The 71,471-nt window shown below is 34.9% G+C and overlaps 6 protein-coding genes, 1 long non-coding RNA gene and 1 pseudogene across 8 annotated transcripts; 2 read left to right on the top strand and 6 right to left on the bottom strand.

The window, feature by feature from the left end:
• The first annotated feature begins 5,729 nt into the window (after positions 1-5,729).
• LOC133868209 (uncharacterized) lies at positions 5,730-6,602 on the top strand. Its single transcript, XM_062305027.1, has 3 exons — positions 5,730-5,776; positions 6,071-6,326; positions 6,426-6,602. The coding sequence occupies exons 1-3, from the start codon at positions 5,730-5,732 to the stop codon at positions 6,600-6,602; spliced, it is 480 nt and encodes a 159-aa protein (XP_062161011.1).
• Positions 6,603-11,136: 4,534 nt separating this feature from the next.
• Positions 11,137-12,697, bottom strand: LOC133868208 (uncharacterized). The gene is made up of 2 exons (XM_062305026.1): positions 12,233-12,697; positions 11,137-11,784 (listed from the first exon to the last, which is right to left on the bottom strand). Exons 1-2 carry the CDS (start codon positions 12,695-12,697, stop codon positions 11,137-11,139), a joined length of 1,113 nt encoding a protein of 370 aa, XP_062161010.1.
• Positions 12,698-13,602: 905 nt separating this feature from the next.
• On the bottom strand, positions 13,603-15,592 carry LOC133868207 (uncharacterized). Its single transcript, XM_062305025.1, has 4 exons — positions 15,067-15,592; positions 14,820-14,969; positions 13,852-13,986; positions 13,603-13,658 (listed from the first exon to the last, which is right to left on the bottom strand). The coding sequence occupies exons 1-4, from the start codon at positions 15,590-15,592 to the stop codon at positions 13,603-13,605; spliced, it is 867 nt and encodes a 288-aa protein (XP_062161009.1).
• Positions 15,593-25,652: 10,060 nt separating this feature from the next.
• Positions 25,653-31,148, bottom strand: LOC133869885 (ankyrin repeat-containing protein NPR4-like). Its single transcript, XM_062306977.1, has 3 exons — positions 31,062-31,148; positions 27,639-28,246; positions 25,653-26,537 (listed from the first exon to the last, which is right to left on the bottom strand). Exons 1-3 carry the CDS (start codon positions 31,123-31,125, stop codon positions 25,881-25,883), a joined length of 1,329 nt encoding a protein of 442 aa, XP_062162961.1. The 5' UTR covers positions 31,126-31,148; the 3' UTR covers positions 25,653-25,880.
• Positions 31,149-31,283: 135 nt separating this feature from the next.
• Positions 31,284-32,151, bottom strand: LOC133868206 (uncharacterized). The gene is made up of 2 exons (XM_062305024.1): positions 31,611-32,151; positions 31,284-31,460 (listed from the first exon to the last, which is right to left on the bottom strand). The coding sequence occupies exons 1-2, from the start codon at positions 32,149-32,151 to the stop codon at positions 31,285-31,287; spliced, it is 717 nt and encodes a 238-aa protein (XP_062161008.1). The 3' UTR covers position 31,284.
• Positions 32,152-43,725: 11,574 nt separating this feature from the next.
• LOC133867907 (ankyrin repeat-containing protein At2g01680-like) lies at positions 43,726-54,596 on the bottom strand (annotated as a pseudogene).
• Positions 54,597-63,884: 9,288 nt separating this feature from the next.
• Positions 63,885-64,925, top strand: LOC133868205 (uncharacterized). Its single transcript, XM_062305023.1, has one exon. It carries the CDS (start codon positions 63,885-63,887, stop codon positions 64,923-64,925), a length of 1,041 nt encoding a protein of 346 aa, XP_062161007.1.
• A 1,477-nt stretch (positions 64,926-66,402) lies between these two features.
• LOC133867736 (uncharacterized) lies at positions 66,403-68,755 on the bottom strand. Of its 2 annotated transcripts, XR_009900155.1 has the most exons (4): positions 68,560-68,755; positions 68,348-68,432; positions 66,770-66,950; positions 66,403-66,657 (listed from the first exon to the last, which is right to left on the bottom strand). It is a non-coding gene; the product is annotated as an uncharacterized LOC133867736 (long non-coding RNA). The 2 variants fall into 2 exon arrangements; XR_009900156.1 differs by lacking the exons at positions 66,403-66,657; positions 66,770-66,950 and adding an exon at positions 67,949-68,144 and having other exon boundaries at positions 68,560-68,735.
• Between the last annotated feature and the right edge of the window lie 2,716 nt (positions 68,756-71,471).

The raw sequence follows: 71,471 nt of genomic DNA, 5'->3' as shown, positions 1-71,471 counted from the left end.
TCACAAACACATATTTACATGCATGACAGATTGACTGGCTATCGGAAATCTGTAAGGATTAGCTGATGATCACTGCATGTTGTGTATATATATATATTTTAATTCAAACCATTCACTTATCTTAAAAAAAGAAAAAAGAAAATCAATGAATCAAATTATGCTAACCGTACGTACCAGCTTTTTTCCCCTAAAAATTAAATTGTAATATATGATTGAGTAGTGAACAACAATATTGACTTAGTTATCAACCAAATCATTCCGGATCCCAAGCTTTCATAGGTTAAATCCGAGGCCCCTCTTATACGAGAAAGAGAAATGTCATGGCCTGATCATGGGTCACCTCTAAACTATAAGTTTGAGATCCACTTTTGTATGAAATTATAAATAAACAGCTGTTAAACTTGGAGTTGGGGTCATCACCCTAGCCTACTGGGAGTCCACCCACTCACTTGACTTCTCTTATTTGTCACCCTCAGAGAGCAATATCTACAAGTTTTTTATTTTTTATTTTTTTTTATTAAAGAGGATGAATTGTGCGTGGAAGATATTTTTAACATTAAAAACGCCCAATTCACTATATACATATATATAAGAAAATGAGGTCGCACCTTTAGCAACACTACAAAAAAAATTGTTTTTCGCCACTTGCAGGTCGCTACGTGTACGGTCACTGTACACGTGGCGAACTGTTGGCCGCGTGCAAGTCGCCACGTAAATACACGCGGCCAACCCGGTTGAGACTAACTGCGCAATTAGCCGAGTGTATTTTAATACGTGCGGCCAATTGGCCGCGTGTATTATTTTAATACGCGCGGCCAACAGTTGGCCGCGCGTATTAAAATACACGTGGCTAATTGGCCGCGTCTATTTTAATACACGCGGCCAACTGTTGGCCGCGTGTATTATTATACACGTGGCAATATGTTTTTTTTTAAAAAAAAAATTAAAAAATAATTTTTTATTTAATTTAAATCTGTATTTAATTATTTTTTAAATAATTGATTGTATTTTTAATTTAGTTCTTTATTTTTAGAGGAAAAAAAATATAATAACTGGAAGAAAAAAAAAAAAAAGAGGAAAAAACACGTACGATAAAGTTCAGTAGAGAGAGAGAGCGAGAGACAGAAAGATGCAGAGAGAGAGAGACAGAGAGAGAGATACAGAGAGAGAGAGAGAGAGAGAGAGAGTGAGAGACAGAGAGCGAGAGAGAGATACAGAGAGAGAGAGAGACAGAGAGAGAGAGCGAGAGACAGAGAGCGAGAGAGAGAGAGAGAGAGAGAGAGAGAGAGAGAGAGAGAGAGAGAGAGCGAGAGAGAGAGAGGGAGAGCGAGAGACAGAGAGAGAGAGAGAGAGAGAGAGAGAGAGCGATACAGAGAGAGAGAGAGAACACACCGTGAGAGAGAGAGAGAGCGAGAGATAGAGAGAGAGAGAGAGAGAGAGAGAGCGATACAGAGGAGAGAGAGATACAGAGAGAGAGAACACACCGTGAGAGAGAGAGAGAGAGAGAGAGAGAGAGAGCAACCAAAAATGGAGGAGAGAGAGAGAGCGATAGAGAGAGAGAGAACGTGTATATTTAACGTTTTTTTTTTTTTTTTTTTTTTTTTTTTTTTTTTTTCCGTTTGAAATTCTTGTTCAGTGGCGCGCGGGACAATTCCCGCGCGCCACTGCCTTCAGAAATTCTAGGCCACGCGGCCAATTATATTATACGTATATATACATATATTAATATATATATATATATATATATATATATATAATACATATATTCAGAAATTTTAGGCCACGCGGCCAATTATATTATACGAATATATACATATATTAATATATATATATATATATAATAAAAACAATATAATAAAAACAATTAGCCACGTGTATTTTAATACACGTGGCCATATACAAAATTTAATAAAATTTGTTTTTATTAATATATATTTGATAAAAACAATTGGCCACGTGTATTAAATACATGCGGCCAACTGGCCGCGTGTAAAAATTACACGCGGCCAACTGTGATGCGCTCCCTTCTAGCCACGTGTATTGTATACACGTGGCTAATTGGACGCGTGTCTACAGTAACAGGTACTGTAGACACGCGGCCAATTGTAGAGTTTTTTGTAGTGCAAGGCCCCTCCACATTGCATAGTATATTCTTGAAATTGCTGCAAAGATTATGTAAGATTAGATAGTTACAAAAGTATTCTGCCAGTAAACAAATGAAAGAGAGTTATGCTACACAGCACACAAATATGTTACAAAATTGACATCATAAGGTTTAGTTCTTGTTGCGTCAGCTTAATTTACAAAATATTTATGAAATGTTTGTTTGTGTTTTTAATATTACCTGATGAATGTTTGTTCGATTGACGGAGGCTACTGCAATCCTGGCCGCCTGTCTCCAAATCTTCCATTTGACTTGATATTTTTTGAACATCATCACCATCGTCAACATCATCATCTTCCATTTGACTTGATATTTTTTGAACAATATCACCATCATCAACATCATCATCATCCAGATTGGCAGGAAGGCCTGCACCAAGAATGTGTTTAAATTACTTATTATATATATTGGGGTGTTCAAAGCATAACAAGAATGCTTTGTTCAAAGTAAATGAAGCCAAACTCAAATGCATGTAATGCTGTTATGAAAGCAAGACATACAATAATAGAGGAGTCTCTTCACTTTTCCCATGTTGCATGAACTCCTGAAAGCAGATGGCATTTTCGCTAGCAGGTGAAGACATGTCATACCATTGATTTCCTTTCTTGTTCCAAGTGTCTCGTCCTTTCCGAGTAACCAAATGGCGGTTTCTGCAAAGAAGTATAAAGGCCGGAACTAAAGCATGGTATTTACGTAGCAATGATTGCATGAGAGAGAGAGAGAGAGAGAGAGAGAGAGAGAGAGAGAGAGCAAAGTGTTGGCCTAACACAGCAGTATGGAGAATGGACATGCTGTCATGTCTATGGAAGTGAGGACTTGTATCCCCAACTAATTTAGCCAAAAATTTGGCCATTTGTATCTGACCAAGGGCAGCGGCCCTAAACAGCGGGGTTTCACCAAGTTGGTTACGATCCTCGAGTATCTTTTTCAGATCGGGCTTATTGTTTTCAGAGAGTTTACTAATCAAGAGTTTTGCAGATGCAACATTGTTGGTGGAGGCGACCTCGTGAAAAACGTTGTTATTGTGATCGCTCTTCTTAGATATGGCAAGCGATATCTCGGAGGGTGGTAGGAGACCAAGCAAATGCTGAAGCAGTTCCGTTCCTTCACTATTATATCCTGCAATATGAAGCGCAGTGAGCCCGTCGATCGTCATAGGACGAACGACACACTCAGGGTGTTTGTCGTAGAAGCTCTTCATGGCGTCCCAGTCTGCATTCAGGGCGGCCTGATAAGGCTTCTTCAGCTCTGAAAATGGACTCAAATCACTTGCCATCTCTCTCTCTCTCTCTGTTACAATACCGTGTCTTATGGACTGTTATCGGTCAAGAGGGTGGAAAGTTCTCTCTCTCTCTTATCAGTCAAGATTGTGAAGAGTTGTCCTTTTCTTTCTTTAATCATTCTTTTCTTGTGTTGAAGGAAGTTTGATGGAGGCGCTATGTTCACCGTAAAGTATGACATGATGAATTCCATGCTTAATTACCAAACGTGACCTTCAAGCCTTGCAATTAAGGCCCCTGTTTTATTTTGGATGAATTCAAGGCCCAGTTGAGATAGATAAATGGGTTATGTTTTTTCTTCAAAAAAAAAAAAAGGGTTATGTTTTAAAGTATGGAATGACTCATAACATATGTTATATGTTATTTACGAGTAATGGCCGAGGTATTAAATTTTTTTGCTAAGAGATAGATATTAAGATGATGTAGAACTTATTTATTGGTATCTTAAAATTTCTTTTTATTAATTGTTTTGATCATCTCTAATAAATAAGCTCAACATCATCTTAGTATCCATCTTTTAGTAAAAGATTTAGTACATCTAGCACTACTCGTTATTCACTGTCAAATTTGTAAGATTTAAATGTGAGTCTCGTAAATTAATTTAGGGTTAAACACTTTTTTAGTCCCTGAGTTTCAAATTCCATCACAGGTGGTATATCAATTTTAGGAAAAGACCGAATTGGTACCTCGGTTTAATTTTCCTTCCAAAAACTAACGATTCGCTATGTGTTAACCTCTGAGGTTTATTGTTTTAGCTAGTGAAAATTTGATAGTGCGAAAGCTTGAAAGAGGCTGTTTTGAGTTCAATGGGGTTTCCTGAAGTTGTTCATTTCTCTTGGAAATGAGAACCCTGGTCCCGTTTTGGGCTTCTTGAGGTGTGGTTTTGAAAAATAGAGACAAATTGAGCTATGTAAACCCAACTGGGTGTTTACTTTTTTAAGCCAAGAAGTCTGAAAAATCAGACTTTTTAAGAGATTTTTGGACTTTCTTTGTAATATCTGTGATGGGTACATGGACTGGTTAGGAATTTGATCGAGCCCCATTTAGTGGTTCCCTTATACATGAACTGCTTTATTCCTTGGATATTATTCCTCGTATTTTTAATGGATGGATAAGGTTTTAGGGCAGTGGGTAAGGTTCTAAACATAATATATGCGAATCATGAATTTTAACATACAAAGTGAAGTTTGCGACTAAAATGATGAATAACCCTCACCAACTCCAGAGTAAACTTCATTTGTAATCTCTTGATTCCTCAACATTTATCTTGGGCCCCTCTTGCCATAATTTTTATTAGGAAAAATTACACTTTACCCCTCCAATGTTTCACCGTTTTTTCAAATCTTGCTTCCAAAGTGAAAAAATTCGCAATGCACCTCAACAAAGTTATAAAAATTTGCAGTGTAACCTATTCGTTACTTAAGTCCATCCTTTTTGATGGAAACAAACCTACATGCGACGCACGTGGGTTTTTAAGAGTAATTATTCTTGAAATATCCTTTAAAAAAAATTAATATATATTGATTTTTTAAGAGATATTTCAATAAGAATTGCTCTTAAAAACTCACGTGTGTCGTACATGGGTCTATTTCCGTCAAAAAAGACGGACTTAAGTAACGGATAGGCTACATTGCAAAATTAGGAAATTTTTTTGGAGTTCATTGAAAATTTTTTCACTTTGGAGGCAAGATTGAAAAAGCGGTGAAACATTGGGGGGTAAAGTGTAGTTTTCACTTTTTATTAACTTTCAGGTAATCACCTAACTAACCCGTATCCATCCAACAATTTTGATGTTGCAGTCCTTGGTGCATATAGTACATGAACAAGTTTAGATTCCAGTGGCAGCCAGATTCTGTTTCCGTGTAACAGGGGTCTGTGGGAAAGGTTCACCAGAGAACAAGGTGCACATGTTGGTATGATCTGCCCTTGTTGTGTCTTGAGTGTTACAATTTGGATTGCCCCTTCCTTTAGATAAAGGTGGGTATAAGTAGAAAAGGTTCACCAAAGCACAAGGTGCACATGATGGTATGATCTGCCCTTGTTGTGTCTTGAGTGCTACGATTTGGATTGCCCCAGCCTTGAGAAAAAGGTGGGTTGTGGCTAGGGTAAAGCAGCATTATTTAATTATCAATTAACCAAGTCCAATAATTCTATATCCTGAAATTTAACTTGTCCCATTAATTCTATCCTGAAATTTAATTTATGTTTGGGTTATTCATGAATGACAGAGCGTGCTGATCCACACTCAGGCAATGAGGGATGAGCAACAGTATCTGACATAAGATATGGTTTTAGATATGATTGATGGCCAACATGTTGCAGTTGGAACAAGGTTTCCTTGGGTTTGTCAAAAAACTGCACATTATAAGGAAGTGGTATTAGCCAAACATAAGAGACTTTGCTTGAGAGTTCTTTTCTGTCGTCATTTTATAGATTTAATTGGAATTGGTTCCTGATAGTTCTGCCGCATTGAACTGCATCTATTTCCTCAATCTGAGTTGTTTATGATATGTTGACCTAGTCTGCCCCATCTGTTGGGGGAGGACAGTAAAGCTTGAGCACTTGAGATTAAAGAGCTGTACATTGTGAAGTATAATTTTCTTTAACTTTGGTTTATCGCCTCCAGGGTCAATTTAGCTTTGCTGTATCTGTTGTTGCACGAACAAGCTAGGAAATCATTAGAAAGTGCACTGGGTGGAAAGAAAAATGAATTTGAGAAATGGAACAAGGAAATTAAGAGGAGAGAGAAGGTGGGTGGAGGTAGTGATGCTGGTGGAGGTGGTTGGTTTGGATGGGGTGGACGGTTTGGTTGGTCCAACAGTGACCATTTCTGGCAAGAAGCAGAACAAGCAATTCTTGCGGTGTTAGGAATCATCGTCATGGTAAGCACTTTTCTTCTTTTACCATTTAAAAGTTCTTGCATAATTCCAGTGTCAAAAATACCATTATGAGTATGTACTCTAATACATAATGTTTTGCAGTATCTCATTGTTGCAAAAGGTGAAGTGATGCTTGCTGTCATCTTCAACACATTGCTGTATGCTTTACGAGGAACAAGAAATGTACTCGCTTCCATAACATCAAGAATCTTGGGAAAGACGTCTCCAATTAGTCATGTTGATGTTTTTCATCAGTACACCAGGCTTTCTGCTTGTTGAACACAATTTCTTTGGCGAGCCCCTTGTTTATCAAAGTTAATTAATGAGCAATTCCATGTTATGCTTACATTCCAGGGAAATCCCATTGTTGTTATGATGGGTCTCAGTCAATATTGGTACGAAGTTCCTCTCTGTAATAGGATTTGAACTGTACGTCAAACTTAATTTGTTTTTAATCCCATAATACTTGAATTCATTGTTGAAATCTCGATGTAATCGAACTTAATCGTTTTAAGACCACGGAAGGCTCCATTGAATCATTTGATATCGTTTAGAAAACACAGTGGATTCAGTTTTCTTTATGATCCAGATACCCAGTTAAGGCAAGTTAAAAGCTCATTAGACTCACAGGATTTCAGCTGTACGTGTGGACATCTCAAGTTGTTTTCATTCTGTTATCCTGTTTCTGGTGATTTCTGCATAGTGCATGATACTCTTGTGTTTAAAGGATTTTATTACAATATATATGCCATAATAAAATTACAGCACCTAAGCCAAATCCGTGCTTAAATATGGGAGCTGAACCTATACCCAAAAAAATGAATAAATTTATCTCCATCTCGTAATCTGAATTGCAGTGCCAGTTTAGCATGGACAAAGTTTCCTTCAAATTGTGTTAGAAAAAAATTCTCACTCTATTAAACAGACATTTGTCTTTAGAGTTTGTGATTCTCACATTTATTCTTAATAGGACTAACAAATCATGTGATTCTTACGTATATTATTAAAATGCATTGGAGAATCATGTGTTCTAGGAACAGATGTTAGTTTTATAAACTGAATTAGAGGAATTTCCTTTGACCAAGTGGAAGGAAAACATTGTCCTTTTAGCATTAGCAATTCTTTTCTTTTTTTTTTTTTTTTTTTATTAAATATATTACCTAATTCATACCATCTATCTCCTTAGCAATAAGATTATGCCCTTAATTGGACGTAATAAGTTTTCCTCCTGAGGTATGCAACGACAACGTGACTACATATTTAATAGCACGTACATGCATTATTAGATTTCATAAAATAACACATCACCAATTTTACTTGAAATTGAGAGGATTCTATTTCCGTCTAACTATTACGTACTTGCAATCATACTTTAGCATTAGCAATTAGCAATTCTTTTTTTTTTTTTTTTTTATTAAATATATTACACCAATTTTACTTGAAATTGAGAGGATTCTATTTCATCTAACTATTACGTACTTGCAATCATACTTTTTTTAAAATTGTAATGGGAGGAACAAAAAAGAAAAAAAAAATCTAATGCATTACGGTTTATAGTTACATGTTTTATACTAGATACATATATAAGCATATAATTTTTTTTTTCCCAAATAAAATTCCATTTTATAGTATTATATAAATTTTGTTCCATATATTGTCAAGGATATAATGATATTTTCTGTTTTCATAATTATTTTGTACGATGTTTAAACTCATGTTATACTCCCATTTAAGAGGATTTCAAACTTAAAATTAAAATTTTTATTTATTTATTACTTTAAAAAACATTTGACAAGAGTGGTCAGCTACTCCTAAAACAATTGATATGGTGTACGGTGATCTTGAAAGAATCTGATGTGGTGGCTCCATTTGCTACAATAGATATGTCCAACTATCCCGAAACAATTTTTAAGATAGTTAACCCTCTCAAAATAATCAATGGAATAGTCCACTCTGTTCCAAAATAATTAAAAGTGACTAAAAACTCTTTAACCCTATTTAGAATGGTCGACCACAACTCCAAATAATAGGCCGCTTTATAATGGTCTCATTATCCTCAATTAATCCTTGAGGTGATCAGCCACCTAAAACAATAGTTGATGAGGTGGCTAATCACTCATTTCACCGTAGGTTACAAATGAAGGGTTTAGTTGGGGTGGTCCATGTATAGGCATTCCCAATGAGCCATGAGAAGGAGTCAAAGGGAATCTTTTGATCCAACCAATCCGTAATCCTAGGCTAGGCTGTCTCATCTTAAGGTCGGGATTAGAGTTTCGTGTGATCAGGGTATTACCGGGGTTGCACCGAAATTTAAGTCCTCACCCGTGGAGTTATTTTCAATCATGATTAAAAAACATGACCAGTAAAAGCTTTTAAATAAAGTAACTTTCTATATTTTAGGAGATTGAATCTAGAGTACCGTACCGTTGATTAAACTAAAGCATACATGTTGTTATCAAAACTACAGCATATAAGTCGGATTAGGGTTTCACCGTGGTTGCACTGAAATCCAAGTTCTCTTGGAGTTATTTTTAACCATGGTTAAAAAATATGACCGGTAAAAGCTTTTAAGTAAAGTAACTTTCTAGATTTTAGAAAATTGAATCTAGACCATTGATTAAACTACAACATACATGCTGTTATTAAAACTACAGCATGTAAGCTAGATCCGTATGTAAATTGAGTTTATATAACTAATTGAAAAGCTATGCTCGAATCTAGGTCTTCGTGGAAGCTTGTGCAAAAGTGACCCTCATGGTCTCGCCACCGAAAAATGATAGAATTACAATAAGTGCACAACTCCAAAGCACATTGGGGTGAGACTCACACATGTGAGCCTCATCCCGATGTGCCTTGGAGTTGTGCACTTGTAGTGCATGTATCATTTCCCTTCACCACCCTTCTCTCTCTCTCTCTCTCATATTTTGTCAGCGGAAGGTTCAGAATTTCGGATCACCACATGACCATTTCCTTCTCTGTTTGAACTTTCCTAAACAATCCCTCTCTCTCTCTCCCTTTCCCTTCTTTTTATTGGCGACTTTTCTTGCTACAAGGGTTATCCTTTGTGGGTTTTCTTGATTTTGTTAATTTGTTATCGTCCTTACTGGGATTCTTTGACCCAACCCACCCTTTCCAAGCGTTATTCTCATTATTATTATTATTATTATTAATTCATTATTATCCATTTTTCTTTTGGGGTTCCCTCACTTTTTGTTGTTTTCGTCTGAGAGATTCTTTCCAGTGGGATTCTGGCTTCTCTGTGTTCTGTAGCTTTGTAAGCATTTTTGTTTTGTTTTCTTACGTCGCTTTTATATTTGGTGAGTCTATTCTCTGTGCCATTTGGTTCATTTTGTCTCTGTTAACGGGTTGTTGATGTCTTTGGCCGTCGGAGTGGTCGATCTCAAGCTCCAAAAGCATGTTTTACGATGAAAAAACCGACGAGGGCGAAGAACACAGTGAAGCTCAAAAACACAGACAACATCAATTGTTTATCTTTTTCAATATGCAAGATAAATCTTAGAAATTATAATATTATCATGATTTTTTTTTAGCTTCAATTAAATATATATGAAAACCAACCTTTCTTTCTTTCTTTCTTAATTTCTTTCATATATATATATATATATATATGTATATTTTGGCGTTAGAGAAACCCAACGATCATGGTGGAGAAATGAAGTATTAATTTTTTGTGGGCTTCGCGTGCTATAGGAGAGGAAATAGCCCAACCACATAGATGGTGGAATGGACCTTGACTCCAATTAACAACTATGTGTCCCCACACATGGGCTGGCTAGTGGCAACTTGGCCTCTATTAGTATTTTCCTTCTTTCCATAGTAATCTTAAACCAATCCATTTAATTAAACATGTCAGACTTCTCAACCTTAACCTGGTAATTACATGATGGGTTTGCAGATTGTGTAAAAAATTTTAGTCCTAAATATCGCGTGTCAGGTTCGAGTTGTGTTGAGATATGAATATAAGACTATATAACACAACCATAATTTGAACCAATTAATGAAACGGGTCAGACCCATCAATCTTAACCCATTAATTTTATGTTGAGTTTGTGTCAAATTTGCGGATCATGTTAAAAATTGACATTCTTAATTAGACTCCCCATAGCTTTGCAGAAGTAGAATCTAATTTCTTTGACAACTTTAGATGTTTATTCTTCATTGAAGGTAAACATACAACAAAGTGACTAACAATGGATTCGCTAATCATTTTTGGCTCAAAGCAGATATGTTAATGTCACAGCAATTTGACTTATGTAAGTATCAATTTGGCTTATTTTCAGTGAAAAAGTAACGCAAGTTCCTCCAATCCAAAAATAAATTATAGATATTTTCTCTACTAAAAATTTAATTGGGGCTAGCTCGATCTCTCATAATCTTACAACTCTACCGTTTAATTTACAAGAAATAAAATTAAATTATATCCAGTAATTTTTTTGAGACAAGCCAAGCTACATCTTTAAAGTATATGAAAGATGCAATATGGGTAAAGACAGGTCTTCGAATCAAGAAATATATAATTTATCCTTATTATATTGTACATGAAGCAAGCTGATACAGAATATGATTGATCACAGATTTTTGACATGTATGTAGTTCATGATGGGAACTAAAAATACACAATTATTTAATCAAAATTCAAAATTAAAAAAAAAAAAGAAAAAGAAAAAAAGAAAAATAACATGTTAATTATACCCATGTCCACTATCCCCAAAAGAGTTATTGCTTCTTTCGTGCAGCAGGCTAACATGTTAGTAACACTAACACAGAACTCTCTCATAGTATCTCAACATGTCTAGCGGTTACCGGTCTTGAAAAGACGAGGAATGGAAATCCTGCGAAGAGCCTTCTTCATAATCTTCTTGAAAAGGGAATGCATGTTACTGGAGAGAGCAACATACAAGGGGAAATGCATAAGCGCAAACATGGAGACGGGAAGCAATACAGCAATGTTAATCAGAGTCACAGTAAGAGCTTTCTTCTCAAAATGATTGATGAGAAAAATAGTTGCCGTGAAAGAAAGCATGGTGGTTGTCATGGAGAGGAAGAGTAAGGTGAAGCCAATCATGAGCTTCTGGGGGAGAGATTTGAGGAAATTTTCTTGCTTAAATGGAGACGTGAGGATGGAGAGGAATATGACGACGTAAGTCAAGGAGCTTGCAAGGGAGACAACGTCCATGATGGTGAAGAACAAGAAGAAAGGAGAATGAAGGAAAACTGGATGGCCCCTCTGATCGTTACCTCCTGGGACGGTGTACGCAGCCGTGAAAACAACAGTGGCAACAAGGACTGCGACCGCAGAGCACGATTGAGAGGTCTCCTTTATCCACCTTTCTGCCTTCTTGAGAAGCTCAACATGTTGCTCTTTGAAGAGCTCGTCTGCAGTCTTTCCAGAATTGTTGCGGTGCATGACATAATGAGAGGGAACTATCTTCCGCACACGCTGCGTGGCAACATTGTATTAGATTAATGAGTTCTCAATGTATAAGGATAATTAAATTTATTCATTTTTATAAGCTCAACTTTTAAAATAAGTGGTGATTTAATACAAAATTAGAACCAGACTTGTTTAAAGAAAATATTCTTCGTATTACACCTCATCTATTAAGAAAGAGTTAAATTTATATCTTTTTTTTAGCTTAAATTTTTGAAATAAGTGGTGAGTTAAATTTATCTGTCCTTATCTTCATAATTCACTTCCTATTTTTATTAAATATTCTACGTGTTGGATCTTACCTATTAAGGGAGAGTTTGAGCTTTAGTATTATGTTAAATCATCACTTATCTCAAAAGTTTAAGCTCTTCACTGGAAAGAGATGAACATATTTAATCATTTAAACTACCACTTCCTTTTAAGTTATACTCTCTATTAATATATGACGTTAAATTACCTCGAACCATTGCAACTCCTCCTGCAATTGGAGTGCAGGACCAGCGCGGGTTCCTCCATTATAGTTGTTCATGTCTGCTGCATGATGCAATATGGTGTAGCCTCGCTTATCAATCATTGAAAACAACCTGTGTTCCATTATCCCTTTCATCATCTTTAGCCGGCGAAAGATTTCTCTTTGGCGGTGGCAAATGGCCGCATGCACTATGCTCACCTCATCCTTATTGATGTGCTCAATTGCCTGAGGATGCACGTCAACTATCTCGTCAAATATTTCTACTATTCCTTCTCTTGCTGCAATAAGCAATGGGGTGTCAGGTGTTTGATCTCCTCCTTTGCCGGCTCCGTCAATAGAGTTGGGTTGTTCCCCTTTTCCTCCTTTGCCACCGTTGTCCGGAGAGTCTCCTTTCCCCAAGGAAATGGGCTTGTCGTCTACTTTTAAACTGTTTGCCCACGTAGTATCCATCTTCGCTAGCAACTTGGCGAGTTCAAGAGCTGATTTATGCTTTCTCTTCGCCTTCCAGATTTCGTCGATAGCCGGCCATTCTGTCCATCATATATACATATATATATAAGTATGTACGTACGTTTGTGAGAGAGATAGCAGCTAGCATGAACAATTAATTTGTGTTTTCTTCTACAAATTGATCAGTTATGAAAATGGACCAAAATGTACGGCTACTTCAGCCACAATGATTTGTATTTTCTTCTACGAATAGTGCTATGAAAATCAATGAATCTAAATTCGATCTCTGACAAACACATACTTATATGCATGACAGAATGACCGGCTATCGATGAAATCTGTAAGGATTAGCTGATGATCAACTGCATGTTATATATTTTTTTTAATTCAAACCATTCAATCATCTTAAAAAAAGAAAAAAGAAAATCAATGAATCAAATCATGGTAACTGTACGTACTTTTTTTCTCTAAAAATTAAATTGTAATATAAAATAATATATAACATATAGTTATTCATTAAAAAAAATAAAATTGTAATATATAGTAGAGTAGTGAACAACAATATTGACTTAGTTATCAACCAAATCATTCCAGATCTCTTTCATAGGTTAAATCCAAGGCTTCTCTTATACGAGAAAGAGAGGTATCGTGGCCTCATGGGTCACCTCTAATTAGAAATCCACTTTTGCATGAAATTATAAATAAAAAGCTATCAACCTTGGAGTTGGGGTCATCACCCTAGCCTACAGGGAGTCCACCCACTCAATTGACTTCTCTTATTTGTCACCCTCAAAGAGCAATATCTACAAGTTTTTCGTTTTCTTTTTAAAAAAGATGATCGAACAGTGCGATGAAGATATTTTTAACATTAAAAACGCCCCATTCACTATATACATTTAAGAAAATCAGGTCGCACCTTTAGCAAGGCCCCTCCACATTGCACAGTATATTCTTGAAATTGCTGCAAAGATTATGTAAGATTAGATGCATGGTTACAAAAGTATTTATGTCAATACACAAATGATCACAGAGAGTTGTGCTACATTGCATACAAATATTTGACGAAATTGGCATGATAAGGTTTAGATCTTGTCGCATCAGCTTAATTAATAAAATATTTATAAAATGTTTGTATGTATTTTTAACATAATTACCTGATGAATGTTTGTTCGATTGATGTAGGCTACTGCTATCCTGGCGGCCTATCTCCAAATCTTCCATTTGACTTGATGTGTTTTGAACATCATCATCATCATCATCATCATCATCATCCAGATCGGCAGGAAGGCCTGCACTAAGAATGTGTTTAAATTACTTATTATATTGGGAGGTTTAAAGCAGGGATAGTTGCACCGTTGGTTGTTAAGCCCATAATTATTTTTCACTCTTTATGGTTCAAAAAATTCATGAGAGATCTTCATAATAAACAATAATTATAATTAGTTCCCGAACACATTTTCCATCCAAAAGTTAACAGATTCTATTAGTCAGTCACGTTACACCCAATAAGAAGCCGACACGTGTCCATTACAATAAAAAAATATAAAAAAAATATTAGTTTTTTTTTTTAAAAAAAAAAAATACAAAAATACAAAAGGGTGGCCAAATGATTTTGGGGTTGGCCTCCAGCACCTGGGGGGCCGTGCGTGGCCACCCCCGGCCACCTGTCGGGGTGGCTGCGGCCTCCCCCAGGGGCTGGGAATCGAGGCCACCCCTAAAATCGTTTGGGGGTGGCCAAGGATGGCTGCCCATCGACAGCTACCCCCCTTTGTGTTTTTTTTTTTCTTAAAACAAATATTCTTATTTTTATTAAATTTTATATTTTTTTTATTGTAATGGATACGTGTCAGCTTGCGTGCTGTTGGATATGACGTGGCTGACTAACGGAATTTGTTAACCTAGTAAATAAAAAATTAGTTCAGGGAGTAATTCGTAATTATTGTTTATTATGAGGACCTCTCATGAAGTTTTTGAATCATAAAAAAGTGAAAAATAATTATAACCAACTTCAAGAACCAACGGAGCAATTATCCGTTTAAAGCATAACAATAATGCTTTGTTCAAAGTAAATGAAGCCAAACACAATGCATGTAATGCTGCCTGTTACGAAAGCAAGACGTACAATAATAGAGGAGTCTCTTCACTATTCCCATGTTGCATGAACTCCTAAAAGCAGATGGCATTTTCGCTAGTAGGTGAAGACATGTCAAGCCATTGATTTCCTTTCTTGTTCCAAGTGTCTCGTCCTTTCCGAGTAACCAAATGGCGGTTTCTGCAAAGAGTATAAAGGCCAGAATTAAAGCATGCTATTTAAGTAGCAATGATTGCATGAGAGAGAGAGAGAGAGAGAGAGAGAGAGAGAGAGAGACCAAAGTGTTGGCCTAGCACAGCAGCATGGAGAATAGACATGCTGTCATGTCTATGGAAGTGAGGACTTGTATCCCCAACTAATTTAGCCAAAAATTTGGCCATCTGTATCTGACCAAGGGCAGCGGCCCTAAACAGCGGGGTTTCACCAATTTGATTACGATCCTCGAGTATGTTTTTCAGATCGGGCAAATTGTTTTCAGAGAGCTTACTAATCAAGAGTTTTGCAGATGCAACATTGTTGGTGGAGGCGACCTCGTGAAAAACGTTGTTATTGTGATCGCTCTTCTTAGATATAGCAAGCGATATCTCGGAGGATGGTAGGAGACCAAGCAAATGCTGAAGCAGTTCCGTTCCTTCACTATTATATCCTGCAATATGAAGCGCAGTGAGCCCGTCGATCGTCAGAGGACGAACGACACGCTCAGGGTGTTTGTCGTAGAAGCTCTTCATGGCGTCCCAGTCTGCATTCAGGGCGGCCTGATAAGGCTTCTTCAGCCCTGAAAATGGACTCAAATCACTTGCCATCTCTCTCTCTGTGTTACGATACCGTGTCTTATGGATTGTTATCGGTCAAGAGGGTGGAAAGTTCTCTCTGTCTCTCTCTCTCTTATCAGTCAAGATTGTGAAAAGTACGTTGTCCTTTTCTTCGATAAGAAAATTAAACTTACACTAAACCCTAAATAATACAAAGACTAACGAGTAGAGACACACTACTTTTGTTATCTCCTTTTCTCTCTGTTGTCGGTCAAGATATATGGTGGAAAGTTATACCTTTTCTTTTTTGTGAGCAGAATGATAAATTAACTAATTTTCTGAATTAATTAATAAACACTCATAATATAATTAAAGACTAACGAGAGACTACTTTCTTTTCTTTTCTTTTTTTTTTTTTTTTTCAATAATAGAAAAGGGTTTCAAGAAAACACAACGACAAAGCACCCAAGCATTAAAATTTGTAATGTTGATAAAAAAGCTTTAGTCATATTTGTACTATTATTTTTAAAAAAAAATTAATAAATTTCTAGTTTTATTATAATTTTTTTAAAAGTTAAGTTTTCTTTAATAATTAACTAAGCAATACAGGACTTAACATTTATGACTATTTCTTATAAATTACTCGTTCTATGTAAATTATTTATTTCTTCTTAATATAAGACCAGAGAATTACAAAATTATATGCTATTTTGCTCGGAAAATGTTTGATTTAAACCTTAGAAGCCACAGGAAGTATAAAATGGAAGACTTATTATTGGAATCTTATTTTTGGGTCTTCGCGTGTACATGATGTTGATGGGCATGGCGGGCCGGGCTTTCTTTCTTCCACACTCAGAACCATTTCTTCCGTTGCTTTTTTGTGCAACGACTCGATCTTTTTCGATCATAAAGTTCGTTAGCGGACTTTGTGTTTCTAGGCTTTTTGGACTCATTATATTCATTGCTATTCGCGTTCAAATTACTTTTTGGGAGTACGTTTAATATCCAAAATTTGCTCAACAACCGCATATATATAATAATTGAAAGATATTGGTTAGCTAAAACAAAAATGAAAAATATTGTACGTGGTCCACCAGGAAAAAAAGAGAGAGGTTAATTTGGACAGAATCAATTAATCAAATCTAATAGCATCTAAACAGGCAAATGTCGGTGCACCATCGATACAGTAATAGTGCTAGGAGTTACTATTTTTTTTTATTTTTGTGTTTATTAAAAAATAATATAATTTTTAAAATTACCGTTGAGCTTGTGATTAATTACTACTAATACATGAGAAGTAATACCAGAAGTCACTATTTTTTCATTTTTGTGTCCTTTAAAAAATGATGTGATTTTTAAAATTACCATTAAACTTATGATTAATTACTACTAATACATGAGAAGTAATGCCATGCACGCACCTCATTTTTATCGTGCTTTTATTTTATTTTGCTTGCCAATTTATTCATGATTTTTTTTTTCATATATAACAAAAACTAAATCCAAATATAAATTGGTATTGCTAGATCAATACTTATGAGTTATTGATGTGATATGTAACATTACTCTTTAATTTATACAAACAACTTGAATAGAGGTTATAGATCGTTGGATGTTTGGTGAGTTCCGGTCCTAGTGCCTTATCCCCTGGAATAGGGTTTTCTCTGCTTCAAGTAAGATGGAGATGATTCATTTTATCTTTAAGATTTTATTTTATAAATCTAGCTGTGTACATAAATATCATATGGTATAATGGTAAGTATACTATTGTGTAATTTAAAAGTTTTAAAAAGCATGACTTATGTACTATTTTGTTACATAATTAAGCAAATAGTTTTAAATATTAAATTTAAGGAGAGCATTGAATAATTAAGCAAATATTCAAGGAAGGCAATATTTCTCTTCAAGGAATTAAAGGACACAAGCGTGGATGAAGTGTTGAAGAAGCATTCTAAAAGTGAGAACGTTAAAGGTTTGGATTCCCTCATATTTTAAGAAATTTGAGTCTTTCAAATTTCAAAACTATGGCCGTTGGTTGAAAAGTAAAAATGAGGAACGGGGGGTTTACATAGTCCTTCTTCAGGAAGCCGAAAAGACGTTCATTGAATGCGCCGAGTTAGAGTTTTGTAACCGTCGGGAGCACAACTGGCCTCGAGAGACGAGCTACACGCGCTTTCCCGCGTGTGAAACAACCTCCACGGCCAAAAGTCTAATGAGCGTGATTACACGCAACATGAAAAGTCCAGGTCAACCTAACAGTGTCCGCGCTGCGTGAGAATACAAACCGATCTGACAACATATTCCGAATCTCATCATAACCAAAGTCATTATTTCGAGCGTTTCCGTTTCCAAGGGCGCTTAAATTCAAACATTTTGAAATTCAAAAATATTGCAATACAAGATTTCTCGGTTCTTTCCAGAAAAGCGAGCCAGCATAATTTGCATCCAAAACCCGGCATAACCGCGCAAGAAAATTCTTTTCACTGAAACTACTTCAGGCAAAAGGAATTGGGGGGTAACTATTAAGGAAGAAATCCGATTCTGCCCAAATGGGCCAGGACTGTGGCCCATTAAGACTTACCAAGACTGTCATATCTAACAGACTCAGTAATCTGCCGTAACTACATAAAGATCAAGGAGGGTTAAAAGTCGACCTCAAGTCGGTTAAAGACCGACTTGGCAACTTTTGACTACCGTGAAGGAAGTCCCACGACTCCACGACCTCAAGTCGGTTAAAGACCGACTTGGCAACTTATGACCACCATGAAGGAAGTCCCACAACTCCACGATCTCAAGTCGGTTAAAGACCGACTTGGCAACGATCGTGGAGAATATATCTCAGTCCCATGATCCGCACAAAATGGAGGTGCCCCCACGATGTAAAGCCGGTTGAGGGTTGACTCTGCAATCTTTGTGGAGTTCGAACCACGATGCCACGATCTCGAGCCGGTTAAAGACTGACTCGGCAACGATCGTGGAGAGTACACCCCAATCCCACGATCCGAATAGTCGACAAGCACTCCGGATCTGACACATGGTCAAATGGAAAAGTCGGACTGCTCTCGACACTCCCTTTATAAATATCTCACAACTAGACAGGTATTTTTCAGATTGCTCAACTGTGATTAAGAGAAATATACACTTAAAATTATATTGACAAAAGTATGGGAGTGGGATTGTTGGACTCCCCCCAACGTAGCATTTTCTCTTGCAGGATAATGGAGATAGATACATCTGGTTGATCAACTACCATACCAAAATCTGTTCTAACAATTATTGTGAAAAGTAAGTTGTCCTTTTCTTCAATAAGAAAATTAAACTTAACTAGTACACGCGCATGATACAAAGACTAACGAATTGAGACACACCACTTTCGTTATCTCCTTCTCTCTCTGTTGTCGGTCAAGATATATGGTGGAAAGTTATACCTTTTCTTTTTTGTGAGCAGAATGATAAATTAACTAATTTTCTGAATTAATTAATAAACACTCATAATATAACTAAAGACTAACGAGTATTGCTGCTAGAGACTACTTTCTTTTTTCTTTTTCTTTTTTTCAATAATAGAAAAGGGTCTCAAGAAAACACAAAGACAAGGCACCCAAGCATTAAAATTTGTAACTTTGATGAAAAAGTTTTAGTCATATTTATACTATTACTTAAAAATAATTAATTAATTTTGAGTTTTATTATTATTTTTTATAATGTTCAATTTCACTTAATAATTAATTAAGCAATACAAGACTTAATATTTATTACTATTTTTTATAAATTATTCGCTCTATGTAAGCTATTTATCTCTTCTCAATATAAGACTAGAGTATTACAAAATTATATGCTATTTTGCTCAAAAAATGTATGATTTAAACCTTAGAAGCCACAGGAAGTATAAAATGGAAGACTTATTATTGGAATCTTATTTTTGGGTCTTCGCGTGTCCATGATGTTGATGGGCATGGCGGGGCTTTCTTTCTTCCACACTCAGAACCATTTCTTCCGTTGCTTTTTTGTGCAACGACTCGATCTTTTTCGATCATAAAGTTCGTTAGTGGACTTTGTGTTTCTAGGCTTTTTGGACTCATTATATTCATTGCTATTCGCGTTCAAATTACTTTTTGGGAGTACGTTTAATATCCAAAATTTGCTCAACAACCGCATATGTATAATAAGTGAAAGATATTGGTTAGCTAAAACAAAAAAGAAAAATATTGTCCGTGGTCCACCAGGAAAAAGAGAGATCGAGAGGTTAATTTGGACAGAATCAATTAATCAAATCTAATAGCATCTAAACACGCAAATGTCGGTGCACCATCGATACAGTAACATTGTTAGGAGTTACTATTTTTTATTTTTTATTTTATTTTTGTGTTTCTTTAAAAATAATATAATTTTTAAAATCACCATTGAACTTGTGATTAATTACTACTAATATATGAAAAGTAATGCCAGAAGCTAGCTTGTGATTTTTAAAATTACCATTAAGCTAGCTTGTGATTCATTACTACTAATACATGAGAAGTAATGCCATGCACGCACCTCATTTTTATCGTACTTTTATTTTATTTTACTTGCCAATTTATTCATGATTTGTTTTTTTAATATATAACAAAAACTAAATCCAAATATAAATTGGTATTACTACATTAACGCAGTAAATACTTGTGAGTTATTAATGTGATATGTAACATTACTCTTTAATTTACACAAACAACTTGAATAGAGGTTATAAACTGTTGGATGTTTGGTGAGTTCTAGTCCTAGTGCCTTATGCCTTGAAATAGAGTTTTCTCTACTTTAAGTAAGATGGAGATGATTCATTTTATCTTTTAAGATTTTATTTTATATATCCAGGTGTGTACATAAATATCATATGGTAAATATACTATTGTGTAATTTAAAAGTTTTAAATAGCATGAAATATGAACTATTTTGTTACATAATTAAGCAAATAGTTTTAAATATTAAATTTAAGGAGAGCATTGAATAATTAAGCAAATAGTTTCTCTTCAAGGAATTAAAGGACACAAGCGTGGATGAAGTGTTGAAGAAACATTCTAGAGGTGAGAAAGTTAAAGGTATGGATTACCTCATATTTTAAGAAATTTAAGTTTTTCAAATTTCAAAATAATGGCAAGTGGTTGCATCCAAAGGTCTAAAACATACCGGTTATCTTTTGTCTTATCGAGGAACATGTATATATATAAAACAAAAAACATTTCACTTTCAAATTTCAAAACAAAACAATTTTCAAAATAATAATAATAATAAAAAAAAAACCCTCTGCCTCTCCCTTCTTTTATATATATATATAAACAAAAAAAAAAACACTTCACTTTCAAATTTCAAAACAAAACAATTTTCAAAAAAATAATAAAAAAAAAAACGCTCAGCCTCTCCCTTCTTCTTCCTCTTGCCAAGCTAAAAAAAACCCCTTATTCTCCCTTCTTCTTCCTCACGTTGTATGGGTCCCCGAGGGGCGTCGTGTACTACAGTACTACGTGCACATGGAGAGAGAGAGAGAGAGAGCGAAAGAAAGAGATAAATCAGTTTGAAAGTAGAGAAAAGAGGAGAGTCAAGAAAAAATGAAGGTATATCTCTTTCCTCGTTTTTATTTTTCTCCCATTGCAGTATTAAATCTTACTTCCTCTTCTTACTTCTTCCCTTTTTTTTGTTCAAGAATAAACTACTGTGTTTATGATTGGTTTAAATTCGAATTTTGAAGATACCCATGAAGTTTGTAGTTCCTTTGAGTTTGAGATACCCATTAGGTGATTTAGCTGAATTTCCTAAAAACTTTGTAAGTTTGGGTAGATACTGTAGATTTATGGAAATGTTGGGTATAACCAAAACCCCTTTTGTTTCATGATTTATCAAAGAATCTCTCATTTTATTTTGCTGGATGTGTTCTGTACTCGTAGGTTAGATGTTTGTCAAGATGCCTAACAGAGATACAGTTTTGTTTTAGTCATACGAAGTTTCTGTAGATTCCATTATTTGAGTTAATTTTATTTTTCTCTGATGACTTAGGAATAGGAATAGGAATAGGTATTAATTACCAAGAATACAATAAACTAAAATGAAATGACTATATTCATATTCATTCGTTTGGGACAAAAGCCAAGCTCATTTTACATGATTTTATTTTGCAATCATTTTATTTATATTGAATGAATGGTGATAGTAGTATTTACTATTTAGTATTTAGCATTGAATATTGAATGGCCAAATGTTGGATTAAAAAAAAAAAAAAACTGAAAAAATTCAACAATATATGAAAACTGGTTATCCAGTTAATAATCGGTTTTTAATAATCGAATAACGGGCGGTTGGTAAAAACTGCAACCGGTAGATCGGTTGGGGTTATTGATCGAAATGGGAATAATTGGGTACCTCAATTGCGGTTGCAGTTATGACTAAATAACTTCAACCCTAATCATTTGTACACCCCTAATTCCCGGTGCAACGTCTAGCAGCTCCATACCATAATTAGAATAAAGGGCCATGCCCTGCATCTCGAAAGTGCAATAGCAGGTGCCTGATAAGTCTTGAATTGTTCGATTCAAAACCCCTTAATTTACATTTATTAGACCCTAGTTCTTGTTGTATATATAATGTGTTGTTGTAGTTTTTGTGTTGTCTTATTTTCAGGTCTTAATTGAAATCTAATTCAAAACACTTGAATTAGACCTGAAAATACATCAAGGGTATTTTAGTCATTTCCAGAGTTCGAAATTGTTCTTGCGAGTTGAAGAATTGACCAAGGCAATTCGATCGATCGACTTTATAATCGATCGATCAAAGTTCATCAGTCGAAGAAAAGTCGATCGAGCGAAACTTGATCGATCGAACCAGGACAAGCCCGACTGTGATAGAGCGAAATGCGATCGATCGACTTTATAATTGATCGATCGATTTCTCTGTCTTCCAAAAAATCAGATATTTCAAGATCTTTTGAATTCTTTATGCAATTCAAATCATAAGTTAGATTTTGTGGACAGAAATGGACGCTGACCAGCTCTGTTTGTGTGGCTAGAATTAATTCTTGATGGTCTTTTGTAAATCCAATTCTCTATATATATGAGATTAGGGATTTAGGTTTAGACATACATCTTCTTGGGACTTCCATTTTCTTATGTGTATCTTCTTAGTTAATTTTAATGCTTTTCATTTCTGTTTGTAATCTGAATCTTCTTATGTTAATATAGTGTTATTAGTTTATTCAAATTTTGTTTTCTTTACTGTTTTTGATTAATTTTCATGCATAGATTAGATTCAATTATGTCTAGCTAATTTAGTTCTTAGGGTTTGATCAAAATCCTCTCCAAAAACCATGAAGTATTCTTGATGTTCTTGATATTTTCTTAATATGTTTGATGATTGTGTAAGGCTAGAGGATTGTAAAACCCATGCTAAAAGGTTTTGTTTTCAATATTTCAATCCATTTATTCATGAAAAAGAGCTATGCTTGTCTATGAGTTTTCTTGGATTCATGAGTAAAATCAACATTTTTGAAAGAGAATGATGTCTTGTGCAATGATGCTTTTTGACATAATGTGTGTTTTCTCATTAGAGTCACCTTATAGGGTATACTAGGGAATACCGGTCGTTTCACACCTTTGGTAATTTAAACCGTTTTTCAATTATAGTGTAACTTTTACGTGATGCATTCGGTGTGAAACTAGATACCTTATCATTGTGGCCTAACTAGGATTTTCATATATTGTGTATGCTTATTAGGATGTGTTATAGAGTAGTAAGCTAGGAAGCATTAATCACCCCGCACCTTTTGTAGTGTAAACGTTTTTCAATTGTAGACTAATCTTTACGTGGGGTTGTTTAATGTAAAACTAAGTGCTTTATGATTACATCTTAACTAAAGTGTTTTCATGTCGAGGTCGTCGTAATGGTTAATGCCTATTACGCGCTTATATCATGCATGTTAGGAAGATCCAGATAGATTTTAAGCATTTTATTGGTTGAGGAGTGGACAAGATCAATACCCTAAGTTTTCTTTAAGTTGTTTTTAAATTTCTGATTTCATTTCTTCACCTTATTGTTGGAGCTTCAATTCTACAACTCTTTACTTGTTTTTATTTTTAAGTTAAGTTAGATACGTTCCTTTAGATATCCTATTACGCCAAACAAGCAATAATCTCTGTGGTCGATCACCCTTACTATAGTACAATTGATTTGTACTATTGCAAGTGGTAAACTTATAAATGTAAAATCCACGTAGCCGGTTAGCCCGCTACCAATGCCATTTAATGCTATTTGAATCATGTATGCCTTTGAGTGACGTTCCCATGACAAGCCATGTCAGAGTTGGTAACTTGTGAGTTACGCAAAAATTTCACAAGAAATCTCAACAGATCATGCCCTAACAGGTCTTAAAGAAACGAGGAAGGAGATTTATGATAGGAACCTTCTTCAATGTTTCCTTCGCAAGAAAATGCACACCTCTGGTGAATGCAACGTACAAGGGGAATTGTATAAGCGCAAACATAGCAACAAGAAAGAATGCAGCGGTGTAAATTAGAGACGAAGTCCATCTTCTGCTCTCAAGGCAAATGATGAGCAGAATAGTCACCGTGAAAGAAAGCATGGTGGCTGTCACAAAGAAGAAGAGCAAGGAGAAGACGATCATCAGCTTCCCAGGGGGAGAGATCTAAGGAAATCTTCTAGCTTAAAAGGAGACGTGAGGATAGAGAGGAATGTTAAGACGGAAGTCAAGGAACTTGCAAGGGGGGAGACAACGTCCATTACGGTGAAGAACAAGAAGAATGGATTATTCAGGAAAACTAGTTGGCCTTTGTTATCATTACCTCCTGGGACGGTGTAGACAGCCGCAAAAACGACAATGGCGACGAGGATGGCAACCGCAGAGCATGACTAAGAGGTCTCCTTTGTCCACTTTTGGGCCTTCTGGAGAAGGTCAGATTGACTCGCTTCGAAGAGCTCATCTACAGTCTTGCCGTAATTGTTGCGGTGCATGACATAATGCGAGGGAATTATCTTTCGCACACGCTGCGTGGAGACAATGTATAAGAATGCGTTCTTTTTTGTTCTATCAAACTGGCAACATGGAAATGCTACACTGTAATAATAAGGTAAAAACAAATTGGATTCATGTGGTTTAATATTATTTGCACACACATCTTACACACACATTCACAATGTGTGTGAGACCCATGTGGCAAGAAGCTTCTCCAAGATTTTGAAGAGTAAAACCTCAAAGAAAGACCTCTCTCACCTTCTTTATCTATGAGTGTGCGCGTGTGCTTGCGTGCGGGCGTGCATGCGTGTGCATTCGTGTGTGGTTTGGTCTTTGAAATGGGCCAAAATATGATCTAGGTTTTATTCTAGGTCCATAAATAGGACCCTCCCCATGCAAAATGTGTATTGCTTAAAAAGTTTATTTGATGAGTTTATTATGATTAAATAAAAATAAGTCGATTTAGTGAAATAAAACAAAGTTGTTTTATTCTTATACTATGGGCTTGTAAAATAGGAGCCCAAGAAAAGAAAATAAAAGTGACATTTTTGGCCCCAAAACATAAGTTACCACTAAAAAACCCATTTCATACTCATGTTCTCCCTTAAACTAAGAGGGCATTTTCGGTTTTTGCACATTCCTCTTATCCCCCTCTCTTGGCTCACGTGCACCACCCATTGTCCCACTCATTTCACTCTTCTTTTTACGGTCCTCTCTTCCAACAAAACATCACAATTTGAAGTGTTACAGCTTTTACTATAATCTCCTTACAAGCTTACGTGACAATTTGTAATTAGTGAGTTATTAAGATCTAGAGTGTATGGTTGACGAGTCAACCACTAAGTAATTAAATTGAAAAATTAATTGGATTTTTTGCTTAATTATTTACCTAAGTATGGCATGTCATGCAAGTTTATAAATAAACTTGTAATAAAAGTTGTATCAGGTTAGTTCATAAATAAATTTGTAGTAAAAACAGTAATACCTACGCGCACTAAGAAATGAAATACCAGGAAAGAATGTTGTCAATCAATTTCAAACATAACCTCAAACACTCATGAGGTCGAAATACAAAGGGAATGGCGGAAAGAATGACAAACTTATTTTTCAAAAGTCAAGACATTATAATTTCTTATTATTTTATTATGTATTAAGCAAGCTCGATCATACTGAACATGATCGTAACATTTGTGGCAATTCTTTTTCTCATACTGAGAAATAAAAATTTACCATTATAATTAGTATCAAAATCCAAAAATAAGAAAAAGAAAAAAGCCCATCTTGAAAGGAGTTATTGGTTCTTGCTGTTAATTACTTGTAAGCTACGTACAACTCTCACATCAAGTCTCAATAGATCTTACCCGTAGAGGTCTTAAAGAAACGAGGAAGTTGATTCAGGAGAGGTGCTTTCTTCATTATTCTCTTTAAAACGGAATGCAAAGAACTGGTGAATGCAAGGTACAAAGGGAACTGCATAAGCGCAAATACGGAGACGGGAAGGAATGCGGCAGTGTAAATCAAAGTTGTAGTCCATGTTTTCTTCTCAAGGCGAATGATGAGCAAAATGGTTGCCGTGAACGAAAGCATGGTCGTTGTCACGGAGAAGAAGAGTAGGGTGAACCCCACCATCAGCTTCCGAGGGAGAGATCTGAGGAAATTTTCTTGCTCAAAAGGAGAAGTCAGAATTGATAGGAACATCACGACAGAAGTCAAGGAGCTGGCAAGGGAGACAACGTCCATGATGGTGAAGAACAAGAAGAATGGAGAGTGAAGGAAAATTGGACGACCTGTGTCATCATTGCCTCCCGGAACGGTGTAGGCAGCCGCGAAAACGACAGTCGCGACCAGGACAGCAACAGCAGAGCACGACTGAGAGGTCTCCTTTATCCACTTTTGGGCCTTCTTGAGAAGGTCAGAGTGATTCGCTTTGAAGAGCTCGTCTGCAGTCTTATTGTCATTGTTACGGTGCATGACATAATGAGAGGGCATTATCTTTCGCACACGCTGCATGGAGAAATTGAAAAAGAATGAGTTCTTTTTCGTTCTACAATATGCCACAAGAAAAATGCTACATGCATGGTAAGAATTTCACAAACAAATCTTAGAGCATCTCCAGTAATGATAGCCAAAGTAGCTATTGAAAAAGTACAACTCTCTATTTTAATTACTGTTTTTTCTATATTCTCTCCAATAAATTCTCTATTCTACTCTTTACTTACATTTAAATATTATTTTGTATGGAAAAAAGTGTGAAAGAAATAGGGGGAGAGAGAAAGAGAAAGAAGGAAAGGGAGAGAAAAAAAAAATAATAAAAAATTATTTGTAGTGTGAATAGTGAATAGACAAAATAGCCTATTTACTATTCACACTAAAAAGAAAAAATTTATTTTGCCTATTTTGCTGGAGACGAAAAAATTGCTTATAATAATCAAATTTAATTATTATCAATCATTTGCGTATTCTATTGGAGATGCTCTTGCATTGAAAACTGTATGTAGAAGTAAATAACAAAAGGGCACGTGGTGTTTTATGGTTTTTCTCTTATGATGAGTGAACCGGTTAGCAATTGTATTGTTCTTTGTATGATGTATGAGAATTATTGTGGAAATTTTCAACTTTAAAAAGGAAATAAGAGAGAAACTTTCATGATAAATTTTCAACTTTCAAAAGGAAAATTTTCATGATAAATTTTCGGGAAAAATACAATTTAACCCCCTAAATTGGTAGTACTATATTTTCATTTACACCCCCAAGCTTTAAAAAGTGGCATTTGGGCCCCCTAAATTACTGTTTCATGTCAAATTAGACATTTTTGCATTTTTCTACTCAAAATACCATTGAAGTTTTTTTTAAAAAAAATTAAATAAAAAAAAAAAAAAAACAGTTTGAAAAAAAAAATAAGGGAGCTAATATGTAAGGCCCCCCATTTTTTGGTATTTTCAGTTTTTCCTCTTTTTTTAATGTAAAATTTTAAAGTATATATGGAGGTGTAAATGAAAATGTGGTCATAGTTTAGGGGGCTGAAGTATATTTTTTTCTAAATTTCTTATTGTTTTAGAGTCTAATTGGAGTAGAGCAAAATGAAATTTAAGGCAGATTAAGTACCTCAAGCCATTTTAACTCCTCTTGTAATTGGAGTGCAGGACCGGCTTTGGTTCCTCCATCATAGTTCCCCATATCGGCGACATGATGCAATATGGTGTAGCCTTTGTTGTCAATCCTTGAAGCTAACCTACATTCCATTATTGCTTTCATCTTCTTTACACGGCGAAAGATTTCCATTTGGCGGAATCTAATGGCCACATGCAATATGTTTTCCTCATCCTTAGTAACGTGCTCAATCGCCTGAGGATGCTCTTTAAGTATCTCATCAACTATTTCTACTATTCCTTCGCTAGCTGCAAGAAGCAATGGGGTGTAATTAATTGTCTGATTCCTCACACATCGTCCTTCGACCTTCTTTGCACCTTCTCCTCCTTTACCTCCTTCAGTGGTGTTGGATGTTTCCCCTTCTCGTTCTTTGCCTTGTACTTCTATTTTAATAACACCATCGTCCAAACAGTCTGCTTTCCCCAAGGAAATCGTCTTGTCCGGTACTGTAGAACTAAAACTGTTTTCCCACGTAGTATCCATCTCCGCTAGCAATCTGGTGAGTTCTAGAGCTGCTGTATGCCTTCTCTTCATCTTCCAAATTTTATCGATAGCCGGCCATTCTGTCCATGTTAATATAATTATGTGTAAGAGAGATAACAGTATCGATCTTGAGCATATGTATCGACCGCAATCTAAATTTTGAAGGAAAATACATTCAAGGCATTTCAAAGTAATACTTATTTTGCAAATACAACTCCTAAACTATCATTTGTACATTTTTCAAACTATTATTTGCTGATCATGGCGGTCATAAAAATACCTACACCCATTACACTTTCAATATTCGATCAGGACTTATAGGCATACCATGGAAGAGTTCTTTCTCGTCCAAGGATGATCGATGATCATGTAGTGACAATGTGGCAGCCATGTCATGCATGTGAATGCTTAGATTGATAAAATTGAAGACTAAAAATTTCTTTGCCCGCCTTGGAATAGAAGACAATGAATTTTCTTCTAATCATGTTTGCTTCGTATATTATATTGTCTCTTAGTATGTTGTGTCTTAGGAATGTATTTGGACTATCCAGTACATTGAACTTTATTTTGAAAGTTGTAGCAGAATTAATGTTAGAAGTTGTATTATATACCTAGCCTATGTGAAAGAAGATCGAGTTAGGACAATATTGGAAATCATTATTCACTTATGCTCCGTTTGTTTCGGCGTAAAATGATTTTTGAAAAATGATTTCGGTATTTTACGGTGTTTGGTAGGAGAGAAAATATCAGTCAACGAAAATCATTTCGGTTTGACCGTAAAACCTTCTTTAATTTTTGGAAAACGATTTACGGTTTTTAAAACCGTAAATCGTTTTCCAAAATTATATTCTTCGTCCTTACACGCACGTTTGATATCTGACTGTCCGAATCCGACAATAGTCGGTCGTTCGAAAATAGGCAGCACCGGAATTCGGCATCATCAAGTCACTCGAATAATGCCGGCGTCGGAATCCGACCACCGGAATACTGTCGGCTGCCAGAATATCGCCGGCCGCCGGAATCCAGCGACATCCGGCAACTGGGCCGAATGCCGGCGGAATCTGGCTAGAATCCGGCCATGGACAGAAACAGGCCGGAATCCGACCTGATCTGACCGGATCCGGCCACTGATCCGGCCGGATTTGACCGGATCCGGACACTGACCCGACCGGGATCCGGTCGAATCTGACCAGATCCGGACGCTGACCCTGCCGGATCTGGCCAAAATGTCAGGAATCCGGCCGGATATGACCGGATCCGGCCGGATCTGACCGAGCCCGGAGGTGTCCTGCCGGAATCCGGCAATTTTGGCCTGATCCGGCCAAACATGTTCGCCAAATTCCGGCGACGGCGACCGGTCGTTGCCGGATTCCAACAACAGTTGCACTTTCACTTTTCGTAATTTTTTCATGCGAACCAAACGCCGAAAAATATTTTCGAGAAAATAATTTCTTTTGAAATTAATTTCGTCGAAAATATTTTACGACGGAAACCATTTTACGTCGAAACAAACGAAGCATTATTGATAATAGAAACTTTGTTAATTACTAAGCATTTTTCCTTTTTTTATTATTATTATTATTATTATTTCTCTCTCTCTCTCTTCTCTCTCTCTCTCTCGTTGTTAATTATCGTTGTATATTATCCATTTTTGCCTCCAAAATCCAACCCTCATAACTACGTGTTATTGGTGTTGTATTGGAGCTAGAGAACTAATTAAAAACAGATACAGTGAACAGTGGCTAGCTAGTTCACAGTTGTACATACAAATAAAAATTAAGAAAATCAGGAGGTCGCACCTTTAGCTATGCCGCTCCATATAGAGTGGTATATTCTTGAAATTGCTGCAGTTTTGTGTAAATTACATGGTTAATTAGAAGCATATATATATATATATATATATATATATATATATATATATATATATATATATATATATATATAATTCTAACAGTATATATAGAAATGAGAAATATAACTTCTTCATCTAACATGGCTCACTTTAACGGTCTCGTGAACCTCCTTTATTTCATATTCACCATATCTTTGACTGCTTTTTTTTTTCCTAAAAGAATAAAATAAAAGCTCTGTTTTAACGTGTTTGAGTCTTTGAGAGTGAGAGAGAGAGAGAGCTAGAGGATCGATGCAAGTGTGGTGAAAATGTACTTCTGAAAAAAGAGGAAAAGAACGAAGAAGCAGGGAGAAAAAAAAATTAAGAAAAAGAAAGAGAGAAGTACTTGAATGTTTTAGAATATATATATATATATATATATTTGAATGTATAGTGTCATATATTTTTATTCAAATGGCACTCAAAATTTAGTTTCGTTTTAACAGTAAAACACCACTAATAATTTCGTATTGTTTGCTGTTCAAATGACACTAAATTATTAGTGACATTTAGTTCCAAACGACATTATTTGGCATCATTAATTTGAACAATAAACGTCGCGAATGAAAATTATCTACCTTATGTTTAACGATGTTTAGCAAACATCATTAAGTAAATGTCATAAAACCGTTAGTTACATTTTTCAGGCTTTAAACATCACTATTCACACGTCAATTAATAAACAACTTTTTTGTTTTGTAGTTAATGTTTTTTAAACGAGGAAATGATTTATTTTCTCCCGTGATCATTCTTCTATTATTCTTCAGCTTTTTAAAATTATTATTAAATTTATGGAGTCTATGTAAAATTCCTGCATAGATCTCACAAATTTAATTGTAATTTTAAAACGTGAGAAGATGAGAAAATGATATATAACACGTCAATCTCTTCTTAAACAGCTAGAGGGTACGTAGCTTCTTAATTAACCAGTATAATTATTGAGTTACACAAGTGCACGTGATGAGTGGATATCAAGAAGGAAACTCTTGCATATATGCAATTACCAGATGGATGTTTATTAGATTGGTGGAGGGTACTGGTGCCTTGGCCGCTCTCCAAATCTTCCATTTGACTTGATAGTGTTTCGGCCTCATCACCATTACTGTCACCATCATCATCATGCTGATGGGCGGGAAGGCCTATAATAAGAATGCGTTTTGAGTGTGCTGAAGATGCTTTTGAGTCAAATTAAATGGAGCCGCACACAAAAATAATGCTGTTGAGAAATTAGACACATAACATTGATAACATACAATAATAGAGAAGAGTCTTCATTTTGCCCATGCGGGATGAACTCTCGAAAGCAGATGGCATTTTCGCTAGCAGGTGAAGACATGTCATGCCACTGTTTCCCTTTTCTTTTCCAAGTCCCTTGTCCTTTTCTAATAACCAAGCGGCGGTTTCTGTATTGAAAGATAGATAGAGACCGTTAATTATAAGAATACAATTGAAGTAGCAAAACTTTTCTTTCCATGAAGAATGAGTCAACAGGAATGTAATGGAGTGAAGTAATTTGTGATTTGAAAGTGAGAGAGAGAGAGAGAGAGAGAGACCAAAGTGTTGGCCTATGGCAGCAATATGGAGAATGGACATTTTGTCATATCTGTGGAAGTGATAACTTAGATTGCCAACTCTTTTAGCACAAAATTTGAGCACTTGGAACTGACCTAGGGCGACAGCCCTATACAATGGGGTTTCCCCTAGTTGGTTCTGATCCTCGAGTAGCTTTTTCAGCTCGGTGATGAAATTGGTTCCATGGACTTTGTCCTGTGCACAAGCCCACTCAAGTTTACTAATCAAGAGCTTAATTGCTTTAACGTTGTCGGTTGTGGTCACCTCGTGAAAAGTATTGTTACCGTGACTGTTCTTGTTAGACAAGGCTGCCAATATTTGGGAGGGTTCTTTTAGCAGATCAAGAAAATGTCCAAGCAGTTTTGTTTCTGCACTATACGCTGCAATATGAAATGCAGTGTCCTTGTCGATCGTCAGAGGATCAAGGAGGCGCTCGGGATGTTTGCTGTAGAAGCTCTCCATGCCCTTCCAGTCTCCCTCCAAGGCCGCATGATAAGGCTTCTTCAGTCCTGAAAAGTCCATCTCTCTCAAAGCTGCGTGGATGAATTTTGTCTCACACCGTCATTGTGACAACGGTGTGCATGTTTTATAGACTGGGATCTGTCAAGAGAGAGAGTGTAAAGGGCATCCACTTTATTTTATTGGAACCTTTATTCTAGGATTTTTGTAAGAGAAGACTCTTATGAATCTAATTCATATAGTAAATTAGTGTCTCGTGACTCACATGCATGATCAATCACGTACGCTTCGGCTTAGAAAGCAAAATCGTGAAGGCTCATCGTGTAGATGCAACAAAATCTGAGCTTGACTATGAAAAGAATTCTATTTTTATAATGTAAGAATCGTTTTTAATAAAATCAATTAAGACTGTACGTTGAACAGAGCAACAAGTTAATCATGATTTTCAAATATGATAGAACTTATAATGAATAATATTGTTACAGTTTAATTGATCCTCATTTTTTAAGATACAGTGATTACATGACGAAAACATTAAGCATTGTTATATGTTCTATATTATAGTGATTTCTATTTTTCCATATTTATCACAGAAAATAAGCTTTGTTGTGGGTACACGTTTAAGTGTTGAGTTCTGCATGTATTGAAAGAAAAAATAAACAAAGTTATTAGTTAATATACATAAGTAAACCAAAACCCAATACTTTAAGGTTTTTTTTTTTTTTTTGCAAGTACAAACCAAACCAAACCAAACTACGGCAGGGAGGGTCCTTACCATTATGAATAGGCTAGGGAAGGATGGAAGAGGGGTGAGAGATGTGGGAATGCTTCCATAAAACATTCTAGCCGGCCATGACCCAATAAATCACATTGATTCATTTCTGTTAGCACTTCTGTAAACTTTCTTAACTCAATTTCTAACATGAAGAAGTTGGAAAGGTGGAAAGGGTGAATTCAAAATGGTAGAGGAGATCCTCGGGTCTAGAATAAAGAAGGGTGCACCCTCAAAATAATTAAACATTTAAATTGAACGGTGTTCTACATATATATTGATGTACTCTTGGTTAATTAACTTGATCCGTCTCAAACTAATTAAGAAGAAATGCATTCATAGGCTATCTAGTTTACACAACCCCACTCTTGCATACTTACATGAGAAGTATGGCTTGTGGCATGGGCTGCTCCTCGACATCTCTTATTTATTTAATCATTCTTTTTTGTTGAATCCGTAAGATTTACAGCCACTCTTTACAGTTATTTGATAGTACTCTAATTATGGAGTTCATATTAGCCGGTTCAAACAGTCAAAGAAATAAAAAATAATCCGGTGAGTGTAAAACTGGATGTTCTTTTATCTTAATTTGTGAGCTCTAGGTTACAATGGTGATCTCATGATGCCTCAAATTTATTGACGTCTGAAGTTCAAAAGAATTGGAATAACATGAATCTAGCATATATAACTAACGAATAAAGTCGAACTCCATTAATATAAGCATAAAATAAACGCCAACTGAGATGCTAATTTTTATGGGGAATTTTTATTATCACTGTAACTTTATCCCAGAACTTTAAAGGAATTGGATCCGAGGAACGTACTTTATGGTTTAGATTTTATTTTATTTTAAATTACTTAACATATTTATTGTGTTTCAAGATATATATACACTATTACATCTTTAAAATCTTTTTTAAACAATAAAATGATTTGAAATGGAAAGAATATTAATTAATCCAAATTTTAAATATGGGAAACAGCTGTCCCAAATTTTATTTCAAGGATGTAATTTCGTCATAGAAAATGTTATTCGATGTACAAGGCGTGTATATTTGCCTTCAAGTCTTTCAATCATCATGTACAAGTGATAATGCTTTTGCTTTTATTCTATTTTTTTAGCAAAAGGTTGAGTAGTCTCTACTTTGCTTAGTTAACCAACAAAATTAAATGGCTCATAGTCAATTCAAGCTGTTCTTGTCGCCCCATGTGGAACTGAATTAGCCCTCATCTTATCTTTCTTTTCTTTTCTTTTTTTCTTTTTTTTTTTTTTTTTTTTTTTTTTTTATTTTTTTTTTTTTTTTTAAAAAAAAAGTAGATAAATGCTAAAGATAATAACTAAAGATGAGATAAATGATATAAAATAAAAATAAAAATGAACATATATGTCAGATCGATTGGTCAAGCTTTCTTCTCACATTTTTCGACGATTTTCGTCAAAGCCTTCTGAGAGTGCTTTTAGGATTGCGATTTCATAGATAATAAGTGCGATTTTAAATCAAATCACAGAACATAGATCGTTTGGGAACTGCGTTTTTAAAAATTGCGATTTGAAAACGCATAAAATCTGCTTTTTTAAATCGCAGATAAGATGATGCTATTTTGAAAACGCAGAATTTTAAAGGTAAATTCGCGATTTTAAAGGCTAAACTGCGATTTTATCAAACGCTTAATTGCGTTTTTAAAAATCACTATTTTCAAATCGCACATTTTAAAATCGTTATTTTAAATCGCTCTTTTTGAAATCGCAAACCCAAAAGGACCTTAAGCTCTCCAAGGAATAGCATCACGTGTCTATTTTTTTTTTCTTTTTTTTCTTTTTTTTTATAGTATACATACCCCTTTAAATTATCACTTAATTATTAATATTTTCTTAAAATTATCAATTGTGTCAATATTCGTTCTAAACTACTAAACAAATGTCATTGTTCTTTCTAATAACAAAAATAATCTTCATAAAAAGAAAAAGAATTAAATAAATTAAAAAAAAAAAAAAAAAAAAAAAAAAAAAAAAAAAACTCAGGAGCAACCGTACCACACCAACACTTAAGGAAGTGGCCCAACCCTATGGGAAAGAGTGGCCGAGCCACTTAAGACCAAGAACGATTGAGTGTGGTTTGTACATATACATATTATTTCTTAAAGAGATTTGAAACAAATTAAGGGTTCGTTTAAGCATGTGATTTTTTTGTATTATATTCTATTATTATTTGTGATATTTAAGATAGTGAATACTGGAGAAATTTATTTTTAAAATTTATGTTTAGATAAATTAGAGAACTTGATAAAAATTAGAAATAATCGAATAAATTTAAAAGTAGAATTTTAATTCTAAAAAACAACCCAAACATATTTTTTAAAAATAAAAAAATAAATGTTATCCCAACATGCCGTAGCCTTTACTAAACTATCATCCTATCAAAGACTTCTTCATCTACACTTCCAAAATTACCCCCCAAAACCCATCATCCAAACTGTCAAAAACTTTGTTTCTCGCCCAAATCAGAGGGCACTCTCTCATTCCCAGCAGCCTTTTTAGTTATTTTGGTGAAGCAGTTTGGTAAAAATACACAAAAATAAAACTATTCCTAATAGCTTCATCATGGCTGACCGCACCATGGGCTAGCCCATACACCCACTGCACGAGTGGAATACTACTTAGTCAAGTAGAAGGGCCAACCTGAGAGCAAGGCAAGCCGGAAACGGGCTGAAACTTACGATTCGAAGACCAAGTCATAGACTACTGGACATCCCGCAGAGCGACTCTCAACAAGGATGTTGAGACTTTTCGAAAAAAAAAATTCTTTTTTGGCTTAATCCGCCTTTACTAAAGATCAAGGAGTACACTTGTACTCCGGCTAATAAGGGAAAGGTTTTTTATTATAATTAAAAAAAATTTGTGAGCGAGTACTCACCAACAATAGTTAGTAGTGTTTATTTACTAAATCATTAAAAAACTATAAAATTTAGTTATTTCTCTCATTTTTTTTATTTTTTATTTTTTTTTATTTTTTTTATTCTTAAACTACAATATTTCCACACTTTAGACATCCATTATTGTACAAATTTATTGTTCACATATTCCAACAGGTTTTGTGGAATTGAAGGGGCATGTTTGGGTAACATTTTATTTTTGATTATTTTTTAAAAACATGTTTGGGTAAGTTTTTTAAATTCAAATTCTACTCAAGTTTTATCAAACGTTTTTCAATTTTGTCTCTTGTTCTTGAAACCATCTAAACATAATTTTAAAAAAATAATTTTTCTCAGTATTCACAATTTTAAATATAGTAAAAAATAACATAATATAATACAAATTTTTAAAATATGACCATTAAAATAAGACAAATATTTAAAAATATGACTGTCAAGAAAAGACATACATTCAAAAGAGATTAAATAAAAAAAGAATAAAAAAATCTGAAAAAATATTATTTAAATGGAATAGTAATAGTCAACATATGTTGTTAAAATGATGAAACTGATGAGAATGTATTAAAAAAGTGGTTCACCAGAATAAAGAAAAATAATTTTTAACTATTTTGTTTCTAACTATTACAAAAAAAAAAAAAAAAAAAAAAAAAAAAAAAAAAACTCAGGTTCATTACTTCTTCGTGCAGAGTGAATATTATGTGCAGTGTGAAGCGCAGCTTTGATTAAAAGCATTTTTTAATTTTTTTTAATTCTATTGAAAGCTCAGTGCTTTCACGTGAATTCTGCACTTTTACCCCTGGCCTCTCTCTCTCTCTCTCAAGTCTCAACCTTGCTTTTAGTGTGAATTCTAGCATTTTCCTCTTTTTTTGGGAAGTGCTACAATTCCCACCTCATCCCACCCCAATCCCACCAACCCTAAGTGTAAAAAGTTGAAAATTGATTTATTAAATAAAAAAATTAAAACACTTAGAGTTGGTGGGATTGGAGTAGGATGGGGGTGGGAATTCTAGCATTTTCCTTTTTTTTTGGGAAGTGCTACAATTCCCACCCCCATCCCACCCCAATCCCACCAACCCTAAGTGTAAAAAGTTGAAAATTGATTTATTAAATAAAAAAATTAAAACACTTAGAGTTTGTGGGATTGGAGTGGGATGGGGGTGGGAATTCTAGCATTTTCCTTTTTTTTTGGGAAGTGCTACAATTCCCACCCCCATCCCACCCCAATCCCACCAACCCTAAGTGTAAAAAGTTGAAAATTGATTTATTAAATAAAAAAATTAAAACACTTAGAGTTGGTGGGATTGGAGTGGGATGGGGGTGGGAAATCTAGCATTTTCCTTTTTTTTTGGGAAGTGCTACAATTCCCACCCCCATCCCACCCCAATCCCACCAACCCTAAGTGTAAAAAGTTGAAAATTGATTTATTAAATAAAAAAATTAAAACACTTAGAGTTGGTGGGATTGGAGTGGGATGGGGGTGGGAATTCTAGCATTTTCCTTCCTTTTTTTTTTCCTCTTCTTTATACGTACACAACTCTAGACTCTCCAGAACACAGTGAACACTCATCTCTCTCTCTCAACCTCTCTTTTCCAGAGACACTTGTTCACTCTGCTACAACAGAAGACACACGTTCGATTTTTTATTTTTTTTTGAAAATTTTTCGATATTGTGTAAACGTATGTTCTTTGAGGTATTTTACCTTTACCAAGAATAATTTAAGAAATTATTTCAGGGGTTTAGCTCCGAGGGAAAAATATATTAAATGCATAAAATAATTGATTTGTCTTTTAAATTTGGAGTAAGAGCTTATTTATAAATATAGAGGTGGAGTTAAATTTGAATTAGGTTTGACATTCCTACTTAAACTAAGAATGTTTGAAGTTTAATTTGTTATGAGAGTCTTATCTCCATTCAACTTGAAGTTAGAGTATTGTTGATCAAATTCTTCAAAGAATTTTTATTGAACCCGAATTTAAACTACTACCCCGGTTCAATTTGGAATAGGATTATTCTCTTTCTTCGTTCATCTCTATTTCTAAACCCAAAACCCAAACGAAATTGAATTGCAAAATTGTAAGAGAAGTCAGACTTACCGCAATTATTCACTCCGGTTTTGAAATTTGTAGCCACGGTAATGAAACGACGGGGCTCTTTTCAACTCTCAAATTTGCAACTCCCAAATTCACAGAAGAAGAGGCGAAGGGCGTGGGAAAAGGTGTACATATAGTGGTATTGCTGTAATTATGTTAAATTTGTGTGGATATTATAGGCAAGATGAGATTTTCATAAACTTAAACTGCGCCGCTCATTTTCATTCAAAAGTGCGGTCGATAGAAAGCTTCCTTTTGAAGCTTCTGGCAAAACGTCATTTTGAACTTTTTGTCTTTTTGACACTCAAAAGCCCTTTAAATTTATTTTATGGGATAATTGAACCGTTAGTCCCTGTAGTATGCCATAATTATGTTTCACTCCCTATGGTTTAAAAAGTTCATGGGAGGTCATCGTGGTATGCAATAATTACAAATCGATCCCTGGTGTCAAATTCTTTTAAAATTTTTAACAGATTCCGTCAAATGTCACGTCGGCGACACGTGTCACCAATTAATAAAAAAAATATAAATTTATTAAAAACTAAATAAAAATACTTATTTTGTTTTTTTTTTTTAAAAAAAAAAATCAGCAAGGGGGGTGGCTGGGGGTGGCGCACAGCCACCCCCAGTGGCCTAGGGGTGGCGGCGCACCACCCTAGAGGTGTCTAGGGGTGGCCTGATGGCCACCCCTGGATCTTCCAAGGGTGGCCTTTCCCCCAGGCCACCGGGGTGGCTGCGCCCCACCCCCGGCCACTGGGGGTGGCCCAGCCACCCTTTCAGCTTTTTTATTTATTTTTTTTAAAAAAAAATAAGTATTTTTATTTATTTTTTAATATATTTATATTTTTTTTATTAAGATGGACACGTGTCGTCATCTTATTGGCGACACGTGTCGCCGACGTGGCATTTGACGGAATTTGTTAAAAATTTTAACAGAATTTGACGTTAGAGATCGATTTGTAATTATTGCATACCACGAGGACCTCCCATAAATTTTTTAAACCATAAAGAGTAGATACCATAGGGACCAACGGTATAGTTATCTTTTTTTTTACTAAACGAACACTTTTTTTTTTTTTTTTTTTTTATTTATCTTTTTCAAACATGCCTTTTGGTCCGTTGGATATTAAACGCACTTTTAGGCTCTTTAAATGAATACCCAAACAGGCATTTAATAGACGAGGCTTTCAATATTTGGGCGGGTTCTTCTAGGAGACCAATTAAATATCGAAGGGCGCAATTCCGTTTTTGCACTATATGCTGATATGAAGTGTTGTATCTGTGATGTCCCATGATATTGCTTGGGTATGTGAAAGAGGATGTGGTTACTTGAATATATGTATTTTTTATGAAATAATGTGTTTTAAAGCTATGATGATTATGAATTTATTTAAATTTTAAAATTAAGTGTTTATGTGAGAGTAATATCAGGATGAGTAATATTTTAAAAAGTCTGATTTGAGACAGTAAAAAACGGATAATATTGTATCATTAAAAATGGATCATTACAATGTCCTCTTGGATCGTCAAAGGATAGGGAGGCGCTCGCGATTGTTATTGTAGAAGCTCGCCATGCCCTTCAAGTCTCCCTTCAAGGCTGCTTGATAAGGCTTCTTAGGCTGTGAAAAGGACGTCAACTTGGCTGCCTCTTCCTCTTTCTCAATCTTCAACTCCCTCTCATCTCTCTCATCTCTCACTCAAAGTTGCGTGGATTATGGCTTGTTTGGGTGTGTAATTTTTTTGTATTATATTTTACTATATTCAAAATTTTGAATGTTGAGAAAATTTGTTTATAAAATTATATTTTAATGGTTTAGAAAATCTGAGATAAAATTAGAAAAAATTGGATAAAATTTGAGTAGAATTTTAATTGAAAAAAACAACTCAAACATGTTGAAAAATAATAAAACATAATTAAAAAATAAGTGTTACCCAAACATCTTATGTCAAGAGATCAGAGTAGAAACGTTAACACATCTACTAATTATCCTTAATTTTTTTAATATACTTTGCTTAATGAACTAATATATATACTACAAGTATAAAATAAAGACTAAATTAGATGGTCTAGATTTTACGCGGAAAGTGCATGATTCAAACCTTTATTCTATGATTTTTGTAAGGGAAGGCTACTAAGAATCTTATTTTTGGGTCTTCACACTACATGTGTCGTTAAATTAAGATTCGGATCGAATAATGCTCCGTTTGTTTCGGCGTAAAATGATTTCTGGAAAATGATTTCGACATTTTTCGGTGTTTGGTAGGGGCGAAAATAATGGTCAACGAAAATCATTTTCGGTTTGACCGTAAAAGCTTCTTTAATTTTCGGAAAACGATTTACGATTTTTAAAACCATAAATCGTTTTCCGAAATGAAACTCTTCGTCCTTACACGCATTTTTTATATCCGATCGTTAGAATTTAACAATTGTCGGTCGTCAGAATCCAGTCGGTGCAAGAGTCCGACAACATCCGGTCGCCGGAAACCCGACGACGCCGGAATCAGGCCACCGGAATTCTGCTGGCGCCGGGATCCGGCCACCGGCGAACCAAATTGAGGCCGGAATATTGTCGGATTCAGGCCAAGCCGGCCGGATCTGGACGGATTCGTCTATTGATCCAGCCGGATCTGGCCAAAACGGCCAGGATCCGGCCATTGATCCGGCTGGATCCGAAAGATTCCGGCCGGATCTGGCCAAAATGGCCGAGATCCGGCCAGATATGACCTGATCCGGCCATTTTGACCGGATCCAATCAAACTTTTTCGCCGGATTCCGGCGACATTTGCCAAACTCTATTTTTGCATTTCGTAATTTTTTCGTGTGAACTAAACACAGAAAAATATTTTTGAGAAATTTTTTTTTTTTTTTTTTTTCTGAAAATGTGAAATCATTTTACGACGGAAATCATTTTACGTCGAAACAAACGGAGTATAAGTGAACAGAAAAGGAATACATTCATTAATGCCAACCAATCACATCAAATTATTGCTTTAATTAGAACAATGCTTTTTTCTATGCTCTATAATCTATATAGTACTGTACAATTAAAGCACCATACAAGTGCGTGGCTGTAGCATGTAGGATGCCTTGATGGCACACTCAAACGGTCAGAATTTGTGTCTATTAGGTTTTATTTCTCTACAAAAGTAGAATTCTAATATTTTTGCTCGAATAGAAAAATCTTAGTACATATCCTAGTTTGATTTCGTTCTGTGTAAATATCAAAATATTTTTGGAGCCCCATTATATTTTGGAGACAAATTTGTTGTAACCCATTAATGCACACAAACTTGAATAAAATTGGTGGAAACAAATAAAATTTAACAAAAAAAAAAAAAGTCATAATATCGCACCCTAAGAACCTTAATTTTTCTATCATTTCAAAGTACGAAGATTTTGCACTAACAAGTCACTTGAATGATGTACATGACTAATCACGTAGTGCGCACTTTGGCGGAGGCTAATCGCAAAAAGAAGAATCGTGAAGAAGGCCCATCATATATGTAGGAATCGCAGTTTGTAGTTAGTAATTAAGTTCGGCAAGGACTAATATTCTTGTTGGCGGTTGACTTTATCTTTGGGATATGATATGATCATTTTATTATTGAAGGTAATGCTCTTTTTATTATCTTAACAATCAATTCTTCTTCTAACATGTCGACAATCCACGTCCCCCTCCTGTTTCTTTTCCTACTCTCTCTCTCTCTCTGTGTCTCTTTACTTGCAGCCAACAGAGAGAACTCGTCGTTGCAGGAGGAGGGAGGCCACCCTCCTTCCCCCCGGCTTTGATCTTGTCCCTTAGTCCTCTTGGACTAAGGTTTTGTTTCTTGCTGAGTTTTTCTCAGTGGAGGCTAGCCTTCTCCCAACCCTTAAGGCTGTGGAGCTGTTGTTCCCCTAGCCTTGTTAGGCTAAGGTAGCTTGTTTTTGTGTTTTCTTTTCTCTTTCTTTTGTTCTTAGCAGGAAGGCTCAAATGTAGGTGTTCTAGCTTGGGAGTGTGGCGGGTTTCGTGTCTTTAACGGAGGTTTTGGCCGGTTTTGTTCAAAATTTCTTCTTCAACTTTGGAGCCAGATCTACACACCTCCGGTGCTTATTCCAAGACACGCGCCCCCCAGTCGCGTTCACCGCCGTCTTCTGCTTCAGCCGCCGGAAGCTCAGGCCACGTCGGTAATCGGTTCCCGGCGCGTGGCCGGCACGCGCTAGAGAGCCTGTTGCTCTTCGGGGCGCGTGTTGGCCAAGTTTCGCCTTTTTTGGCCGTGCACGGTGTTGGATGGGGTCTACTGTGGTCGATCCTCTGCTGGGTGGTACCGGTGACGGCGCGTGTCCTCCACGCGCTGCCGTCTCCGGCGGAATCCGCCACTGTCTCACTGCCGGCAGCTGCTTTGGGTTTTCTCTGTTTTCTTTGTACATTCCTATGTGTCTACTGTGGATCATAATTTGTCTATTTGTAATACACAAATGTTCATGGGCTTATTTGGTGTCTGGGGTAGACTAGGCCAGTCCTCTTATGTTGATTGTATGGGCTTTAACTGTAAAGAGGTGATTTATTTGGTGTCCTTGTAATATTTGTGGATTGTATTTAGGCAACTGCTTCAAGTCAGACTTGTTTCTGACTTAAGGTTTATGGGGGTCTTGTACCTCTATCCTTGTACTCGCCCTTGGGGCGTTCAGAAATATATGGTAACACATGCTGTCTTGTTCGAAAAAAACAATCAATTCTTCTGAATTTGTCTTTTTGTGGAATTTTTCTCATGTAGTTTCTGATATTAGTTTAAATTTATCCTCATTTTAAAGTTGGAATGCTTTAAAAGTGTCTTGTTGTGGCAATTATCGGGTACATACTTTAGCTAAATGGGCCGCTTCTCATCTTGTATTTGGAAGCATTCTCATAGGATCACTCATTCTTTCTTCCATTTGGATCCAGAGTGAGAAAGATCTCCCCTTGTAACCTATTTTTCTTATTCAATTAGAAAAAAAAAAAAAAAAAAGATCTGCAAGGAATAATATAAATGAGAAATATGCATAAGAAATACACATGTAATTTATATAAATGATAAAGTTTTTTTCAAATTAAATTAAAGATTTATTTTGAAATTTTGTTTATTAAATTTATATATGTTCATGTGATTCTCACATGTATTGTATTTTTAAAATTTAGTGTCCTTTTATAGACTACTAATTAAATGCATTTTGATCGGATAAGTATAAAATCACATGCTCTGTTATCCTATATATTAAAAATGCATGTGCAAATTATATATTATATATAAAAAACATTTAATATAATGGATTGGAAGAATTAATTTCCTCCAACCAGCAAGCCAGCCCTAGGCCAGGCTACCTAAATTGGCTGTAATTTGATCAATAAGTTGCTGCAAAACCTTGTTTACACATATCCTGTTTTTAGTACATAAATCCCCTTGCAATAATGGTCTCGCGTAACTTCAGTAGTTATCCGTTAGCAAACGATATATTATTTGCACATTATTTTTGCAAATACTTTTCATTTGCACCATAATGTGTCAACTTAAATTCAATATCGATAATACACATGAAGATCGTATCTACAAAACATAAGCACAAAATATATACAAATAATACTTCCCTTACCAAAAATAAGTTTCCCCTAATAAGATATATACTTTGATCTTAAAATTTTGACAGCAAGCTCCGATTAATTGATAATGTTTTTAGAGAGTATTGTTTGGTTTTTGTTTGAAAATGTATTATGATGCGACATAAAAGTTTTTATTTTTATTTATTTATTTATTTTTTTAGTGTTTTGTGTTATTTGTTAAAAAGTTTTTATTTTGAAAAATAAAAAAAAAATAACAAAGCGAGAAGAAAAAAAGTGTTATGGATCAACAAAATACAAAATACCCTTTAAGTAGATCGCCAGTGAAGTTTTTACATGTGCATGTACTTCCTCTAGAAAACATAGTACTGGTTCCAAAGGCCAACCATCATGATTCATGACCCTCTCAAACGGAGGAATTATGGGTCTCTGGTAAGGCCGGGGACCTGCTGGCACGTCGAGGCTGAGAGGGGTTAGGGGAATCAGAGGTTCGAGTTTTACAGTAGCTGAACAAATTGCTCAGCCTAGATAGCACTGGCCCAATACAACGGCTCCAAGGAATTGCTTGACGTGCCTCATTGAGCAAGTACTTGTAGGTTGCTGATAGTGATCGATAGAGAGGGAAATATGAAAGCGCGAAGATGCCGACTGGCAGGAAAGAGAGGGCATATAGGAGAATTTTTCTCCAACTTTCCCCTGTACGTAACATGAGCAGGACTGTTGCTGCAAATGATACCATCATCATGGACACGGAGAGGAACAAAAATGTAAAGCCTAGCACCAGCTTATTTGGAAGAGAATTTCTAAAGTCTGCCATTCGAAATGGTGATGTGACATTGAGAGAAATATGACGACTGACGTCAAAGCAAATGAAAGGGATAGTACGTCGGTCACGGTAAACACCACAAAGAAAGGATGTTTTTGGAGGACTGGGAAACCGGTCTGATTATTAGAGCCTCCAGGTTCTGTGTACGCCGCAGCAAAGGCAACGGTGGCGAAAAGAACTGCCACAATGGAGCATCCTTCTGAGGTCCGCTTTAGCCATTCTACGGATGTTTCCCGGAGTACTTTATGTGTTGTAGCAAAGAACCCCTCTGCGGTCTGCTTCTCATTGTTACGATGATCGATTAAATGGGTTGGAAGAAATTCCTTTACGCGCTGCACATGAACACGAGAAAAGGCATAATGATTAATGAGAGCAGTGCTTGCTAACTAGAATTTAAATTGAGAAAACTTTAATTTACTCTTCTCAAACTACCATCTTATTGAAATAATATTTTTCCAAACTTTTAATTGAGTTAATATATTTCTCAAACTATTAAAATATTGTCAATGTACTCCTAAGGCCATAAAAAAATACAAAAATAACCTTACAATTTTTTCCAGTAAAACAAAAATACCTTTATAAATTGAAAAAAAAAATTAATTATTTTTAAAAAATGAAAAATTTTAATTTCTTAAAAAAAAACAATTTTAATTTAAAAAAAAGGTATTTTTCAATTTTTTTTTTAAATTTTTTTGGCCACCCATAGTTTTTATGTATTTTTTTTTGAATTATTATTATTATTTTTATTTTATTAAGGGTATTTTCATCGAGGGAAAACATTAACAATTTTTAATAATTTGGAAAATATTGTCCAAATTAAAATTTGAAAAATATTGTCAAGTGGATGATAGTTTGAGGAGAATATGTGGACTTTACCCTTATAGATTAAAGGATTTGGCTAAGATGATTGTAAATTTGAATTTAAACATTGTATCCGCCATTCACTTTCTTTTGAATTAAATGTTAGTTTGAGTCCACAAGTAATTCATTCATTTATATTAACTTAAATATTTAGAAGAAACGGTGATTTATCCGTGCTTATGTGCCGATATCACTAATAAAAAGAGTACTAGAAAGTAGAAGCCCCAGCTCAAACAAAAGCAACTCCTGTTGCAATTCAAGCGCAGGGCCTGGCATCTTCTCAGGTACATAATCTTTCATTTTTAATTCAACTGTATGCAGTATGGAATTCCCTTCGTTGTCAATTTTTTGAACGAGCTTCTTCATTTCCGCTCTAATAGCTATTAGGTCAAAAATCTCTGACCGGCGGTACTTGATCGCTACATGCAATATGTTCCTGCCCTTGTCATCAATATGCTCCACTGCCTGCGGGTATGTCTTGAGTATTTCTTTAACAACCTCTACACAGCCCGACTTAGTTGCTAAAAACAAAGGAGTTCCTGTTTCCCCTTCCCCTTGACCGAGTGAATTCATGAGGGGCTCTACTTTAGGAGTAGTACTACGATGTCTGTGAAGCCTAGGCTTACTCTGGTCAATTCCAGGATAAGTAGCCGCCCACGAGGTATCTCTTTGTATTAATAACTTGGCAAGCCTGACTGCTGATTTATGTCTTTCCTCTTGCTTTTCAGCTACTGCCGATCTGGCTGAATTACAATGTAAGTTCATGAAGTTGGGAAGTCAGCGATTGTTGCATATAAAGTTTGTTTTTCTCCAAGGGAAAAAAGATAGCAAGCTCTTCTAAACCATCTAAGCAATGATTTTCGTAGCAGAGAATTCATCAGCAATATTTTAAACTTAGTCAAAAAAGTCTTCAGCACTAAATTTCATTTAAAGCCATGTTTGGAAAAGAAAGGGAATTGCTACTTTTCTTTCTTTTTCTTTTTTTTTTTAATTATTTATTATTATTTTTTATATAGCAGGATTTTTATCTGATATATATGGACAACACTAAAGCAAAAATGTATGTGAGCTCAATGGGAAAAGATCCGGTGTGATAAACGAACCAGAAGGTCCAGAACTGAGGATTTGCTCCAGGAATCCCTTTTTAGGCGCCTCACGTCGAAAAGCTCCAGGGTTGCATGATAGGAGCTGAAGACCAGTCATCCCGTCCGCGTCTCGTTCATCAACTAAGTGTTCGAAGCGTTCAACAATTTGGAGGGCCAAATCTGTTTTGCAATTTCAAAACAAACAAAAAAAGTGAGCTTTTAGATTACCAAAAGGAGAAATATGCGAATGGTCGATCGTATGATGTTGTAGGTGGGAGAAGTACTAACCGAAGTGCTGACCAAGGATAGCCATGTGTAGAATTGTAGTTTTATCACTCCTCTGAAGGAAGAGTCGCTTATTAGCTTCAGGATAACTGTACATTCTGTTTACAAGAAAGTCGAACATTTGCTGTTTGCCATGACGGACCGCCTGGAAAAGCACAGTCTCTCCAAGGTGGTTCCGCATGCACAGAAGTCCTGGAGCTTTCTCTAACACCTTGTTTGCCACTTCGATTGATTTGTTGGATATGGCGGCCTCGTGGAGGACTGTGTTTCCGTTGTGGTTTTGGCGGGTCATTTTGTCGAGATGGTGGTCAGGCAAGGCGTCTAGAAGGCTGAGCACCAAGTCGGCTTGTTTACAGTAAGTGGCCGCCTGGAGCACTGTGTCATCGTGTATAGTCAATATGTGCAATGCTCGCTCTTCAACCTCTGCACACAGCAGTTTCACCCTCTCCGAATCCGGTTCTTCTTTCATCAAAGCATCGTACAGCTTCGCATTTAATGTATGGACGTCTCTAACATCATTCTCTCCCGTGGGACACATCGCTTCAACAACAGAGAGAGAGAGAGAGAGAACAAGCTTCGAATGTGGAACTGTAGATAGGTTTCGTGCGTTTTTATATAGATAATAGTTGGAAGCAAAGAGATCCCGCTCATCAAATAAAGGCCAGTACCCTCCATCTATCAATCTCTGTCTCACAAATAGCTTGACGATTCGTGGTCTATCTCACCATCGTTTGAGTATAATTTGAAGGTGATGATGCCTCGCTCCATTGCCAGCTTGCATTCAGAAGAATCGTTTGAGTATAATTTGAAGGTGATGATGCCTCGCTCCATTGCCAGCTTGCATTCAAAAGAAATTGGAATAAGATCGATCCGCTTAGCACAATTAACTGAATAATAATATGAGCATAAGAAAAAAAAAAAAAGGTTAACTCAGATGCTCATTTTTTAGGGAAATGTTCCTTATAACTAACTTTATTCCTGGACTTTTATAATGGGAGCACTTTTGAACTTCATTTACTGAAAAAAAAAAAAAAAAAAAAAAGGTTAACTCAGATGCTCATTTTTTATGAAATGTTCCCTATGACTAACTTTATTCCGGACTTTTATAATGGGAGTATTTTTGAACTTCATTTAATCATGCGCGTCATAGAAGATGTAACGGCGCCCCATCCTAAATTAAAGGGCAAAAATGGATAATTGTAGTTGGTGTTGGTTGTTGTTTTGTTTTTGTTTTTGTTTTTTTTTTTTTTTGAAGTGGTAATATTATCATTAATTATCAATAATTCTATTGCTCAACAAGTACAATACTCTAAATAAAAAAAGTGCATTCCTAGCCTCCAGCCAAACTTTGTCTAACAACTATGACAAGGTTAACTTAGCCATACAATCAGCTGCTGTATTAGCATCCTTTCGAATGTGTATAATATCATTAAAATGTAAGCTATTGAGTCTTATCTTTGTGTCCCTCAATCAATTGGCCGGAACCACTCCAGCATGGTCTTTCCCTTCTCAAAGTCGAGACGACTGTGAGGGAGTTCATATTATCCAGTTCAAACAGTCAAAGAAATAAAAAATAATCCTGTGAGTGTAAAACTGGATGTTCTTTTATCTTAATTTGTGAGCTCTAGGTTACAATGGTGATCTCATGATGCCCTAAATTTATTGACGTCTGAAGTTCAAAAGAATTGGAATAACATGAATCTAGCATATATAACTAACGAATAAAGTCGAACTCCATTAATATAAGCATAAAATAAATGCCAACTGAGATGCTAATTTTTATGGGGAATTTTTATTATCACTGTAACTTTATCCCAGAACTTTAAAGGAATTGGATCCGAGGAACCCACTTTATGGTTTAGATTTTATTTTATTTTAAATTACTTAACATATTTATTGTGTGTCAAGATATACACTATTACATCTTTAAAATCTTTTTAAAACAATAAAATGATTTGAAATGGAAAGAATATTAATTAATCCAAATTTTAAATATGGGAAACAGCTGTCCCAAATTTTATTTCAAGGATGTAATTTCGTCATAGAAAATGTTATTCGATGTACAAGACGTGTATATTTGCCTTCAAGTCTTTCAATCATCATGTACAGGTGATAATGCTTTTGCTTTTCTTCTATTTTTTTAGCAAAAGGTTGAGTGGTCTCAACTTTGCTTAGTTAACCAACAAAATTAAATGGCTCATAGTCAATTCAAGCTGTTCTTGTCGCCCCATGTGGAACGGAATTAGCCCTCATCTTATCTTTCTTTTTTTTTTCTTTTTTTTTTTTTTTTAAAAAAAAGAAGATAAATGCTAAAGATAATAACTAAAGATGAGATAAATGATATAAAATAAAAATAAAAATGAACATATATGTCAGATCGATTGGTCAAGCTTTCTTCTCACATTTTCCGACGATTTTCGGCAAAGCCTTCTAAGCTCTCCAAGGAGTAGCATCACTTGTCTATTTATTTATTTATTTTTTTTTTTTTTTTTATAGTATACATACCCCTTTAAATTATCACTTAATTATTAATATTTTCTTAAAATTATCTATTGTGTCAATATTCATTCTAAACTACTAAACAAATGTCATTGTTCTTTCTATTAACAAAAATAATCTTCATAAAAAGAAAAAGAATTAAATAAATTAAAAAAAAAAAACTCAGGAGTAACTGTACCACCCCAACACTTAAGGTAATGGCCCAACCCTATGGGATAGAGTGGCCGAGCCACTTAAGACCAAGAACGATTGAGTGTGGTTTGTACATATACATATTATTTCTTAAAGAGATTTGAAACAAATTAAGGGTTCGTTTAGGCATGTGATTTTTTTGTATTATATTCTATTATTATTTATTATATTTAACATTGTGAATACCGGAGAAATTTATTTTTAAAATTTATGTTTAGATAAATTAGAGAACTTGATAAAAATTAGAAATAATCGAAAAAATTTAAAGTAGAATTTTAATTCTAAAAAACAACCCAAACATATTTTTTAAAAATAAAAAACTAAATGTTATCCCAACATGCCCGTAGCCTTTACTAAACTATCATCCTATCAAAGACTTCTTCATCTACACTTCCAAAATTACCCCCCAAAACCCGTCATCCAAACTGTCACAAACTTTGTTTCTTGCCCAAATCAGAGGGCACTCTCTCATTCCCAGTGGCCTTTTTAGTTATTTTGGTGAAGTAGTTTGGTAAAAATACACAAAAATAAAACTATTCCTAACAGCTTCATCATGGCTTTTTTATTATAATTAAAAAAGGCCAACCATCATGATTCATGACCCTCTCAAACGGAGGAATTATGGGTCTCTGGTAAGGCCGGGGACCTGCTGGCACATCGAGGCTGAGAGGGGTTAGGGGAATCAGAGGTTCGAGTTTTACAGTAGCTGAACAAATTGCTCAGCCTAGATAGCACTGGCCCAATACAACGGCTCCAAGGAATTGCTTGACGTGCCACATTGAGCAAGTTCTTGTAGGTTGCTGATAGTGATCGATAGAGAGGGAAATATGAAAGCGCGAAGATGCCGACTGGCAGGAAAGAGAGGGCATATAGGAGAATTTTTCTCCAACTTTCCCCTGTACGTAACATGAGCAGGACTGTTGCTGCAAATGATACCATCATCATGGACACGGAGAGGAACAAAAATGTAAAGCCTAGCACCAGCTTATTTGGAAGAGAATTTCTAAAGTCTGCCATTCGAAATGGTGATGTGACGATTGAGAGAAATATGACGACTGACGTCAAAGCAAATGAAAGGGATAGTACGTCGGTCACGGTAAACACCACAAAGAAAGGATGTTTTTGGAGGACTGGGAAACCGGTCTGATTATTAGAGCCTCCAGGTTCTGTGTACGCCGCAGCAAAGGCAACGGTGGCGAAAAGAACTGCCACAATGGAGCATCCTTCTGAGGTCCGCTTTAGCCATTCTATGGATGTTTCCCGGAGTACTTTATGTGTTGTAGCAAAGAACCCCTCTGCGGTCTGCTTCTCATTGTTACGATGATCGATTAAATGGGGTGGAAGGAATTCCTTTACGCGCTGCACATGAACACGAGAAAGGGCATAATGATTAATGAGAGCAGTGCTTGCTAACTAGAATATAAATTGAGAAAACTTTAATTTACTTTTCTCAAACTACCATCTTATTGAAATAATATTTTTCTAAACTTTTAATTGAGTTAATATATTCCTCAAACTATTAAAATATTGTCAATGTACCCCTAAGGCCATAAAAAATACAAAAATATCCTTACAATTTTTTCTAGTAAAACAAAAATACCTTTATAAATTAAAAAAAAAATTAATTATTTTTAAAAAATGAAAAATTTTAATTTCTTAAAAAAAAAAACAATTTTAATTTAAAAAAAGGTATTTTTCAATTTTTTTTTTAAATTTTTTTGGCCACCCATAATTTTTATGTTTTTTTTTTTTGAATTATTATTATTATTTTTATTTTATTAAGGGTATTTTCATCGAGGGAAAACATTAAGAATTTTTAATAATTTGAAAAATATTGTCCAAATTGAAATTTGGAAGATATTGTCAAGTGGATGGTAGTTTGAGAAGAATATGTGGACTTTACCCTTATAGATTAAAGGATTTGGCTCAGATGATTGTAAATTTGAATTTGAACATTGTATCCGCCATTCACTTTCTTTTGAATTAAATGTTAGTTTGAGTCCACAAATAATTCATTCATTTATATTAACTTAAATATTTAGAAGAAACGGTGATTTATCCGTGCTTATGTGCCGATATCACTAATAAAAAGAGTACTAGAAAGTAGAAGCCCCACCTCAAACAAAAGCAACTCCTGTTGCAATTCAAGCGCAGGGCCTGGCATCTTCTCAGGTACATAATCTTTCATTTTTAATTCAACTGTATGCAGTATGGAATTCCCTTCGTTGTCAATTTTTTGAACGAGCTTCTTCATTTCCGCTCTAATAGCTATTAGGTCAAAAATCTCTGACCGGCGGTACTTGATCGCTACATGCAATATGTTCCTGCCCTTGTCATCAATATGCTCCACTGCCTGCGGGTATGTCTTGAGTATTTCTTTAACAACCTCTACACAGCCCGACTTAGTTGCTAAAAACAAAGGAGTTCCTGTTTCCCCTTCCCCTTGACCGAGTGAATTCATGAGGGGCTCTACTTTAGGAGTAGTACTACGATGTCTGTGAAGCCTAGGCTTACTCTGGTCAATTCCAGGATAAGTAGCCGCCCACGAGGTATCTCTTTGTATTAATAACTTGGCAAGCCTGACTGCTGATTTATGTCTTTCCTCTTGCTTTTCAGCTACTGCCGATCTGGCTGAATTACAATGTAAGTTCATGAAGTTGGGAAGTCAGCGATTGTTGCATATAAAGTTTGTTTTTCTCCAAGGGAAAAAAGATAGCAAGCTCTTCTAAACCATCTAAGCAATGATTTTCGTAGCAGAGAATTCATCAGCAATATTTTAAACTTATGCTCCGTTTGTTTCGGCGTAAAATGATTTCTGGAAAATGATTTCGGCATTTTCCGGTGTTTGGTAGGGGCGAAAATAATAGTCAACCGGAAAATGATTTCTGTTTGACCAAAAATGCTTAGTAAATTTCGGAAAATGATTTACGCTTTTTAAAAGCGTAAATCATTTTCCGAAGACGCCAGATACAGTCGATCTATTTTAAACGGCACAGTCGACCTTCACGTTCAAGCAGCCGACCACCATCGAAATATTGTCGGTATCGGAATCCAACATCCGTTAATGTCGCCGGAATCTGGCGACGGAATCCGGCCACCTTCGCCGGAATCCGGTCAGCCAGATTCCGGCGACGAATCTGACCGGAATCCGGCCATCTGGCCGGATCTGGCAAGACCGGCCGGATTCCGGCCATCTGGCCGGATCTGACCAGACCGGCCGGATTCCGGCCAACTGACCGGATCTGGCCAGAAAGGCCGGATTCCGGCCATCTGGCCGGATCTGGCCAGAGAGCCGGACTCCGGCCGGCCCTGGCCAGGGAGGCCGGATCCGGGCCGGCCCTGGCCAGGGAGGCCGGATCCGGGCCGGCCCTGGCCAGGGAGGCCGGATCCGGGCCGGCCCTGGCCAGGGAGGCCGGTTCCCGGCCGGCTGGCCGGACGGATCTGGCCAGATCCGGCCATCCTGACGGGATCCGGCCTCTCTGGCCAGATCCGGCCAGATGGCCGGAATCCGGTCAGATAGCCGGAATCCGGCCTTTTGTGCCGGATTCCGGCCACTTTCGCCGGAATCCGGCTATTCCAGATTCCGACGAAACTGTCCGGATTCCGGCCTTTATCTCGAATTCTAGTTATATTAGCCGGAATCAGGTGAAAATAGTCAGAATCTAGTCGGTCAGTAACAGAATCTCGTCATCGATGATTTTTATATTATTTTACATTAATATTTTTATGTTGCGAATAAAAATTGATTTTTATAAGTTAATATGATTGAATAAAAATATAAAAAAATATTTGCGATTTTCCGTACGCGCCAAACACCGAAAAATGCTTTCAACGGAAAATGGCTTCCTGAAAAATGACTTCCCTGAAATCATTTTACGACGGAAACCATTTTACGTCGAAACAAACGGAGCATTAGTCAAAAAAGTCTTCAGCACTAAATTTCATTTAAAGCCATGTTTGGAAAAGAAAGGGAATTGCTACTTTTCTTTCTTTTTCTTTTTTTTTTTAATTATTTATTATTATTTTTTATATAGCAGGATTTTTATCTGATATATATGGACAACACTAAAGCAAAAATGTATGTGAGCTCAATGGGAAAAGATCCGGTGTGATAAACGAACCAGAAGGTCCAGAACTGAGGATTTGCTCCAGGAATCCCTTTTTAGGCGCCTCACGTCGAAAAGCTCCAGGGTTGCATGATAGGAGCTGAAGACCAGTCATCCCGTCCGCGTCTCGTTCATCAACTAAGTGTTCGAAGCGTTCAACAATTTGGAGGGCCAAATCTGTTTTGCAATTTCAAAACAAACAAAAAAAGTGAGCTTTTAGATTACCAAAAGGAGATATACGCGCATGGTCGATCGTATGATGTTGTAGGTGGGAGAAGTACTAACGGAAGTGCTGACCAAGGATAGCCATGTGTAGAATTGTAGTTTTATCACTCCTCTGAAGGAAGAGTCGCTTATAATCAGCTTCAGGATAGCTGTAAATTCTCTCTATAAGAAAGTCGAACATTTGCTGTTTGCCATGACGGACCGCCTGGAAAAGCACAGTCTCTCCAAGGTGGTTCCGCATGCACAGCAGTCCTGGAGCTTTCTCTAACACCTTGTTTGCCACTTCGATTGATTTGTTGGATATGGCGGCCTCGTGGAGGACTGTGTTTCCGTTGTGGTTTTGGCGGGTCATTTTGTCGAGATGGTGGTTAGGCAAGTCGTCTAGAAGTCTGAGCACCAAGTCGGCTTGTTTACAGTAAGTGGCCGCCTGGAGCACTGTGTCATCGTGTATAGTCAATATGTGCAATCCTTTCTCTTCAACCTCTTCACACAGCTGGTTCACCCTCACCGAATCCGGTTCTTCTTTCATCAAAGCATCGTACAGCTTCGCATTTAATGTATGGACGCCTCTAACATCATTCTCTCCCGTGGGACACATCGCTTCAACAACAGAGAGAGAGAGAGAGAGAACAAGCTTCGAATGTGGAACTGTGGATAGGTTTCGTGCGTTTTTATATAGATAATAGTTGGAAGCAAAGAGATCCCGCTCATCAAATAAAGGCCAGTACCCTCAATCTATTAATCTCTGTCTCACAAATAGCTTGACTATTCGTGGTCTATCTCACCATCGTTTGAGTATAATTTGAAGGTGATGATGCCTCGCTCCATTGCCGGCTTGCATTCAGAAGAAATTGGAATAAGATCGATCCGCTTAGCACAATTAACTGAATAATAATATGAGCATAAGAAAAAAAAAAAGTTAACTCAGATGCTCATTTTTTAGGGAAATGTTCCCTATAACTAACTTTATTCCTGGACTTTTATAATGGGAGCACTTTTGAACTTCATTTACTGAAAAAACAAAAAAAGGTTAACTCAGATGCTCATTTTTTATGAAATGTTCCCTATAACTAACTTTATTCCGGACTTTTATAATGGGAGCATTTTTTAACTTTATTTAATCATGCACGTCATAGAAGATGTGACGGCGCCCCATCCTAAATTAAAGGGCAAAAATGGATAATTGTAGTTGGTGTTGGTTGTTGTTTTGTTTTGTTTTTTGTTTTTTTTTTTTTTTTTGAAGTGGTAATATTATCATTAATTATCAATAATTCTATTGCTCAAGAAGTACAATACTCTAAATAAAAAAAGTGCATTCCTAGCCTCCAGCCAAACTTTGTCTAACAACTATGACAAGGTTAACTTAGCCATACAATAAGTTGCTGTATTAGCATCCTTTCGAATGTGTATAATATCTTTAAAATGTAAGCTATTGAGTCTTATCTTTGTGTCCCTCAATCAATTGGCCGGAACCACTCCAGCATGGTCTTTCCCTTCTCAAAGTCGAGACGACTGTGAGGCAGTTCATATTAGCCAATTCAAACAGTCAAAGAAATAAAAAATAATCCTGTGAGTGTAAAACTGGATGTTCTTTTATCTTAATTTGTGAGCTCTAGGTTACAATGGTGATCTCATGATGCCCCAAATTTATTGACGTCTGAAGTTCAAAAGAATTGGAATAACATGAATCTAGCATATATAACTAACGAATAAAGTCGAACTCCATTAATATAAGCATAAAATAAATGCCAACTGAGATGTTAATTTTTATGGGGAATTTTTATTATCACTGTAACTTTATCCCAGAACTTTAAAGGAATTGGATCCGAGGAACCCACTTTAAGGTTTAGATTTTATTTTATTTTAAATTACTTAACATATTTATTGTGTGTCAAGATATACACTATTACATCTTTAAAATCTTTTTTAAACAATAAAATGATTTGAAATGGAAAGAATATTAATTAATCCAAATTTTAAATATGGGAAACAGCTGTCCCAAATTTTATTTCAAGGATGTAATTTCGTCATAGAAAATGTTATTCGATGTACAAGGCGTGTATATTTGCCTTCGATCAAGTCTTCCAATCATCATGTACAGGTGATAATGCTTTTGCTTTTATTCTATTTTTTTAGCAAAAGGTTGGGTAGTCTCTACTTTGCTTAGTTAACCAACAAAATTAAATGGCTCAGAGCACTCCCAATGGCTTATATATATTTCAATCTAAAATAGCTAATCAAAATCTACTTTATCTAATTTAGCTAATGGGTTTTAAAGGGCACCATACATCCGATTATCTATTCTTAACTCTATTTTTTCTAGATATGGTTTTTTAATTATTTTTTTATTACTTTTTTAATTATTGCATTTTTTTACTATCCTAATTTTTTTTTAAAAAAGGGTCATATTTGTCAACGGTCATTTTATTAAAACGGTCATTTTTATAACGCAAATATTTTAGCGGTTATTTTTCTCATTAGGCCGTTTTTCTAACAATAATATTTTTCAACTCTATGAAAATCAAACCAAACCCAAACTACACAAGATGACGATGAATTCAAAACAAAAAATATAGTATATAAAGAAATCTTCAACAACTTACCTAGAGGTAACATTTAGCATAGACATTAATGTTTTTAAATAATATATTATGACACTTACAAATATAATTAAATCTTATGAATTTCTATTATTTTTTCAGGTGTTACTGAATCATAACAATATGAACTACACATCTCTTTGTCAAATTTCACCCGACAATGACACATGGATCATAAAAGTAAGAATTATAAGGATGTGGGATGCAGTAAACATTGCACAAGGCAATGAGTTGATCAGTCTAGATCTGATCATGTCGGATGAAAATGTAAGTTCACATTAATTTTAAAGTTACTTCATTTAGCATACAACTTGATTAGATGGCCATGTAAATTATTAATTGGATATGTAGTTCTAAATTTTGACATTTCACTTTTTACAGGGAACGCTAATACATTCAAGTATTAGGAATAAATTCGCACAACGTTTTAGGCCTCTTCTCAACGAAGGATGCATTTATGAGATAAAGAATTTTATAGTTGAAGAATATAGAGCACAATATCGTCCAGTGCATCATCAATTTAAAATTCTTTTTATTTTAACGACCTCAGTCTCCAAAATCCATGAAATAAATCAGTCCATACCTCAATATGGATTTGAACTTGCAGACTATGAGACAATAACAAGCCGTTGCAATGCCCACACTTATTTGACAGGTATCGATCATTTCTTTACATTTATTACCAAATTTAGTTTACAAATTTTGCTATAACTAACACAAAATATATAAAATAAAAAATAAAAAAACTATATTCATTGATATATCTTCCATGGATATGCAGATGTTATTGGTAGATTGGAATCGGTTGGAGCAATAAAGGAAGTAAAGTCTAAAGGATGTCCAACCAAAATACGCACAATCCATCTTCTATTGGAAGAGTAAGAAAATATCTGAATTCCAAGTTAAAGACAATAAGCTATTGAACCCATAAAACAAAATTTTATATCACATAAAAATAAAATAATGTGAATGGCAGGAACAAAATTCTACAGATAACTTTGTGGGAGGCTAAAGCATATCAAATAGATGAGGATTTTCATAAGAATACTCCAAGACCAGCCATTGCAATTGTAACTTCGACAATTGTGAAAACTTATAGAGGTAACTATTTATCTTAGTATATTTAATTAAAAAAATTGAGTTCCTACAAATAATTTTAATGAATTCCTCTTTCAAATTTTTGTAGGTCAGTATAACTTATCATCAACAAGCGCAACAAGGATTTACATCAATCTTGATATTCCAGAAGTTGATACAGTTATTGACAAGTAAGAACACTCCATTGTATTATTTTTTTAAAAATTTACATTTTTAATAAAATCTAACATTCATTTATGAATAGGTTGAAGAACGTTGCAATAGTAGAAGTGAATCAAATGAAGATTGAACAACCACCAATAATACCAACTAGAGAACTTGCCTTACACAATAGGAAGACAATTGCAGAGATAAAAGAAATGGAAGGGAACTCTGAAGTGAAGGTATTAATAGATTATAACTATTTAATGCATTTATAAAATATCATGAATACAATATCAATTGTTTAATTTTTTATTAAAAAAAAAATGCAGGAAATATTCTACACATGTTTATGCAAAGTTGAAAGAATAGACAACAAGTATGGCTGGTATTATATTGGTTGTATAACATGCAAGACGAAGGTTAAGTTTAAAGAAGGAATTTTTTGGTGTGAACGTTGTCAAGCGGAACTGAAATTCAGCGTGCCAAGGTAAACAACAAATAATATTTAATTCACACACATATATGTCAAAATATATAGAAATATCTCTTCCTAACAATTTTGGAAATGAAAGCAGGTATAGGATACAAATTGAAGTATCAGATACAACAGATTCAACAAGATTCATTATCTTCGACAAAGACGCTGAACAACTTATAGGCAAAATTGCAAAGGAACTTGCCGATTTGCAAGATGAGGTAACAAATCTCAAATTTTTTAGACCACCATAACAAAATAAAGTCAACAATTCAATAAAAAAAATATATGTCATGTTCTAACCTCTTTTAACAATATGCTATATTTATACAGAATTTGAAAGACAATATCGTGCCAAAAGAAATCGAAGCAATTGTTTCCAGAGAATATGTCTTCCAATTGAAACTCAATGAATATAATTTGAAAAAAGGTTGGGAAAATTATACTGTTTATAGAATCTTTGAAGCGCAAGTTGCAAAAGAAGCTAACATCCATAAGGTAACAATGCATTATATGTTGAATCCTTCAAATTTACACTATATTTACCTACATAATTATATGCAACTTCTAATAAAACTCAATCTCTTATTACAGGAAACTCCAATTGTAAAGATTAGGGGCTCTAGCTCCAAACAAGAAGAGGAATATGACGTTGTTAGCCAAACAATAGAGAACGAACAAATGTTTAGTAAAGATTCTTCCTTGCATTCTTCCCTGCCTATAGAAGACACAGAGTCGGATGATGATTCAATACCTCTCAAGTTTCTTTACAAGCGATTCAAAACTACTAAGAAGAAGACTTATCATTAATTGATTTGCTCCAAAATTAATGTCTACAAATGAACTCCTGTTTATATTTTTATGTGCAGTTTGTATTAATCTACAATATTTATAATATTGACAATATAATATTTGGCTTAATATTTGGTTTATTAATTTTGATTCCTTATTATACCTTTTTAATTATTTGGTTTATGTCAATATTCATCCTAAACTACTAAACAAATAAAAAAACACTCAGGACTCAGGAGTGGCTTAACCACCCCAACACTAAAGATAGTGAAAAATCCAGTAGTTTTACACATGGGATTATTTTTTTATTTCTTTGACTGTTTGAACCGGCTAATATGAACTCCATAATTAGAGTACTATCAAATAATTAACTGTAAAGAGTGGCTGTAAATCTTACGGATTCGACGAAAAAGAATGATAAATAAATAAGAGATGTCGAGGAGCAGCCCATGCCACCAAGCCATACTTCTCATGCAACTATGCGAGAGTGGGGTTGTGTAAACTATATATATATACATGACCCTAGCATAACTAACGAATAAAGTCGAACTCCATTAACATAAGCATAAAATAAAGGCCAATTGAGAGACTAATTTTTATAGGGAATTTTTATTATCACTATAACTTTATCCCATGACTTTTAAGGAATTGGATCCAAGGAACCCACTTGACGGTTTAGATTTTATTTTATTTTAAATTACTTAACATATTTATTGTGTGTCAAGATATAAACGGTTAGATCTTTAAAATCTTATTTAAACAATAAAATGATTTGAAATGGAAAGAATCTTAGTTAATCCAAATTTTAAATATGGGAAACAGCTGTCCCAAATTTTGTTTCAATGATGTAATTTCGTCATAGAAGATGTTATTCGTTGGACAAGGCGTATATATTTGCCTTCAAGTCTTTCAACCATCATGTACAGGTGATAATGCTTTTGCTTATATTCTATTCACGTTTAGAAAAAAGTTGAATGCTTAGTTAACCAAGAAAATTAAAAGGCTCATAGCAATTCAAGCTGTTCTTGTCGCCCCATGTGCAACGGAATTAGCCCTCATCTTATCTTTTTTTTTTAAAAAAAAGATAAATGCTAATTAAAGATAATAACTAAAGATGGGATAAATGGTAAAAAATAATAATAATAATAATAATAATAATAATAATAATAATAATAATAATAATAATAATAATAAAAGAAAAATAAACTTACATAAATGTCAGATCGATTGGTCAAGCTTTCTAAGCTTCTCGCATTTTTGGATGATTTTCGGCAAAGCCTTCTAAGCTTTCCAAGGAATAGCATCACGTGTATTTTATTTATTTATTTAAGTATACATGCCCATTATCACTCAATTGTCAATATTTTCTCAAAATTATTAATTGTGTCAACATTCATCCTAAACTACTAAACAAATGTCATTATCCTACCTAATAAAAATAGTACTCTCAATAAAAAGAAAAAAATAAATAAATAAAAAAACACTCAAAAGTAACTGAACCATCCCAACACCTAAAGGTAGTGGCCCAACCCCATGGTATACATGCATTTGTCTCTTCCTGACACTCCAAATCAATCATGTGGTGAAAATTAATAACTTTAGGCGTTTGATGCAAGTGTTGGTAGCGACTTAGTGATGTTGCCCTCTTAGGATCAGAGGCGCACGCATGAGCGAGTCCCCTGTCTGATATCCCTTCTCGATGTACCTGAACACGTCGTCCCCTCCCATGACTGACGCTAGGAGTCCTCACCATGAAAGGACGCAAACGGAGGACTTCATATTTCTCGCGACACGCCCAGCGTACCAGACTGAGTAAGCGTCCGTTGGGATTTCGTTCATCTTTCCTTATAATGTTTGTCTGCCATGCTGCAGTCCAAAATATAAATTAAAGGAACAAAAAAGAAAATTATTTCAACTAAAGAAAATCTCACACTAACCAAAATCGTACACAAACCGTAATCAAATAATGAATAATTAACAATTTATAAACTACCAAACATGAAGCGAAATATTATGAATATTGTTTTCTTATTATTGTATACATTGTACCTTCAAAATGAAAGGCAATATCAAGTTAACTATAACTCACAAAACATTATACATATTACTAAATTATATAATTATCAGCGTACATATTATGCTTAATTTGTGATATGAAAATTGAATGACGTAAACTAAAAAAAGTATAAACACACGACTTCAAATTATTTAAGAATTTGCACGATTATTGCAAATTATTTTCAAATTAAGCAAAAGAAATCACATGTATTGAATATTTACATTTACTAAATTTAATTCAAGAGAACAATTACATAATATTGTAATGCACAAAATAGTGTAAAACAAAAAGAACCGGATAAAGACCAACAAACAAATAATTATCCATTTTATAAACTAATTTTTTTATTTATTATTTTATTTTATATTTTAATAATAGCCATCATCAAGCACACCCAATCCTTCTTATATATATAATAATAATAATAAAAAAAAAATACACTTATTAAAACATTGATAGACACCGAATATGAATCTATAATATTGTTGGTGTTATACCTATTACATTCCAAAATAATTAAAACCCATATATATAAGAACATTCTGAAAATGACAATGCAAAGAAAAATAAATACAAAATAAGACAAAGTCTTTCAATATGGATCTGCATAAATTGCATTGTGATCAAAGCTTGAAAGGAAGCATCAAATTGAAAATCAGGGAATTTTTTTTTTTAAAAAAAAAAACAAAATAAAGCTTAGATCACCGCAATGTGTAATTGTGATTACAATATTGAATTCAAAAATAAAAAGTTTAAATGCATAATTAGAGAGCCATAAATAGGAAATGTGATTTTATAATGTAAATTTTATCTTGAAATTGATATAAAGTTTGTTCTTAAGTAGAGACTGGCCTCTACAACTTTGCAGAAGAAGAAGCCCAAAGGTCATTAGAAAAAAAAAAAAAAAAACAACAAAAAAAATAAACTGTTAGATTAAAGATAGAAACAAAGTTTGTTTTCACTTTATCTAGTTTTATATAATTTAAGCAAAAGAAAGAAATAGACAGACAAATGCAATGTTTAAACATTTAATTAGTTTAAAAACTTAATAGACAGTTAAGCTTGACATATGGCACCATGAAATAACGTATGGCATTTAAAAACTCAATAGACAGTTATCTTTTTATCCATTATTATCCTTTACCCACCTAATTAAACAGACACTTATTCTTTTTTTTGTGGGACACGTACATAGAAACAGAGATCCTTTTTCTTTTGTCTAATTTTTGCTTCATTTTTCCCTTAGTTGACCGATTCTCCTCCTCTTTTATCTTTTGTTTTTGTTTTCTTTCTATTTTTGAACACCTAATCAATTTACAATTATACACAGATGAATGACAAACACACACATCTATGTATTTTCCACCACACACACCCATCTGACGAACACGCACTCACTTTTACCTTCAGTTACTTTCTCTTACTTATCTTCTCTTTTCCTCTTCTACTTTTCTTTCTTGTCTGCACCTTTCTCTCTTCTATTATTTTCTTCACCGACACACACACACAGCAGGTACCCGAGAGACAGAGATGAGAAAAAGAGAAAGAGGAAAACTTCAAGATTGTTATAGAAGTTCTATATTGCAATTTTCTTGGGGGAGATGTAGAAACATGAGCTTTAATTATATTGTTATAGTCTCATGTGAAATTTAAGACGATAGTAAGTGAGTATCATTTATCTTAGTCTCTTTTTTTGTGTTCCTTTTCATTTTTTTTTTCTCTCCGGTTGTAGATGCTTATTTTTTTGTTACGTAATTTTGATATTTTGTTCTGAAATAAGAACTGCAATTAAACCTCAACAACATTTTTCTGTCGTTCTACAATGTGTTTTCAAAAAAAATAGTAGGAAGAAGATGAACGAATGGTTATGAATTCGCTAGAATAATTGATTTGGTAACAAAGAGAATTACAAAAAATCATATGCAAGAACACAACAAATTACAAATTAAGTAAATAAAAATAAATAATCATATAATCTTGATATACATATGATCTTCATAATCTACAAACAAAGAAAACTCAAAAATGTAGAAACAGAGAGAGTACCTTTTGATAGATCAGATGCTAAAAATAGTAAGATAGCAATGGGAAGCAAACAGTTTTTCGTTGTATAGAGTGGTTTTGTAACTGCTATGATGTTGTATTGAGTGGTTATGTAACTGCTATGAGCCTTTTTGCCTTTTAATGTTGTAAGAAATAACCGCTTCAGGTTTTTGAAAAAGCCGTGTTTTTTCTTAAACTCACCGTGTTACCCATGTTTAACACAAAAATAGGGTTCAGTTTTTTTTTTTTTTTTTGAGAGAAAAAATAGGGATTCAGTTTTTATTTAGCATGCAAATAGAGATTGAGTTTACTATCACATTTTAACACAAACCTAAACTCACCGTTTAACTTAAAATGAATACTTGGTAGCATTTTAATACGCCACTTGTCGCAATATTATGCATTCCTCTAAATGATTCCTCTATTATATGATATATATGAAACGAAATGGATTGGATCTCTCGTTGCCCATATTACGAGAATATGCCTCTCTAGAATTGCTCCATGTTTTTAATAGTCCATTTTCTCAACAGAACACTACAATAACGGGTCATCTTTGGAGCTTGCATTGCCCATTTATTACGAGAATATGCCTTTCTAGAATTGCTCCATATTTTTAGTAGTCAATTTTTCCAACAGAACACTACAATAACGGGTCATCGACTGCTCATCCCATTGACATGCTCATATTATTCTTAGGGATATTATAAAAATATTTTTTATTCATACTAATTAATTTTACTATAAATTACCCAGCCAAAGTTTGGCATGCCAGAGAAAGCTGTGATCCATGAGTTTCCTCCGTTAATCGTTCAATATTGCCTCGCATTTTTATGAAAAAATCAGGCTTCTTTTTCACAATTCTCTAAACGTTTCCTTTTTCTACTCTTTTTAGGGATCTTTCTTTTACAATTTTTGACTCTTCATCTTCCGATGACGAGTTGGATATCATTTTGGCCTTTTCTGTTGAAGAAGAACGGTTGCGTGATGAAAGAGGCGCAACATCGCGCCTTGGTTCTGTTCAACGCCGTAGGTTCATCCAGCGTAATTCTTTGGAAGGCCACCAACGTCTTTTCTTAGATTATTTTGCAGAATCGCCAGTCTATTCTCCTACGAAATTTTGAAGAAGGTTTCGAATGCAACGTTCTCTGTTTAATCGTATTCAAACTGCGATAGAAGCTCATGAACCATATTTCTTCCAAAGAAGAGATGCTGCTAAAAAACTCGGACATTCTTCCCTTCAAAAGATAACTGCCGCACTTAGAATGCTCGCTTATGGAGTATCAGGTGATTTTATGGATGAATATTTGAGGATTGCAGAAAACACTGCAACACAGTGTTTACAATATTTTGTTAAATCAGTAATTTCCATTTATTATGACAAGTACTTGAGGTCACCAAATAGCAACGATATATCTAGACTACTAGAGGTGAATGCAAGACGTGGATTTCCAGGGATGTTGGGGAGCATCGATTGTATGCATTGGAAATGGAAGAATTGTCCAAAAGCATGGGCAGGTATGTTTTCTGGTCATATTCGTGAACCAACAATTATTTTGGAAGCTGTGGCGTCATATGATCTTTGGATATGGCACGCATTTTTTGGGTTGCCAGGATCCCATAATGATATCAACGTGCTAGAACATTCTTCTTTATTTACTGAGCTTGCTGGAGGGCGTGCTCCTCCAGTGAACTACTCAATCAACGGTAATGACTACACAAAGGGATATTATTTGGCTGATGGTATATATCCTTCATGGTCAACATTTGTAAAAACAATTCATGCTCCGCTAGGAAATAAGAGAAAACATTTTGCAAAAACTCAAGAGTTAGCAAGGAAAGATGTAGAACGTGCATTTGGAGTGCTTCAAGCACGATTTGCTATTGTGCGAGGACCTGCGCGTTCTTTTGATCATGAAATGCTTAAAAACATCATGATAGCGTGCATAATATTGCATAACATGATTGTTGAAGATGAGCGACATCTATACCTCGGAGCAGATGATTTTGTTTACGATCAAATTGATGAAAGTCTTTACGAACCAGTGCCACACACTACGAATCAACAACTTACGGACTTCATTGAACGTCATCATCACATTAGAGATAGAGGAACTCATTCTCAACTACAAACAGACCTCATTGAGCATTTATGGCAAATACATAGCCAATCGTAATTTTAAATTTCATTTCATATGAAATTTGAGGATTATTGGATCAATGCTAATGGTTGTTGCTGTTTTGATTTCTAGGATAATTTCTTAATTTGTCTATTTCAGTTTTGTGTTTCTGAATATGGGGTTCACGATTATATAGGATTATGTTATAATTTTTTCTTTGCTAAACCCCCCTTCTCCACCCAAAAAATAAAAAAATAAATAAAATAAAATTTGATTGGGGCTTCCGGTTTTATTTTACCCAATTCACTAGTACCAGATGTAGCCTTGGTTTATTTAATTTTTTTTTTTTGGTAAATCCTGAAAAATTAGTTTGGTATTAATTGCATAGATGTACATTTTATTTTGACCTGATCGATGTTTATTTCTGATTTCTATGGGATCTTAGGTGTGTTTGGAATTATTTGGCTCTCTATTTGGGGCATTTCTATACAATTTGTTTTTTTCGCTTTTACAATATGAAAGCCACCTTGACTATAATAAAAGAGTTGGCCTAGGAATAAATAATACAATCTAACTATTTAGTCCACAACAAAGACTTTGAACAAAATACAGAACACAAAATACATCAAATACATGTAAAAGCATTTAGTCAATCTCAAATGGGAATAACCGTACGTTTTTCAATGATTTCCATTTGACGTGAACGAAAATATGTGGCTCTCATTGGAGACATGTTGCTTGTATCCATACTCATAATTTCTCTGTCCTCTCTTAATTGCTCCATCTCAAGTCTTTTCTTACTAAGAATATCAGCCTCTTTTTCCCTTTCCTCTCTTGCTTGCTCAAACACAAGCCTTTCTTTTGTAAGACGAATATACTCTTGTCGTTCTTCAATTCTCTGATCATGAGATTTCTTCTTTTCTTCCTTCATACCATTAATTACCTCTACAAGATTCGCAGACATTTGGTCTTGCCTCCTTCATGTTCTCTCTCTCTCTTTTTGGGCCTTCTTGCCAATTGGCCTCTCCAAATCTACAATCACTGATGGAGACCCATTGTCGTCCCCTAAATGTATTGAATCTGGAGTATAAGAAGATTCCTGTGCAACTGTTTTCCTTTTCCTTTTTTTGACTCCTTCGGACACAGTTTGTTTCCATTTTGGATGAAATCTCAATATATTCCAACAATGTTGAAAATTAAATGAGCCACCGTGGATACTGTGATACATCACCTTCGCTTCCTCAATCTGAAAAATTACCAAAAAATTCAATAATTTAAATATTTATACTAATTAATCCATTGGTTCATTGACTTTAAGTTATAACAATTTATCTGTACCTTATCTTGTTCGGTAACGCCACTTGGATGCCTTGTTTCGATTTGAGCTAAACATCCACAAAACTTGTTGGTGGCAACTTGGATCGTTGACCACCGATTCGTTAAAGAGTTCACAGAACGTTCACAATAGTTGGGCCTCTTATGTTCATCATACTCCGCATGAACTCTCATCCAAAATTTTGAAGCTTTTTGATCGATACCATGAATTGCGTCCATACTAGTAGTGAGCCAAGCCGATACTAGTACGTTATCTTCTTCCACACTAAAGTTTCCTTTTCGTGGAGTTTTTTTAGTAGTGGATTCCGTTTGAGGTTAGAGATGAGTGCCTTGGGAATCAATGTTCTCATGAAAAGAAGCCGGCGTCGTATATGCATTGTAACCATATTCTCCCTCATGCATGAGAGGAACGAAGAATGTATCGTCATTTAAATCCATCCTTCAAAAGTTGTTGCTGGAGGTGAAATCAAATTAAACATGAGCATAAAGTCAGGAATTTAATAGACACAAGCTGAAGAAAAATGGTAAAATTTCTTCAATATTACTAAGCGAGCTTTCTTTCTCACCTTCACCTTGGAATTTAACAGACACAAGCGTTGTATTCCAGTATTACAAACACCAACAAGTTAACCGGCATATTTCAGGTGCTGATGCAAGAAGATGACTGGCTGGCGATGTACCCAGTTGGAACTCTATACTCCTGTAGAACGGCACCCTTCTTGATCCCCAGAAATGGAGAGTACTCCGCTGTAAAGTAATGCAATACAAAATTAAGATCAACTGTTCCTATTTGAACTTGTAACCTACAACAACTCACACAGTTAAGATTGAATCGCACCAAATGGAAGGTGAAGCTACAAGATCTAAATTACTAAACCATCAGTATCAAAGTGAACGAAATAATCAGATTTGTACATTTCCACGATATAACAGATTTCTAGATTTCCACGATTTATATCGTGATTTCAAGAGCGGGGAGAATAGCAACCTAACTCCGAATCGTAAACAAAATGAAAGAAATTAGATCAACCAAGCTAGACTAAACCAGATCAACGAAAATTACGCACGAAGTCACTAAACGTTTCAATTTTTGATTGCTACTAACACCAAACGCATTCATCATTGAAACAAAATAGCAATGCGTAAACAGATCTGGAACCTGAACGACTAATCAAACAGGTGTAATATACAAAACTGAGAATTCAAATTGAAATTGAAATTATTTTCGAAAGTAAAGATAACAAATAAAAAAAAAGTGATTGTCAATTGGCGAAGAACACGGATTTGAAGCAGTGCAAGCAATACCTTCGTCGTCACGATCATCGTCCTTCTTCACTATATTGAATTTTTTTTTTTGAAGATAAAACATATTGAAATTAAAGCAATGGTCATCTCTATTTGATCAATGGTGCTGGCATTATTATAAAGAATATGACAGATGTCTCTTCTGAAGAAGAGGCTCTGATATGAAGCAAAGAAGACCTGCGGGACTCTGTTTGAAACAGAAACAAGAAACAGAGGTATAACATTTAGGCATTTTCAAGGGATTTTTTTTCCCCCCTCTTGTACGTCATCATCTGATAAGTCACTTTCAAGAAGCTTATACAAATATAAAGAACTAAAGAAATGAAACTCAGCTCCATCACAAACCAATAAATAGCTCAACAGTTACAGAAAAAAAAGGGGGAAAAAAAGAATTTGACAGAAAAAGTAAATAACAACAGACACACACAACACTTCGCAAGTTCCACTATTCAGCAACCAAAATCATATATCAGGCTTCATTTCATTTGCAAGTGCTAAAATTCAAACTACCAATAAATCCAATGCAATGTAATCTTCCAAACGTAGTTCACACTTCCCATTCAAGCAAGTGGGCAGGTCTACCTAACTCAATGTAAAGGCTTGAACTGAACAGCTCTAAATCCTCATTTCCCGTCACTGCTCGTCTAACCCAGAAAACCCAAAACAAATATAAAATCAAAACCATGCTAGAACTCATAGATCGGCCACATAAATCATCCAGTTGTTAAAAATCACATAAACCACGCTAGAACCCAAAAATCATCCTTCAATCAGCTCCTAAACAAAACTAATTACAATAATTTAATCAAACATTAATCGGGAAAAAGAGAATAACTCACGTTTACGCCCGATAGCCCAGACGTTGAGGTCTTATGCTTCAACTACCCATCATCCAATCTTCCAAAGCACCAAACACCAAGATTCCTGCATCAAAACAGAGAAGAGAGACCATAGAGCGTGAGAAATCAGTAACAAGCGAGAGAGAGAGAGAGAGAGAGAGAGAGAGAGAGAGAGAGAGAGAGAGAGAGAGAGAGAGAGAGAGAGAGAAGACCTTCAGAGACAGAGAGAAGATGGGGAATGAAAATGAGCTCAAAACTTCAGATGAATCAGATGGAGACAGAGAGACGCAGAGAGGAGAAAAGAAGCGGGAGAGAAGATGAGGGAAATGGAAAGTTGGAGGGAAAGGAAAAAGTGGAGGAAAAGGAAACTGTAGCGTTAAGTCGTGCAACGCTGCAAGTAGCGCCCACTATTTACGGAATTAAGGGAAATGTATTTTAGAGTAGGAATACATAATCTGATGGAGTACATTTTTAACACTTTTATTATCTATTCTAGCTTAAAGTTAAAAATACATAAGCCATTGGGAGTGCTATAGTCAATTCAAGCTGTTTTTGTCGCCCCATGTGGAACGGAATTAGCCCTCATCTTATCTTTTTTTTTTTTTTTTTTTTTAAAAAAAAAAAGAAGATAAATGCTAAAGATAATAACTAAAGAAGAGATAAATGATATAAAATAAAAATAAAAATGAACATATATGTCAGATCGATTGGTCAAGCTTTCTTCTCACATTTTCCGACGATTTTCGGCAAAGCCTTCTGAGAGTGCATTTGGGATTGCGATTTCATAGATAATAAGTGCGATTTTAAACCAAATCACAGAACATAGATCGTTTGGGAACTGCATTTTTAAAAATTGCGATTTGAAAACGCATAAAATCTGCTTTTTCAAATCACAGATAAGATTGTGCTTTTTTGAAAACGCAGAATTTTAAAGGTAAATTCGCGATTTTAAAAGCTAAACTGCGATTTTGTCAAATGCTTAATTGCGTTTTTAAAAATCACTATTTTCAAATCGCACATTTTAAAATCGTTATTTTAAATCGCACTTTTTGAAATTGCAAATCCAAAAGGACCCTAAGCTCTCCAAGGAATAGCATCACGTGTCTATTTTTTTTTCTTTTTTTTTTTTCTTTTTTTTTTTTCTTTTTTTTTATAGTATACATACCCCTTTAAATTATCACTTAATTATTAATATTTTCTTAAAATTATCAATTGTGTCAATATTCGTTCTAAACTACTAAACAAATGTCATTGTTCTTTCTAATAACAAAAATAATCTTCATAAAAAGAAAAAGAATTAAATAAAAAAAAAAAAAAAAAAAAAAAAAACTCAGGAGTAACTGTACCACCCCAACACTTAAGGTAGTGGCCCAACCGTATGGGAAAGAGTGGCCAAGCCACTTAAGACCAAGAACGATTGAGTGTGGTTTGTACATATACATATTATTTCTTAAAGAGATTTGAAACAAATTAAGGGTTCGTTTAGGCATGTTATTTTTTTGTATTATATTCTATTATTATTTATTATATTTAACATTGTGAATACCGGAGAAATTTATTTTTAAAATTTATGTTTAGATAAATTAGAGAACTTGATAAAAATTAGAAATAATCGAAAAAATTTAAAGTAGAATTTTAATTCTAAAAAACAACCCAAACATATTTTTTAAAAATAAAAAAATAAATGTTATCCCAACATGCCCGTAGCCTTTACTAAACTATCATCCTATCAAAGACTTCTTCATCTACACTTCCAAAATTACCCCCCAAAACCCGTCATCAAAACTGTCACAAACTTTGTTTCTTGCCCAAATCAGAGGGCACTCTCTCATTCCCAGCGGCCTTTTTAGTTATTTTGGTGAAGTAGTTTGGTAAAAATACACAAAAATAAAACTATTCCTAACAGCTTCATCATGGCTGACCGCACCATGGGCTAGCCCATACACCCACTGCACGAGTGGAATACTACTTAGTCAAGTAGAAGGGCCAACCTGAGAGCGAGGCAAGTCGGGAACGGGCTGAAACTTACGATTCGAAGACCAAGTCATAGACTACTGGACATCCCGCAGAGCGACTCTCAACGAGGACGTTGAGACTTTTCGAAAAAAAAAATCTTTTTTGGCTTAATCCGCCTTTACTAAAGATCAAGGAGTACACTTGTACTCCGGCTAATAAGGGAAAGGTTTTTTATTATAATTAAAAAAATTTTGTGAGCGAGTACTCACCAACAATAGTTAGTAGTGTTTATTTACTAAATCATTAAAAAACTATAAAATTTAGTTATTTCTCTCTTTGTTTTTTTTTCTTTTTTTTTTTTTTTCCCCCTCATGCATAACTATGTTTCGTTCTGCAATGTTTTAGGCTAAAGGTGTATGTTTTTTTTTTTTTTTTTTTTTTTTCTTAAACTACAATATTTCCACACTTTAGACATCCAGTATTGTACAAATTTATTGTTCACATATTCCAACAGGTTTTGTGGAATTGAAGGGGCATGTTTGGGTAACATTTTATTTTTGATTATTTTTTAAAAACATGTTTGGGTAATTTTTTTAAATTCAAATTCTACTCAAGTTTTATCAAACTTTTTTCAATTTTGTCTCTTGTTCTCGAAACCATCTAAACATAATTTTAAAAAATAATTTTTCTCAGTATTCACAATTTTAAATATAGTAAAAAATAACATAATATAATACAAATTTCCATTAAAATAAGAAAAATATTTAAAAATATGACTGTCAAGAAAAGACAAACATTCAAAAAAGATTAAATAAAAAAAGAATAAAAAAATCTGAGAAAATATTATTTAAATGGAATAGTAATAGTCAACATATGTAGTTAAAATGATGAAACTGATGGGAATGCATTAAAAAAGTGGTTCATCAGAATAAAGAAAAATAATTTTTAACTATTTTGTTTCTAACTATTACAAAAAAAAAAAAAAAAAAAAAAAAAAAAAAACTCAGCTTCATTACTTCTTCGTGCAGAGTGAATATTATGTGCAGTGTGAAGCGCAGCTTTGATTAAAAGCATTTTTTAATTTTTTTTTAATTCTATTGAAAGCTCAGTGCTTTCACGTGAATTCAGCACTTTTACCCCTGGCCTCTCTTCCTCTCTCTCAAGTCTC

This window comes from Alnus glutinosa, chromosome 5 (assembly GCF_958979055.1).
Source record: "Alnus glutinosa chromosome 5, dhAlnGlut1.1, whole genome shotgun sequence".
Taxonomy (NCBI): domain Eukaryota; kingdom Viridiplantae; phylum Streptophyta; class Magnoliopsida; order Fagales; family Betulaceae; genus Alnus; species Alnus glutinosa.
Note: the sequence above shows the minus strand (reverse complement) of the source record. Positions and strands in the feature narration are given on the sequence as shown.

Bases quoted from the DNA above. Each gene is read 5' to 3' on its own strand.
- LOC133868209 (XM_062305027.1), top strand. From the start codon at position 5,730: ATGGTTTTAGATATGATTGATGGCCAACATGTTGCAGTTGGAACAAG. The intron at 5,777-6,070 runs GTTTCCTTGGGT...TATCGCCTCCAG, and splicing joins CATGTTGCAGTTGGAACAAG to GGTCAATTTAGCTTTGCTGT. The intron at 6,327-6,425 runs GTAAGCACTTTT...AATGTTTTGCAG, and splicing joins TGTTAGGAATCATCGTCATG to TATCTCATTGTTGCAAAAGG.
- LOC133868208 (XM_062305026.1), bottom strand. From the start codon at position 12,697: ATGGATACTACGTGGGCAAACAGTTTAAAAGTAGACGACAAGCCCATT. The intron at 11,785-12,232 runs GTAATTTAACGT...GTTGCCACGCAG, and splicing joins AGGAGTTGCAATGGTTCGAG to CGTGTGCGGAAGATAGTTCC.
- LOC133868207 (XM_062305025.1), bottom strand. From the start codon at position 15,592: ATGGCAAGTGATTTGAGTCCATTTTCAGGGCTGAAGAAGCCTTATCAG. The intron at 14,970-15,066 runs GTCTCTCTCTCT...TACTCTTTGCAG, and splicing joins TGTGCTAGGCCAACACTTTG to AAACCGCCATTTGGTTACTC. The intron at 13,987-14,819 runs GTACGTCTTGCT...TTCTTAGTGCAG, and splicing joins GAAGAGACTCCTCTATTATT to GCCTTCCTGCCGATCTGGAT.
- LOC133869885 (XM_062306977.1), bottom strand. From the start codon at position 31,125: ATGGAAGATTTGGAGAGCGGCCAAGGCACCAGTACCCTCCACCAATCT. The intron at 28,247-31,061 runs GTAATTGCATAT...TAACATGGACAG, and splicing joins ATCTAATAAACATCCATCTG to AATGGCCGGCTATCGATAAA. The intron at 26,538-27,638 runs GTACTTAATCTG...TTCTCCATGCAG, and splicing joins AGGAGTTAAAATGGCTTGAG to CGTGTGCGAAAGATAATGCC.
- LOC133868206 (XM_062305024.1), bottom strand. From the start codon at position 32,151: ATGGACTTTTCAGGACTGAAGAAGCCTTATCATGCGGCCTTGGAGGGA. The intron at 31,461-31,610 runs GTCTCTCTCTCT...CTTTCAATACAG, and splicing joins TGCCATAGGCCAACACTTTG to AAACCGCCGCTTGGTTATTA.
- LOC133868205 (XM_062305023.1), top strand. From the start codon at position 63,885: ATGCAACGTTCTCTGTTTAATCGTATTCAAACTGCGATAGAAGCTCAT.